This window comes from Solanum verrucosum, unplaced genomic scaffold (assembly GCF_900185275.1).
Source record: "Solanum verrucosum unplaced genomic scaffold, falcon-dt-bn FXZP01000274.1, whole genome shotgun sequence".
Classification (NCBI taxonomy): Eukaryota; Viridiplantae; Streptophyta; class Magnoliopsida; order Solanales; family Solanaceae; genus Solanum; species Solanum verrucosum.
Genome location: NW_026020258.1, coordinates 2,773,158 through 2,845,246, shown reverse-complemented (window position 1 = coordinate 2,845,246; position 72,089 = coordinate 2,773,158). Strand labels below are relative to the sequence as shown.

Sequence of the window (72,089 nt, the reverse complement as noted above, 5' to 3'; positions counted from 1 at the left end):
TAACTGATGTAAATCCTTATGTTTCAGGTATTTGGAGTTTGAGGCAAAGCATGGACACTACTTGGCAAAAAGAAACAAAACGGCTAAAAAGACAAAGAAAAGAAGGCCTGAGGATCACCTAATGCATTCGGTGAGTCGCCGAATGACCTTCACCTCGCCCAAAGTTTCAATGTGCTGAGCCCTGAAGGAAAAGATCAAGTTGGCAATGAAAAGGACCAGTCGGTGTGACGTCAAATAGTTCTGCGAGGCAATACTATATCGCCCAATGATCCAAAATGCAAAGATGCTGAAGGCGAGAGCTGAAAGGTGATGAAGCAGACCAAAGGGCGGATAGCCGAGTGCATCGGCGATCACGACTAACTGCGCTGAGTGATCCTTCGTAGCACATTTTTTGACAACTATAAATACTAGTTTGAATTTTTATCTTAGTATGCAATTTCAGAAACAACAATTTTATTTTTTAAGTTTTTAAGCTTTTGGAGACTTGAAGACTTCCAATTCCAAGAAATTGGAAGTGGCTGTTGAAGATTCTTCTTCTTAAACTCGATTTAAGTGAATATAAATCATACCCAGTTGATGTTACTTGTTTGGTATCATTTTCTTCCTTTTTTATATGTCTAGCTAAAACCCAATTCTTGGGGTGTGATTTTGTGAATATGGGTTAAATTTCCTGTTGGGTATTGCTTATTTTTAGTGTATTTGTTGTTTAAATGTGATTTTGTTTAGTAGTTGTGTTTGAACTTAATGGGATTGTAGTTGCAAATACGATTTCATCTTAGTATTTTTGGCTTGCTCAAGAGAGAGGTTTTAAAACTAAGACTACTAAATCGATAGCCGGTGGTTATTGGGTCGTCATGGGTTTAGCTTGAGAGAGTGAATTCTAGGCCTTTTCCCACACATTCACCTCGAGAGAGAGAATGGGCTAAGGCGGAGGTTGTGCTTAAAAGCGGCAACTCGGTATTCGAGACAAACCGAGTGATTCGGGGTAAGTTGCTCGAGAGAGAATTTACCCCCACTAAAGTCTAGCCTAGTGACAAATGTTTAGCAATTGATTATCAATAGCAATTACCCAATTGTGTAGTTTATTCCATATTCCTATCACATACCAAGAATCCCGTCTCCCTATATTCGCATCTTTAAATTTTCGTTGTTTTAGTTGTTTATTGACCCCACATTAATAATTGACATTCGTGTCAACCCCTTAATTTATTATGTTTTTACTCGATAATGTTTTTAGCTATGGCTAACTCTAGCATATTCGTGCTTAACTCTTAATTCTCAGAAACCGCTCCCTTGGGACTCGACCCCAACCCATTTGGTTGAGTTATATTACTATTGTACGATCGTAGACACTTGAATCAGAAGTTGTGTCTTGATTACACAAACATCAGACCTTACTTGGGGAAATGTAGGCAAGAGTATGCATTAGTACAAAATAATGTACCAAGTATGATAGCTATGCATATAACATTTAAATCATGCTAAAAGAGGACATTTCATGACATGCAATGACCAAGCTAAAACATGATATAAAAAGGTTAGAAAACATAAGTCATTAATACATGGTCAATGCAAGCTAACTTCTTAAAACCTTTGAACTCATGTAAGATACTTCTTGAAGTAATCTTAGTTCATGATTATTGTGGGAAGTAGCCTTAACCGACATAGACACCATGTGAGCTATAACAAGATTCCTCGGTGTCTCCCACACCAAAAATGGTTGTCCTACTTGCCAAGGTAAGGACCATGAACTTCTTGCTTAAGTGGATCCACTAGCTAATGTCTATCTAGACAATCATCTTATGAGGGCACATCGATAATGGATAAGAAGATTGCTTCTAGAAATCCAGCCTCTACTAACGGGAGAGCTATGCATAAATCCCACAGAATAGTCATTTCTTACTTGTTCTTATTATCCATGGAAAGGCACGTCATCTTTCCAATCCAAGCTAGGTTGTAAGTCATTCGTGGAAAGGTATCATTCAATAACCAATCCAAGCTAAGTCATTAGGATAGCTCTTTATCTTTGATTCAATTAGGTGAGAAGATCTTTCAACCTTAGAATCCTTACTATGTGAGAAAACCTTTCACAATGATACTTTTATGTGTTTATGAGAAATCCTTTCAACAACACAACAACAACATCATCATTGATATTTCACTCTCAAAGCATCCTTAAAACATTTTCATAGATTTCATAAGAACATGCATAATTCCATAATTCACCTTTTCAAGGTTCAAATCCCACTTTCAATGATCAATATTTAGAACACATGGGTTAAACACGGGTTTCATCATAAATTCATGCAATTCTATCAATTCATGCTTGATTTCATAAAACTCTTCCTTCATAATACAAGACCTACATTATATGTTCATAACTTGAAATTAACATGTGGTTTGAAGGGTTCATGGAGAATCATCATAAAATCATAGTATTTCATGAATTTATGCATAAGAGATCATAATTCAATCATTTAAATCAATAATCAAGAGAACCCATGACAATTGAACAAACTCCTAATTCAATTGGGGATTTCTACCTTTGAAAATAAGAGAATTTGGGAACTCTATGAATGGAAAGAATCCATGGATGAAATCTATCATACCTCAAAGTCAATTGCTTATCTTCAATGGAGGAATGGAGACTTGACTTGAGAACCTGGGTTGAATCTTCTTCTTCAAGTTTATAGAGAGATAAATATTTTGGAGAGGTCACTTGTTTTTCTTTTAGAAATTTGAGAGAATGATTTCTATTAAGGAAATTTTGGAGTTAAAATACTTATATAGGGGTCTTAGTGAAGGGTAAAACGACATAGTATTAGGCTAGACTAATTAGGAAAAGACCCACTTCCCCTGACTTAAAAACTGAAAACAGGACACGTTGGAGCTCGCCAAAAGCCAATCGGCGACTCACCGAGTGAGCCTTTAGCTTGCTGAAAGTTCTAGTTAGTCGGCTTCGGGATTGGGCCAATTAGGCGATGGGGAATTCAATTTGGTGACTCACCGAATGGAACAGCGAGCTCGATCCAGCTCGCCTAAAGTTCCAGAACACTAGATGCATAAATCACTTCAAAAAGGCAAGGCGGGATCTACTCGGTGGATCGCTGAGTCATTCGGCGTCCTCGAGTTAGTGCGCCGAATGGATGCGAAATGAATCTATATATTTTTTCCTTCCTTGAAACCGAGATGTTATACTATCTACCCCTTGGGATCATTCGTCCTCGAATGAGATTCAAGACTTCATAAGTAGGGTGGAAACTAAATCTAACAGCCCATCATGCATGCAACCTCATCTAAAGGCACACAACGAAGGAGGAATCTTGCCTCCAAGCTAGAACATATTCAAAACATCATAAGGAAGATATGCACTAGACGTAGCATGCCAACATGCATGCACTTACAAGATTACTCATATCCGAAGAGGAAATACCATCTCCAAGCTAAAATCATGTTCAATGATCATATTATGAAGTCTATATGCAACTCATATTCTAATGCACATAAATATGTAAAAATCAATCAAATTGATAGATTTTCTCAAAACTTAAAACTTTTCATGAGTCATGCATAGTAAGGAAATGATGGAAACATATAAGAGACATTACACCCAACAAAGAGGAAACCGTTACCTTAAGCTAGAATAGGGGTAGAAGGAAAGAGATGAGGATATCGAGATATCATATTGGCCTCAGCCTCCCAAGTAGAACCCTCAACTAATTTATTTCTCCACAACACTTTCACGGAAGCAACTTCTTTATTTCTCAATTTCTTGATTAGACGGTCTAAAATTTCAATCGGAACTTGTTCATAAGAAAGATTCTCCTTAACTCCCAAACCTTCTGAGGGAACTATAGATGTCGAATCACCAAAACACTTATTCAACATAGAGACATGGAAAACCGGATGCACCGTTGCCAATTCATTAGGCAACTCTAGCTCATATGCAACCTTACTAACACGCCTCAAAATCTGATATGTGCCTACATATCGGGGACTAAGCTTCCCTTTCTTACCTAACCTCATTACACCCTTCATGGGTGAAATTTTCATGTAAACCCAATCATGAGCATCAAATTCAAGATCTCTTCTTCTTATATCGACATATGACTTTTGCTGACTTTGAGTCGTTTTCAACCTTTCCCTAATAAGTTAAACTTTTTCTATGGCCTCATGTACCAACTCGAGACCTATTAGGGCAACTTCACCCACCTCAAACCAACATATATGATGTAACACCCCGTATCCTAGACATACTAGATTGCAGAAATCAGAAGTTATAGGTTCAACCGATGGGCACCACCCACGGACTGTAGGTAGGGTCTGTGGATGGCTACCTGCAGCCCTCCCCAAAAGCCCAGAAATTTCTCAGCCAAGGGTAAACCCACACCAAGACCTACAGACCGTAGGTGGGACTATGGTCCGTGGTCCAGGCTGTGGTTCAGACCCCTGGGAACCTAGTCTCTGAAGCCAAATGACGGTTGACCAAGACGGACCATCGATCCATCCATTGGTTGGCCCCAACAACTTTTAAGACAGGGGTTATTTGGTATTTTCCCTATGCGTTGGACCCCTAAACTACGTGGTTTAACCCCTAAAGTACATATTTTTGGTCAGTTTAAGCTTAGTAACTAAATTAGAACTTACCCTAATCAATCATTCACCAAAAATCAAGCGAAACTTAGAGCAAGTTAGAGAGAAAGTTGAGCAACCCTTCAGGAAAATGTAGCAAGGTTTTCATCTGTTCCTTCCCCACAATAGAAAGATTTCTCTGTAAATTTCATCACCAGGTATGTGGGATTTCATTATTGGTTCCTTTCACCCATTAGGTCCCTAGAATTCAGTCAGATTCTTGATTCCCTCCATATTATCTATATCTAGGGTTTCTAGAATTTTAGCAGATTAATATGATTTAGTAATTTTAACATTCTTAATCAGTTTATCACGTCTTAGTTTTGTTTTTGCCTATATTTTTTCATAAACTCAGAACCCTAGTTATGTAGTTCTTTTAGTTCATAAATTACACTAGCTAGAACAGATAAACAAATTTACATGCCTCAGTTTTTGAGTGTTTCATTATTAGAAATAAATGTTGCATTCTTTAGATTTGCATGCATATTATTGAGCTATCCAGTTTACTTCAGCTATGTTATAGTTTACATATATTCAGTTGAGAGTAGGCTTATAACGAGTTGGACTAGGGTCAGTCACTCTCAAGTCCAAGAACTACGTGCCCCTATAGTTTATAAGTCCCCTGTACGGGCATCAACTAAGTGATCACGCCAGTCATGCCTCTATACCTCTGGCAGGGTATATTGGGTCCTCTCGATGAGGCGTATACATCAGACTCAACATTTAGCTCATGTGGTTTTATGTCAATTATTAGTAGCTCCCACAGTCAGATTCTAGTACATTGACTAGAGTACCAGTTAAAGTTCAGTATTTAGTTTCATCATGTATAAACTTCGTCATTGCATTTAGTTTAGTTCATATTTAGTATTTTCGGTATATTCATCATGTTCATCTTATATCATTACTAGGTTATATGCTTTGTTTAGTTATGTATATTGTTCATATTTACTATATCCTACATGCTCAGTACCTTTCAAGTACTGATGCATACTCTGCGCTACATCTTCTTGTGATGTAGGTTAAGGTCCTCAGCATTCAGATCACGCATAATTCAGCAACATCAGTGGTGAGTCCTCATTCTTGGAGGATGATTGACATTATTGTCTTTCTACTTTCAGTCTTTCATTTCAGTTTTTGCTAGATTTAGTTGGGGTATGTCCCAGTATCTCTAGTCAGTTAGAAGCTCTATTTCAAACATAGTTAGATTTAGTTTTAGCTTTGGAGTTTGATATTTCAGTTGTAATTAAACTCACAGATTATTAAATTTTAGATAGTAATGGGTATTCCCCATCATTTTAGTTTTACGGTGATTTAAGCTTCCGCACTGTACTTTCTCAATTCAGTTATCTTTAAGTATGCTTATGATATGCCAGTAGGGTTAGCTTGGAGTCACTCACGATCCTAGGTCCCGTCTTCGCATCCTGAGTGTAGCTTCGGGGCGTGACAAACTTGAATTAGAGAATTAGGTTTAAGTGTCCATGGATATCTGAAAAGCCGTACTAAGTAGAGTCCATTTCAAGGGTGTGAAGTGAACCACATATAATGAGAGGGAGGCTATGAAGTGTTTTAGGAAAACTTCACTTTCTTGATATTCTTATCGTGTATTAGTATTATCTCTCTTTCTAATCTATCGTTCTGCACTTTCAGATCATTCCTCTTCGTAGAGCTTACAAAAGAAATATGAATGCTTGCAATGCTAATGTAGCTCCTCCAACCCTAGATCATGAAGTTTCAAATGCTGAGTTTTTGAACGCCATTTAACTTTTGGCTCAGAGTGTGACCAACTAGAACAACCAGCATGCTCCAGTTCCTGCAAATGCTAGTGGTGGATCAGTGGTGTCGTGCACCGAAGCTACCCCCAGGACGCGGACACGGGACCTAAGATCACGTGTGACCCCAAGCTAACCCTGCTGGCATATCATAAGCATACTAAATAAATTGAATTGGGAAAGTACTGTGCGGAAGCTAAATCATAAGATAAACTGAAATGATGGGGAATACCCATTCTAAGTCTAAATATATATAAAACTGAGAAGAATTTAAGATACTGAAATAAAACTCAAATGCTTAAACTGAATCTAACTTTGTATGAAATAAGCCTCTAAATGACTAGAAGTGCTAGGACATTCCCCCAACTAAATCTAGCAAAACTGAAACTAAAGAATAAAAATAGAAAGCAAACATGTCTATCATCCTCGGAGAATGAGGATTCACCACTGATGCTGCTGAGCTGAAGATTGGGAACTGACCAATGCATGATCTGAAAGTTGAGTACCTGAACCTACATCACGAGAAGATGTAGCGCAGAGTATGCGTTAGTACTTGAAAGGTACTGCGCATGCAGGATAGAGTAGAGCTAAAAAATAAACATAACTGAACAAGGCATATAACTGAGCAATGATATGAGATAAGCATGATACTATACTAAAAGTACTGAACATGATCTAACTAAATGCAATGACCAAGTTTATAACATGCTGAGACTGAAATCTGACTGTAAATGATAACATGGTCAATGCAATAGAATCTGACTGTGGAGCTACTAATAAGTAACATAAAACCACATTAGCTAAATATGGAGTATGATGGTTCTTACCACAATTTGGACAAGTTGGGTAGGTTCTGGTGCCTGAAATACTCCCTTGATAATTAGATCCTGATGCCCTACCTTTTTGATCCTGTCGGAACTTGGAGGATGGAACATTAGCTGATGAAGGTGCTGGAGTTGAAGAGTTTTGCTGAAACTGCGAGCGATTTCCACCACCCAATTTCTGTTACAAATACTCATAGTTCCCTGTACTAGCCTTCTTATTATCCTTAGCATGTTCCCTAAGCTTATCTCCCTCAACCTATTGAGCATGAGTGATGAGCCTAGAGATGGTCATATTTTCCAAAAAAATAGCATTTCTACATTCTGTCTTCACTAGGTCGGATATCCCATATTGAAACTTGTTTATTTGAACCTTGGAATCGGCAACCATATGAGGAGCATACCAGGAGAGTTGGGTGAACTTGAGTCCATACTCTTGGACTCTCATGTTACCTTGCCTCAAATTCATGAACTCCTGAGTTTTTGCATCCCTCAACTCTCTCGGGAAGAACCTGTCTAGAAATGTCTCAGTAAAGCATTCCCAAGTGATAGGAGCTGCATCCGTACCCGTGTTCTCTTTCCATTGAGTAAACCAGATGTGAGATACCACCTTAAGATGATAGGATGCCAACTCTACCCTATCATTACCAGTTACTTGCATCACTCCAAAGATCTTCTTGACCTCAACTATGATGTTTTGGGGATCCTCACCAATCTGCGATCATAAGAACTTAGGCAGATTCATCGTAAGAAAATCACGAATCCTGGCTGCCACTATTCCACCACTAGCATTTGTAGGAATTGGAACGTGCTGGTTTTTCTGGTTGGTCAGACTCTGACCCAAAGGTTAAATGACATTCTGAAACTCAGCATTCAAAACATTCTTATCAAGGACTGGAGGAGCAGCATTAGTATTGCATACATTAGCATTACTTCCATAAGCTCTACGAGTAGGCATGATCTAAAACGCATAATGAAGGATTAGAACGAAGAAATTAGATCATATCTCACACACGATGAGAATATCAAGAAAATGAAGTTTTCCTAAAACACTTTGTAGCCTCCCTTTCATTAGATGTCGTGCCCTTCACACCCATGAAAAGGATTCTACTTAGTGTGGCGTTTCCGATATCCTAGGACTCTTAAATCTAGTGCTTTGATACCAATTTTGTCACCCCCCAAATCTACCGCCAGGACGCGAACACGGGACCTAGGATCACGAGTGACCCCAAGCTAACCCTGCTGGCATATCATAAGCATATTAAATAAATTGAATTAGATGAGTATTGTGTGGAAGCTAAATCATAAGATAAACTGAAATGATAGGGATTACCCATTTTAAGTCTGAATATATATAAAACTGAGAAGAGTTTAAGGTACTGAAATAAAACTCACGTGTTAAAATTGAATCTAACTATGTCTGAAAATAATTGTCTAACTAACTAGAAGTGCTGGGACATTCCCCCAGCTAAATCTAGCTAAACTGAAACTAATGACTAAAAATAGAAAGGAAACATATCTGTCGACCTCGGAGAATGAGGATTAACCACTGATGTGGATGAGCTGAAGATCGGGAATTGATCTATGCATGATCTAAAAGCTAAGGACCTGAACCTACATCACAGAGTATGCATCAATACTTGAAAGGTACTGAGCATGAAGGATAGAGTAAAGCTGAACAATAAACATAATTGAACAAGGAATATAACTGAGTAATGATATGAGATAAGCATGATACTATACTGAAATTACTGAACATGATCTAAGTGAATGCAATGACCAAGTTTATAACATGCTGAGACTGAAATCTGACTGTAACTGATAACATGGTCAATGCAATAGAAACTAACTGTCGAAGCTACTAATAACTGACATAAAACCACATGAGCTAAATGTGGAGTCCGATGTATATGCCCTATCGAGAGGACCCAATATACCCTGCCAGAGGTATAGAGGCATGACTGGCGTGATCAGTAAAATGTAATGCCAACAGAGGGGACTTATAAACCTACGAGGGCACATAGTTCTGGGACTATTCGGGTATACTGAACCCTAGTCCACTCAGTCTAAGCCTACTCCCAATTAGAATGTATATAAGCAATATTATGACTGAAATGCTAAAGTACTGGATAGCTCAATTACTAACACGCAAACTCTGAGAATCCAACAATTATAACTGATAATGTAACATTCGTAAATTGAAGCATGTATATCAGAGATAACTGACCTGGCATGTGTAATTCATGAACTAAAAGAATTACATAGCTAGGGTTCTGAGTTTATGCAAGAATCTATGCAAAGAAGTACTAAAATCATGATAATCAGATTAGGAACAATAAAGAAACTAATTCATAATACTCTGCTGAAATTCTAGAAACACCTAGGTACATATAATATGAAGGGAATCAAGAATCTAATTGAAATCTTGGGACCTAATGGGTGAAAGGAACCACTAGTGAAATCCCACATACCCGGTGATGAATTTCACGGAGAAATCTTTTGATTTCGAGGCTGGAATTGACGAGAACTCGTTGTATTCTTGAATTAGGGCTGCTAGACTTCTTCTCTCATTTTTTCTATAAGATTCCCTTAATTTTGGTGAATAATAGATTAGGTTAGGTTCAAATTAGTTTACTAGGCTAAAACTGACCAAAACTATGTAGTTTAGGGGTTCAACACATAAGGGAAGAACCAAACGACCCCTGACTTAAAAGTTTGACGGGGCAGACCATGGTCCCTCTGACGGGCCGTCAAAGGGACCACAGACCGTGAAGCCGGTCGTGGTCCTTGTTCCAGTAGCTGATGATTTTTGGGTCTCCCTACTACGGTCCACTTCACGGACTGTGTGAAGAATCACAGACCGTGAAGGTCCTCGTGGTCCTTCACCTGGGATAAGGGCTACATTGGCACAACTTCACGGAAGCCACCACGGCCCGTGAAGGGCCCTGTGGTCTGACGTCTGAGCCCGGTGGATTCTATCTGACTTCCACGAGTACCAACACAGCTCGTGAGGTGGTTCACGGCTGGTGAAAGGCTCCATGGTCCACCTTGGCTGGAAGGTACTGGAGTTTAAGGGCAGTTCAATGGACCGTGCACTTATCACAGTCCATGAACCCTGCCATGGTTCACCGATTCTGGTGATTTTCTACTGCACTTTTCTAAGTCTGTTTTCTGAGGTGTTACAATATCTCCCCCTTGGGAATGTCCTTGAATTAAGTCTAAACTAGCTGGACAGGGAGGGAAAGAGCTACAAACCCTACCACTAATTACTAGAACTGATTTTCTCACTGAACTAAGTTCCAAGGACATGCAAATATGCTGTAAATGCAAGTACAAACTGAAGGAACATAATACTAAGACTGAGACTACGCATGAATAACCAAAAAACTGGAGAGGAACTATTACCTCAAGCTAGAATGAAATCGGAAGGAAAGAGATGAAGATACTTGGCTTTCATGGCTGCTTATTCTTCCCAAGTAGCTCCCTCTACGGACCGACTCCTCCACAAGACCTTAACTGAAACGACTTTTTTGTTTCTCAACCTTCGAACCTGACGATCAAGAATTTCAACTGGTACCTCTTCATAAGTGAGACTATCCTTCACAACCACACTTTCTAAAGGTACAATAGATGCTGGATCACCACACAGTTCTTCAACAATGAAATGTGAAAAACCGGATGCACTGTTGGTAGTTCTATTTGCAACTCTAACTCATAAGACACTTGACCAACTCTTTTCAAAATCTTGTAAGGGCCTACATATCTAGGACTGAGCTTCCCTTTCTTGCCAAATCTCATCACCCCCTTCATAGGTGACACTTTCAGAAAACCCAATCATCAGCTTAGAACTCTAAGTCCCTTCTCCTTACATCTGGCGACTCTGGGCTGTCTTAAGTCTATCTCTAATGAGTTGCACTTTCTCCATAGCATCATGAACCGAATCTTGCCCTATCAAAGCTGCTTCACCTACTTCAAACCAACCAACTGGAGATCTGCATCTATTCCCATACAATGCCCCATAAGGGGCCACTGAATACTGGAATGGTAACTATTATTGTAGGTGAACTCTATAATAGGAAGGTGATCATCCCAACGACCCTTGAAATCCATCACCTAATATATCAACATGTACTCATAGGTTTGAATGGTACGCTCTGTTTGACTATCCATCTGTGGATGAAATGTTGTGTTAAGATTAACTTGAGTACCAAGACCTTTTTGAAAAGACTTCCAGAAATAAGAGGTAAACTTAGGGCCTCTATTTGAGATGATATACAAAGGAACTCCATGCAACCTGACTATATCATTAATGTAAAGCTTGGCGTAGTCCTCCATCGAATTTCAAGTCTTAACAGCCAAAAAACGCGCAGACTTAGTAACTCTATCAACTATTACCCAAATGGAGCCATGATGTCTGCGAGTATGAAGTAAACCTGTAATGAAGTCCATGTTGATCACTTCCCACTTCCAAGTAGGAATTTTGATATCTTGAGTCATACATCCTGGTTTCTGATGTTCTACATTCACTTGTTGGCAATTAGGGCACTTAGCCACAAAATCTGCTATATCCCTTTTCATACCATTCCACCAAAAGACTTCCTGCAGATCATGGTATATCTTAATGGCGCCTGGACGAATACAATATCTGGAGTTATGGGCTTCTGCAAGAATCGGCTGTCTCACCTCACCCACCTTAGGGACACATAATTAACACTGATAGCAAAGCACACCATCTCCCCCTTGGGAGAAAATCTCAACTCTCTGCTGATGGACTGCACCCTTTAGTTGAAGCAATATAGGATCACTATCTTGCTTTTCCTTAACCTCCGCTACAAATGAAGATTCTTCCCTATTATGAAATGTTACACCACCATATGATATGCTCATAAGACGAACTCCTATGTGAGTAAGCCTGTGAACATCCTTTGCTAGCTCCTTCATTACTTCTTCATCATGTGCTACACTACCCATAGATAGCCTACTAAGAGCATCTGCTACTACATTGGCCTTACTAGGATGGTATTGCACACTATATCATAATCCTTGAGAAACTCTAGCCATCTCCTCTGGCGAAGATTCAACTCTTTCTGGGTGAACACATACTGAAGTCTCTTATGGCCTGTGAACACATCTACATGAACACCATACAAGTAATGTCTTCAAATCTTAAGTGCAAACACCACTACTGCAAGCTCGAGGTCATGAGTTGGATAATTCTTCTCATGCACCTTTAGTTTTCTAGAAGCATAAGCTATAACCTCACCTCGCTACATCAACACACAGCCTAGGCCGATTCTGGATGTATCATAATAGATAACATAATCGACTGAACCCTCTGGTAGAGTCAAAACATAAGCCATAGTCAACCTAGTTTTCAATTCTGCAGAGTTTTTCTCACAATCATCTAACCACTGAAACATAGTCTTTTTTTGAGTCTACTTAGTGAATGGAGAGGTTATGGATGAAAATCCTTCCACAAATCTTCTATAATAACCAGTCAAACCCAAGAAACTTCTGATATCGATAGGAGAGGTAGGTCTAAGCAATTATTTCACTGCTTCTATTTTTTGAGAATCCACTTGGATCCCTTCGCTAGTCATAATAGGCCTAATGAAAGCAATATATTGCAACCAAAACTCGCATTTGCTAAACTTAGCGAATAACTGGCGATCTTTGAGAGTTTGCAGGACAACCCTCAAATGATTCGCATGTTCTTCCTTATTCCTAGAGTAAACGAGGATATCATCAATAAGGATGATAACGAACAAGTCTAAATATTGCTTGAACACTCTGTTCATCAAATCCATGAAAGTTGAAGTAGCATTGGTTAGTACAAATGACATAACTACAAATTCATAATGACCATACTGAGTTCTGAAGGTTGTTTTTGGGTTGTCACTATCTCCAACTCCGAGCTAATGATAACCAGATCTCAGGTCTATCTTTAAGAAATGACTGGCACCTTGAAGTTGGTCAAACAAGTCATCAATCATGGGGATAGGATACCTATTCTTGATTGTGACCTTATTCAACTGCTTATAGTCAATGTACATCCTAAGATAACAATCTTTCTTTTTCACGAACAACATTGGTGCTCCCTATGGGGAAATACTAGGTCTGATAAAGCCCTTATCTAGAAGTTCTTCCAATTACTCTTTCAATTCCTTAAGTTTAGCTGGAGCCATTCTCTAAGGAGGAATAGAAACAGGTTGGGTATATGGAAGGAGATCAATTCCAAAGTCAATTTCCCTTACGGGAGGAACTCTGGGAAGATCTTTTGGAAACACTTCTGGGAACTCAATTACCACTAGAACTGACTCAAGAGTTGGGGTTTCGGAGCTTGAATCCTTAACTCAAACTAGTTGATAGAGATAACCTTCAAAGATCATTTTTCTAGCCTTAAGGTAAGAAATGAATCGACCCATAGGCGCTAAGCTACTACCCTTCCATTCTAAGATTGGTTACTCTGGAAACTAAAAATGAACAATCCTAGTTCTACAATCGACTGAGGCATAATAGGAATGTAACAAATCCATGCCTAGAATGATATCAAAATCTACCATTTCTAACTCTACAAGGTCTGCTGAGGTGACTTTCTGGGAGAATGTGATAGGGCAAAATCTATATACCGGTCTAGCTATAACTGGGTTGCCGACTGGAGTAGAGACTGAGAAGGGTTCTGAGAGCTATTCTGGACTAACATTGAAGTTGACTTCTATATAAAGAGTTATAAAGGAAAGAGTAGCCCCTGAATCTAATAAAGCATAAACATCTAAGTTAAAAAATCGTAACATACCAGTGACTACATCGGGAGAAACTTCCTAATCCTGACGAGCCTGAAGAGCATACAACATGTTTTTGGCGTTGTCCGCCTCCTATACAATATGAGTTACCCTGCTGAGTCGGGTGACCTGATGGTGCTGCTGAAGTTGTAGACTGAGCTCTACCATTATTACCTCATTGACCCTGTTTAGCAAAAGAACAATATCTCAACCTGTGACCAGACTGACCACACCCAACACATCCTTATTTTCCTGCAAGACGTTCGCCCGAATGGTACTTACAAACTTTGGACAAGTTGGGTAGGTTTTGGTGCCTGAAATACTCCCCTGAGACATAGAGCTTGATGCCCTACCTTTATGATCCTATCGGAACTTGGAGGATGGAACACTAGCTGATGAAGTTGCTAGAGTCGAAGACTTTTGCTGAAACTGCGAGGGATTTCCACCACCCAATTTCTGTTAGGAATACTTATAGTTGCCTGTTCTAGCCTTCTTATTATCCTTATCATGTTCCCTAAGCTTATCTCCCTCAACCTACTAAGCATGAGTCATGAGCCTAGAGATATTCATATTTTCAAGCAACATAGCATTTCTACATTCTGTCTTCACTAGGTCAGATACCCCATATAGAAACTTGTTCATTTGTGCCCTGAAATCAGCAACCATATGAAGATCATACCTGGAGGGTTGGGTGAAATTGAGTCCATACTCTTGGACTGTCATGTTACCTTGCCTCAAATTCATGAACTCCTGAGCTTTTGCCCTTTTCAACTATCTCGGGAAGAACCTATCCAAAAATGTCTCACTGAAGCATTCCCAAGTGATGGGAGTTGCATCCGTACCCCTGTTCTCTTTCCATTGAGTAAACTAGATGTGAGCTACATCCTTAAGCTAATAGGATGGTAACTAATTACCTGTTCGAGCCTTCATATTATCCTTAGTCTTTCCCTAAGCTTATCTCCCTCAACCTAGTGAGTATGAGTCATGAGCCTAGAGATGTTCATATTATCCAACAACATATCATTTGTACACTATTTTCACTAAGTTGGATACCCCATACATAAACTTGTTCATTTGAGCCCTGGAATTGGCAACCATGTGAGGAGCATACTTGGAGAGTTGGGTGAACTTGAGTCTGTACTCTTGGACTGTCATGTAACCTTGCCTAAAATTCATGAACTCTTGAGATTTTGCCTCCCTCAACTCTCTTGGGAAGAACCTGTCCAGAAAAGTCTCACTAAAGCATTCCCAAGTGATAGGAATTGTATCCGTACACCTATTTTCTTTCGATTGAGTAAACCAGATGTGAGCTACATTCTTAAGCTGATAGGATGCCAACTCTACCCTGTCATTACCACTCACTTGAATTACTCCAAATATCTTCTTGACCTCATCTATGAAGTTTTGGGGATCCTTACCAATTTGTGATCCTAAGAACTCGGGCGGATTAATCCTAGAAGTGTCACGAACCCTGGCTGCCACTGATCCACCACTAGCATTTGCAGGAGCTGGAACTTGTTGGTTTTTCTTGTTGGTCTTACTCTGAGCCAAAAGCTGAATGGCGTTCCTAAACTCTACATTCGAAACTTCCTTATCTAGGACTGGAGGAGCTGCGTTAGCGTTGCGTGCATTCACATTCCTTCCATAAGCACTATGAGGAGGCATAATCTGAAAGCGCATAACGTCAAGTTAGAATTGAGGAATTAGATCATACCCTATGCACGATACGAGTAAAAACAAAATAAAATTTTCCTAAAACAATTCATAGACTCCCTCTCATTAGATGTGGTGCACTTCACACCCATGAAAAAGATTACTTAATACGACATTTCAAACATCCTATAACTCTTAAACCTAGTGCTGTGATACCAAGTTTGTCACGCCTCAAAGCTACCCGCAGGACACAGACACAAGACCTAAGATCACGAGTGACCCCAAGCTAACCCTACTGGCATATCATAAGCATACTAAATGAAGTGAAGTAAGAAAATACCATGCAGAAGCTAAGTCATAAGATAAACTGAAATGATAGAGAATACCCATTCTAAGTCTGAATATATATAAAACTGAGAAGAGCTTAAGATACTGAAATAAAACTCAAATGCTAAACTTAATCTAACTATGTCTGAAATAAGCCTCCATCTGACTAGAAGTGCTGGGACATGCCCCAACTAAATCTAGCAAAAACTGAAACTAAAGACTAATAATAAAAAAGAAACATTTATGTCGTCCTCGGAGAATGAGGACTCACCACCGATGCTGCTGAGCTAAAGATCGAGAACCGATCTATGCGTGATCTAAAAGCTGAGGACCCAAACCTACATCACAAGAAGATGTATTGCAGAGTATGCGTCAGTACTTGGAAGGTACTGAGCATGCATGATAGAATAAAGCTGAACAACATACATAACTGAACAAAGCATATAACCGAGAAATGATATGAGATAAGAAAGATACTATACTGAATATGTTGAACATGATCTAACAGAATGCAATGACCAAGTTTATAACATACTGAGACTGAAATTTGAGTGTAACTGATAACATAGTCACCGCAATAGAATATGACTGTGGGAGCTACTAATAACCGACATAAAACCACATGAGCTAAATGTGGAGTCCAATGTATACGCCCCATCGAGAGGACCCAATATACCCTGCCACAGGTAGAGAGGCTTGACTAGCATGATCACTAAACTGATGTCCATAAAAGGGACTTATAACCGTTCTGGGACTTGAGGGTGACTGACACTAGTCCACTTGGTATTAAACCTACTCCCAAATGATTATATAATTAACACATTATGATTGAATATCTGTATTACGAGATAGCTCAAAATACTGACATGCTAACTGACAATGTAACATTAATGTACTAATATAGAAACATTCGAATCTGAGGCATGTATTCTGAAATAGTTGACCTAGCATGTGTAATTTATGAACTAAAAGAACTACATAACTAGGGTTCTGAGTTTATGAATGAATCAGGGCAAAACAATACTACTACATGAAAATCTTCTTAGGAACATTAAAATGACTAATTCATCATAATCTGCTGAAATTCTAGAAACCCTAGGTCCAGATAATATGAAGGGAATCAAGAATCTGACTCAATTTGAGGGACCTAATGGGTGAAAGGAACCCATTAGTGAAATCCCACATACCAGCTGACAAAATTAACGGAGAAATCTTTCGATTTTGGGGTTGGAACTGACGAAACCTTGTTGCGTGTTCTTGAACTAGGGCTGCTCGAGTTTCTCCTCTAATTTGCTGTAAGTTTCACTTGATTTTTGTGAATAATTGATTAGGTTAGTTTTAATTAGTTTACTAGGCTAAAACTGACAAAAACTACATATTTTAGGGGTCCAATGCATAAGGAAAAGACCGAACGACCCCTGACTTAAAAGCTACTCAAGCCACCGACGGGCTTGACCGATGGATCGTCGATCGTCTTTAGAGGATGGGTTCTGGGGGTCTTAACTACGGCTTGGACCATGGACCACGGTCTGTGGTCTGACCTACGGTCTGTAGGTCCTGGCGTAGGTTTGGACTTAGAATAAATTTCAATGCCTTTTTGGGGAGGGTTGCAGGTGGTCATCAACGGACCACCGAGATGGACCGTGGGTTACCCTACGGTCTGTGGGTGGCAATTGTGGGTTGCACTGATAACTTCTGGAAATCTGCTGGTTGGTTTGCTTTCGGATACACGGTGTTACACCCACACTCATAAGGTTGATGAAGGGTAAATTTATACCCACTCTCATAGTTTAAGGGCAATTTAGGCCCTTCCTTATTTAAATAATTTGGAATTAATTAATATATGGGATCATATATTTGGCCTGACTTTGGGTTCCATGGTAAATTTTTTAAAAGAAATCTCTACTATCTATACTCACCTCCCCCCCCTCCTCCTTCCCCGATAACATCCTCTCCACACTTTTTCTTTTTGGATCTTGTCCACCATTTTAAATTTTAATTTTTTTCAACTAAGGATAGTTTTAAAAAGGCAGAAAAAAAGGAGAAAATAACAATGCCATTCCTTTATGAATGGTTAGTTCAATAGAAGATGATTTAATTAAGCAACTATGTACGTATACTGTAATTTTATCTTTTGCCTGTATCAAAATTTCAAATAAAAGAATGAAAATAACCTTTTTCGCTATCCCCAACCAACATGAAAATAATACAAATGCAAACAATATGAACATGTAAGTTTATTTCAAGTTTGAATCCTTGATATCTTAATTACTTAAGAATAAGAGATAAAAAAAATAAAACGAGGAAAATGAACAAGACAATTGGATAACTGATAGAAAATACAATATTAATAAAAAATAAATCCTTTTTTTTAGATTGACAGTCAAAAAAGGTGAGTATCGAATTTAGTTAGATCTCCAAATATGAAGATAAATTGGGGGTTGATTTAAAATACGTCAATACAAAGATATCATGAAATTAATATTTTTAATATTAGTTTCAAGTTTATTGGGTCAAAATATGAATCATATGTAGTTTTCATTATTTATTTGAGAAGGGTTTAAATTAAAACCAATCAGATTTGGCAACATAATGAAAAAATATTTACTAATTTTACTTTGGAGGAGTTGTTAAATATAAGGGAAAATATGAACCAAAGGTTTGCATCGAGGATATTATTGAACCAAAAGGTTAACGTCAGGAATAATTGAAGGCCGAAAGATGGCTGAAGGGTAAAAAGGTTTATGAGCCAAAAGGTTAAAATTTTTAACATATAATTTTATAAAATTTTAATTTATATAGGGGCAAAAACATAATCCAACTGTGGCTTCTTGTACAAGTACATAGGAAAAATAAAATTCTCTTGCTACAATAGCAAGCTAAACAAGATATTTGGAGCCCAAGGTCAAAACCAGTGGCGCGTAGCAATGTACCAAATCATTTTTTATGACAATAGTGTCCGGACACGCTTGCACATTCCACTGTGTACTTGTTATCTTCCATCAACATAGGGTTATTTTGTGATCAACGTTTAGACAAATTAGAATCATCCAGTGCCTTTTGCTTTTGACTGAGATTTGGAACTTCCAAGGTACCAGAGTTAGCTGTAATGATCCAGAAAATAACTTCATGAAAACCATCATCCAAAATGAAGAATTAAACAAATCCTACATGACATTAGAAATAAAGTAGGTTATGAACTGCCAGAAGATTCAATAATAATAGCAAATTGAGAAATGAACCAGGATTCTAAAATTATGAAAGACACAACATATAGACATCGTCATTAGAAAAATATGGTTGCACATCAAGCCCAACAAGCAGAATCACAAGCACAATAATCGTAATATCTAGATATATCAGCCTAACAGATACGCTCCAATAAATATGAGTAGTATTGCTAAAGGCAGAGAACCAATAACTATTTGTTTCATTAACTTATATTTCCAATTTATGTTTGAATGATGACACTAATTCTAAATGATCTGTGCAAAATAAAAATAAAAATGAGACATTTAAAAACTGTGAAAAGAAGGCATAAATCTAAAAAATAAAATCACACACTACGAGAATCACGGAAATTGACTCGCATAAAGATGGAAACAAGAAGAGCAAGCAACATATTAAAAGGAAAGCACACCCTATTAGAATCAAGAAAGAATGACTTGTTTAGTTACAACAAGTGTTTTTGGTATTTGTGGACAATAGAAAGCACTAAAATAGACGAAACTTACAATGAACAAATGTATATATTTGTATCCTAAAAGAAACAATACTTAAAGCAAGATAACTGAAACGACCCCAAAAATGTCCGAAAATGTGCTTCGGAAACACCTATAATTGTAATTTCCATATATCTCAAAATCCGTTTCGTTTTTCAAAAATCCGACTTCATATTCTTGTTTAGGGGGTCAAATTGAGTGGGAAATGGGTCTAACCCAAATTTTAGAGCAACCGTATCAAAATCCAAAATTTCCAAGTGAAGCCTTTTTCGAGGGTCTACTTTGGAGGGTCATATCTCCTAGCACACAAATTATTTTGTGGCCAATAATATATCCATGGAAAGCCCTTTGAGTTAGCTATCTAACGCACTTCTTTTCACCTCATTCGGAGTTCGGACGAAGAAGTTATGCCCATTTTCGTAAAATCTGTCCGGCAGGAAAAGACAATTTCCAGTAGCTAATTTTACTGTTCACCCGCCCCATTTTTTTTTCTAAGTGTTGGACGAGTTTCTTCCAAAGGGCATATGTTATTTCCTATATAGCATTAGTTCAAATTTCATCTCTAAAACATTTCCAAAACACCTCTCCCATACTTAGACACATTTTCTCTCAAGTTCTCTCAAGAACCCTAATCCAAAACCTTCCTCAAGATTGAAGAGACTCTTGTTCCAAGTTGCAAGCTTCCATTGAAGACACTCTCAAGACCTTCATAAGAACTCAAGGTATGTGGTGTTGAACTCATGGGTCCTTCCACCCATAGTGCCTAGACTCTATTCTACTCACTAATTCATGGTTTAAGTTAAGATTCATATATTAGTCTTGTTCTTTGTAATAATTTCCTACACATTGAATTTTAAACATGAAAAGTGATTGTTTTGAACATGTTGTGACCCTAGAACTTGAACCTAAATTTGGAATGGATGTGGAGATTTTCATGTGGTATTGTGGGTGTTAAAAAGGTGTTGTTGTAGGTTGTTCATTGGTTTGGCTGCATAATTACTACCCTATTTCCCATGCTCTTTGATTCCATTACATGCCTTCAAGGTGTTTGACAAAATGTCCAACTATGGAGAATTGATAAATTGATGCTTTAAAGCTTGAGTTATGAGATGTATGGAACTCCAAAGATGTGTTGATGACAAACTAAGCTTGTGTATATGTTCATTCCATACGTGAGATTGCATTAGAGCCTAATGAGAATTTCCTATATAAAGTGTTGCATGACCATGCCCGGTCCGGGGGAAAAGAACCGGACAACCATGTGAGAGGTTTATATCTCACCACCTAGGATGCTTGGGGTGTGACCAACATCAACCATGTGAGAGGTTTATATCTCACCACCTAGGATGCTTGGGGTGTGACCAACATCAACCATGTGAGGGGTTTATACCTTGCCACCAGGGTGTCCGGGTGTGAACGGCATCCCCTATCCTAAGTTGGGGTTATAGATTGGTTGGATCATGCATACACATATGATATCTACTATTAGTATAGATTTACTTAAACATGTTTTGACTTCACTTTGATCATGCATCCTCATATTGTTATTCATAATGCCTATGAAACTATTTCTTGTATTTCGATTGTGTCCTTGTTTATTGTTGTGTTGCACCCCGCATACTTAGTACATTCCAAGTACTAACGCATATTTTGCCTACATGATGTCACCATGTAGGGACCGGAGCTACTCTTGATCCTTCTCTCCATTCACGTGGCTAGTACGACGCTTATCCGAGTTTGTTGGTGAGTCTTCAATAATTCGAGGGCTATGTTATGTTTCTTACTCCTATGTTTTGAGACTTTAGCTTGCAATTGTATTTTAACTATGAGGGGAGCCGGTAATATGTCATGGCCCCCGTCCTATCTATGTATGTAGAGGTGTGCGTTGGACAGGTATTTTGTAAACGAGCTTGACTCTTATTCTATGATGTCATTTTGAAATGGTTTGCCTTAGTCCCTATTTCCCGTTAATTAATGTTGAATGTACTTCCGCGACCGATGAAGTGTGATGACAAGTTTGAGAGGCTTGTTTGGGGTTCCTTCGGGTTCCTCATTCGCCATGTCACGTCTAGGCCCTAGGCTTGGGTCGTGACAAGCTTGGTATCAGAGCACTAGGTTGTTAAATCCTCGGAGTCCAACACACCGCGTTGAGTAGAGTCCTAATCATGGTTGTGAAGCGCGCCACGACTATGAATGGGAGGCTACAAAACATTTTAGGAAAGGTTTCCCTTCTTCATGTTCTATGTCGTGCTTAGAGTGTGATAAGGTGATTCCTCCCTAACGCTTGTTCTTTGATTGCTAGATCATCATGCCAAACATGAGGGGAAGACGGGCCCGATCACCGGAAGAGCCACCCACCAATGGTGAGCTCCGTGATGCACTCACCATGCTTGCACAAGTGGTATCTAACCAAGTGCAACAAGGAGCCCAAGCTCCTCGAACTACCACCCCGGGGGAAAGGGTGGGAGATTTCATGAGGATGAACCCTCCGGTCTTCCATGGTTCAAAGGTGGATGAGGACCCGCAAGAGTTCATCGATGAGGTATGCAAAATCTTGACCATTATGGATGTTGGTGCTTGTGAGAAGGCGGAATTGGCGGCTTACCAACTCAAGGGGGTTGCTCAAATTTGGTTTGATCAATGGAAGGGTGAGAAAGGTAATGGCTATGTGGTGTTGTGGGAGGAGTTTAAAATTGCTTTCCTTAATAGGTTCTTCCCTCTTGAGCTTAGGGAGGCAAAGTTGGTGGAGTTCATGAACTTGAAGCAAGGAGCTATGAGTGTGAGGGAGTATGCCCTCAAATTTGTCCAACTCTCCAAGTATGCACCTCACTTAGTGGCCGACTCTAGGTTGAGGATGAACAAATTTGTGATGGGTGTATCCGACTTGGTTAGTGAGGAGTGTCGGTCCGCTATGCTCATTGGAGATATGGATTTGTCTCGGTTGATGACTTATGCCGAGCAAATGGAGGAGGAGAAATTGAGGAAGAGAAGGGGGCACGAGGCCAAGAGGGCCCGATTGGAGAATAGGTTCCCTAAGGGTGCTAGATTTCATCAAGGCTGAGGAAACCCTCATGTCAACCGGGGATTTGCTATCAATGTTCCTAGACCTCAAGGGGGAGGTGAAGTGGGTTCTATGGATGTATGCCCTAAGTGTGGGAGGAAGCATGGTGGTCCTTGCATGAAGGGTTCGGGTGCTTGCTTTGAATGTGGAGAAGTGGGTCATAAGAGGTTTGAATGTCCCAAGATCCGCAACAAGGTCCGAAGTGCTAACACTACTCCTTTGGGTAGAGGTGCTTCTCAAAGTGGTGCCCCAAGGAACAATCGATTTTATGTTTTGCATGGTAGACAAGGTGTTAATGAGACCCCGGATGTGGTGACCGGTATGTTGCAAATCTTTGATCTTGATGTTTATACTTTGATTGATCCGGGTGCCACCCTTTCCTTTGTTACCCCCTTAGTTGCTAGAAAATTTCATGTTGAGTCGGAATTGTTGCATGAGTCATATGAAGTATCTACTCCCATTGGTGTCTCTATTGTTGCTAGAAAAGTGTATAGAAATTGTCCGGTTTGCATATTGAATAAGTTGTTGCCTTGCGATCTTATTGAGTTGAACATGGTGGATTTTGATGTTATTCTTGGGATGGATTGGTTGCATGCATATTATGCTTCTATTGATTGTAGGACTCGTAAAGTCAAGTTCCGATTTCCTAATGAACCCGTCCTTGAGTGGGAGAGCCGGGATGTTGTGGTGAAGGGGAAATTCATTTCTTGCATTAAAGCCCATAGGTTGATTTCCAAAGGGTGCTTGTACCATATTGTGAGAGTCAATGATGTGGAGTCTAAATTCCCTCCTATTGAGTCTATTCCGGTTGTTAATGAGTTTCTAGATGTCTTCCCAGAAGACCTTCCCGGTGTCCCTCCCGAAAGGGAGATAGATCTTGGTATAGACCTCCTTCCCGATACTCAACCTATTTCTATCCCCCCTTACCGTATGGCCCCGGCAGAGTTGAAAGAGTTGAAAGAGCAATTAAAAGATTTGTTAGAGAAGGGATTTATTAGACCTAGTCATTCTCCCTGGGGTGCTCCGGTTTTGTTTGTGAAGAAGAAAGATGGGTCTCTTAGAATGTGTATTGATTATCGACAACTTAATAGGGTCACCGTCAAGAATAGGTATCCTCTTCCAAGGATTGACGATTTATTTGACCAATTGCATGGGGCTAGTCACTTCTCTAAGATTGATCTTCGGTCAGGGTATCATCAAGTGAAGGTGAGGGAGTGTGATATTCCCAAGACGGCCTTTCGTACTAGGTATGGGCACTATGAGTTTGTGGTGATGTCTTTCGGGTTGACTAATGCTCCGGCTCTCTTTATGGATTTGATGAATAGGGTTTTCAAACCCTACCTTGATTCTTTTGTGGTGGTGTTTATAGATGACATCTTGATCTATTCTCGGGGTGAGGAAGAGCACAAGGGTCACTTGAGGGTGGTACTCCAAAGATTGAGGGAAGAGAAGTTGTACGCTAAATATGAAAAGTGTGAGTTTTGGTTGAAGGAAGTTGCTTTCCTAGGCCATGTGGTGTCGGGGGATGGTATTAAGGTGGATCCTAAGAAGACCGATGTTATTAGGAATTGGCCTAGACCTTTGACCCCGTCGGATATAAGGAGTTTCTTGGGTTTAGCGGGTTATTATAGGAGATTTGTAGAAGGGTTTTCTTCTCTTGCTTCTCCTATGACTAAGTTGACTCAAAAGAAGGCTAAATTTGTGTGGTCGGATGAGTGTGAGGAAAGCTTCCAAACTTTGAAAGAAAGGCTTGTGTCCGCTCCTATTTTGTCACTTCCGGATGGGTTAGAAGGTTTTGTTGTTTATTGTGATGCTTCCCATATTGGTTTGGGTTGTGTGTTGATGCAAAGTGGTAAGGTTATAGCCTATGCTTCTAGGCAACTTAAGGTTCATGAAAAAAATTACCCAACCCATGATCTTGAATTGGCCGCCGTGGTTTTTGCTTTAAAGATTTGGCGTCATTATTTGTATGGGGTGCATGTTGATATCTTCACCGACCATAAGAATCTCCAATATGTGTTCACACAAAAAGATCTTAACTTGAGACAAAGGAGGTGGTTAGAATTCCTTAAGGATTATGATATGAGTGTTCACTATCATCCGGGGAAAGCTAATGTGGTGGCGGATGCATTGAGTAGAGTGTCCATGGGTAGCTTGGCTCATGTGGAGGAAGGTAGTAAAGAGTTGGCTAAGGAGGTCCATCGGTTGGCCAAATTGGGAGTTAGGTTAGAAGGGGTGGATAGTGGAGGAGTAGTTGTTGTTGATGGTTCAAGGTCTTCCTTGGTTGATGAGGTGATAGTCAAGCAAGATCTTGATCCTTCTTTGGTAGAATTAAAGGCTTCGGTGAGTAGTGGTAAGGTGGAGGTTTTCTCCCAAGGGGGAGATGGTGCCCTTAGGTACCAAGGTAGATTATGTGTTCCTTGTGTGGATGGTGTGAGGGAAAGAATCCTTGATGAGGCTCATAATTCTTCTTATTCTATTCATCTGGGGTCAACAAAGATGTATAGAGACTTGAGGGATGTGTATTGGTGGGGCGGTATGAAGAAGGACATTGCAAAATTTGTTTCGGGTTGCCATAGTTGTCAACAAGTCAAGGCTGAACATCAAAGGCCGGGTGGCCTAACTCAAGACATTGAGATACCTACTTGGAAGTGGGAAGAAATCAACATGGATTTTGTAGTGGGCTTACCTAAGGCTAGAAGAGGCTTTGATTCGGTTTGGGTGGTGGTTGATCGGATGACAAAGTCGGCTCATTTCCTACCGGTTAAAACTACTTACGGGGCTGAAGAGTATGCCAAGTTGTACATTCATGAATTGGTAAGGTTGCATGGGATTCCTTTGTCTATCATCTCGGATCGTGGTGCCCAATTCACTTCTCACTTTTGGAAGTCATTCCAAAGGGGTCTTGGTACAAAGGTAAAGCTTAGCACGGCCTTCCACCCTCAAACGGATGGCCAAGCCGAAAGAACAATTCAAACCTTGGAGGATATGCTTAGAGCTTGTGTATTGGAGTTGAAAGGTAGTTGGGATGATCATCTTCCTTTGATTGAATTTGCATACAACAATAGTTATCATTCTAGTATCGGTATGGCTCCTTTTGAGGCACTTTATGGTAGACGGTGTAGGTCACCGGTTGGGTGGTTTGAAGTCGGAGAGGTGGCCTTGTTGGGTCCGGATCTGGTCATGGATGCTCTTGAGAAGGTAAGGATGATTAGGGAGAGGTTGAAAACAGCCCAAAGTCGTCAAAGGTCTTATGCCGATGTGAGGAGACGGGATCTTGAATTCAAAGTGGGTGATTGGGTTTATTTGAAGGTTTCTCCAATGAAAGGTGTGGTTCGTTTTGGTAAGAAGGGAAAATTAAGTCCTAGGTATGTCGGTCCTTATGAGATAATAAGAAGGGTTGGTAAAGTAGCCTATGAGTTGGGGTTGCCCAAGGAGATGGAATTAGTTCATCCGGTATTCCATGTATCGATGTTGAGGAAATGTGTTGGTGATCCTAACGCTATTGTACCTCTTGAGGTTGTGGGTGTTGTAGAAGATAATTTGACGTATGAAGAAGTCCCGGTTCAGATCTTAGATAGACAAGTTAAAAGGTTGAGGAACAAAGAAGTGGCGTCCGTTAAGGTGCTTTGGAGAAATCAACAAGTGGAGAGTGCTACTTGGGAGGCCGAAGCGGACATGCAAAGACGTTATCCTTATCTATTCAACTCCACTCAAGCCTAAGGTATTAAATCAAGTCCTTTGTACTCCATCGAGTCTTACATTTCAGCCTCTGAATCATTAATGTGCATACATGTTTAAATTGATGAGTTATGGACGCTTTACACTAAGTTTTGAAATCTTGAAGTGTTGTTTAAATAAAATTTTTGCATTCATGTTGGGGCTGATATGTTCTTACTAAGTCTTGCCTTGTACGTCTCTTCCACATTCGGGGACGAATGTTCCCAAGGGGGAGATATTGAAACGACCCCAAAAATGCCCGAAAATGTGCTTCGGAAACACCTATAATTGTAATTTCCATATATCTCAAAATCCGTTTCGTTTTTCAAAAATCCGACTTCATATTCTTGTTTAGGGGGTCAAATTGAGTGGGAAATGGGTCTAACCCAAATTTTAGAGCAACCGTATCAAAATCCAAAATTTCCAAGTGAAGCCTTTTTCGAGGGTCTACTTTGGAGGGTCATATCTCCTAGCACACAAATTATTTGGTGGCCAATAATATATCCATGGAAAGCCCTTTGAGTTAGCTATCTAACACACTTCTTTTCACCTCATTCGGAGTTCGGACGAAGAAGTTATGCCCATTTTCGTAAAATCTGTCCGGCAGGAAAAGACAATTTCCAGTAGCTAATTTTACTGTTCACCCGCCCCATTTTTTTTTCTAAGTGTTGGACGAGTTTCTTCCAAAGGGCATATGTTATTTCCTATATAGCATTAGTTCAAATTTCATCTCTAAAACATTTCCAAAACACCTCTCCCATACTTAGACACATTTTCTCTCAAGTTCTCTCAAGAACCCTAATCCAAAACCTTCCTCAAGATTGAAGAGACTCTTGTTCCAAGTTGCAAGCTTCCATTGAAGACACTCTCAAGACCTTCATAAGAACTCAAGGTATGTGGTGTTGAACTCATGGGTCCTTCCACCCATAGTGCCTAGACTCTATTCTACTCACTAATTCATGGTTTAAGTTAAGATTCATATATTAGTCTTGTTCTTTGTAATAATTTCCTACACATTGAATTTTAAACATGAAAAGTGATTGTTTTGAACATGTTGTGACCCTAGAACTTGAACCTAAATTTGGAATGGATGTGGAGATTTTCATGTGGTATTGTGGGTGTTAAAAAGGTGTTGTTGTAGGTTGTTCATTGGTTTGGCTGCATAATTACTACCCTATTTCCCATGCTCTTTGATTCCATTACATGCCTTCAAGGTGTTTGACAAAATGTCCAACTATGGAGAATTGATAAATTGATGCTTTAAAGCTTGAGTTATGAGATGTATGGAACTCCAAAGATGTGTTGATGACAAACTAAGCTTGTGTATATGTTCATTCCATACGTGAGATTGCATTAGAGCCTAATGAGAATTTCCTATATAAAGTGTTGCATGACCATGCCCGGTCCGGGGGAAAAGAACCGGACAACCATGTGAGAGGTTTATATCTCACCACCTAGGATGCTTGGGGTGTGACCAACATCAACCATGTGAGAGGTTTATATCTCACCACCTAGGATGCTTGGGGTGTGACCAACATCAACCATGTGAGGGGTTTATACCTTGCCACCAGGGTGTCCGGGTGTGAACGGCATCCCCTATCCTAAGTTGGGGTTATAGATTGGTTGGATCATGCATACACATATGATATCTACTATTAGTATAGATTTACTTAAACATGTTTTGACTTCACTTTGATCATGCATCCTCATATTGTTATTCATAATGCCTATGAAACTATTTCTTGTATTTCGATTGTGTCCTTGTTTATTGTTGTGTTGCACCCCGCATACTTAGTACATTCCAAGTACTAACGCATATTTTGCCTACATGATGTCACCATGTAGGGACCGGAGCTACTCTTGATCCTTCTCTCCATTCACGTGGCTAGTACGACGCTTATCCGAGTTTGTTGGTGAGTCTTCAATAATTCGAGGGCTATGTTATGTTTCTTACTCCTATGTTTTGAGACTTTAGCTTGCAATTGTATTTTAACTATGAGGGGAGCCGGTAATATGTCATGGCCCCCGTCCTATCTATGTATGTAGAGGTGTGCGTTGGACAGGTATTTTGTAAACGAGCTTGACTCTTATTCTATGATGTCATTTTGAAATGGTTTGCCTTAGTCCCTATTTCCCGTTAATTAATGTTGAATGTACTTCCGCGACCGATGAAGTGTGATGACAAGTTTGAGAGGCTTGTTTGGGGTTCCTTCGGGTTCCTCATTCGCCATGTCACATCTAGGCCCTAGGCTTGGGTCGTGACAATAACCACAATTGCACATACTGAAATAACTTGTTCAGGTACAGATATTGAAGTCAAAGTGATAGATCAACCAAACAAGACGATGACAAGGTATAGAACTTAATTACCAATGTTATTCACTCAACTTTCCTTTTTTGAATTCATCTTGAATGCAGACTGCTTTCGTAAGCTGATATGATTATCAAATTGGTGATTTTGGTAACTGTAAACCTCAAATTGGAAAAATATAGCATCTTAAGGAAACAAAGAACAATTCATCAATTAGCTATACCTTTTCCTTAATTGATTCAATACGATGCAACAACGCATTTCCACTCCTTTTTTGTGAGGCACACAAAATATATATGCCAACATTCAAATCTTTTCGATGTCATCACGAGAAGCTACAGATTTGCAAATGCTTTAAAGTTCACAACTTGTGAAACAAAATTCGTCCTTGAATCACAGTATTGGCAAAAATACTCTGGATTCAAATTGATGCTCCCTTCGAATGTTCAAGCCATGTAAGCTCGTTGAGCATAATCTAGATGGTAAACATGTCCACATATGTAGCCATCTACTATTGCTTCACATGGAATATAGATTTACCCATCATAATACAAATTGATAAGTTTACAACAAAGGTTACAACAACAGTCTTGGAAAAAACTAGGCTCAGTTCAACAAATATCAGAAAGCATGATCTCCAGAAAAGGCTTACACTGCTCCTACTTCCTCAGGCATGCTTGGATTTCATGCTAATTTGGATTTTTTTTATTATTCTTCTTCTTCCTCTTGTAGAAAATTTCTTCTTTTCAAGATGGAGAAGCTAATAACTACAAGGGAGTTGGATTAGCTAGAGAAGCTGGTGGTGGTATACCTTCCCTTCTTGTTCGTGACCCACTTCCATCAGAATGTGGGCCAAAGCTAGAACCAAATAGAAGAGCTATGGTATTTATGTCGAGGCCTCGTGAAATACCACCTCTCTCTCCTGGTGCCTCCAATACCCTCTACACAGAGGGAACTTCCTCCGTACAACTCCAGAAGAGAAGTAGCTCATATCCTTTGAGATTTCATTTACTGAATCATTATTAATTTCTAAATATATTTGTTGCTTGTTCCCTAACTGCACTTAAAATATATTTTTCGTCCTTTTGTGGGCTACATAGAAGTCAGACTTGTTAGAAAGGAATCAAAATATATAAGTAGATGTTTATGTCATTTCTATTAGTATAGAATTTTTCTACCAGGTGATGTTTCGATAAAAAATTTCATTTTGTAGCGTGGTGGAGATACTCTTATCCTTGGCTTTGTGGATTTAGTAGATTCAATGTGTGCAACTATTGCTTTGAGTGCATTTCAAGGTGATTTTTTTCTCAATGATAATAATCCAATGTCCAACTTCTTTATAATACCACGAAAAGTTTCTTTATAAGTCACTAACGGAGGTTGGACAGTTGATTATTATCATTGAGAAAAAAATCACCTTGCAATGCAGTCAAAGTAATAGTTGCACAAGCTAGATCTACAAAATCCACAACGCCAAGGATAAGAGTATCTCCACCACGCTGCAAAATGAAGCTTTTATTAAAACATCACCTACTAGATAAATACTATTCTAATAGAAACACCATAAACATCAACTTACATGTTTTGATTCCTTTCTAACAAGTCTGACTTCTATGTAGCCAACAAAAGGATGAAAAATATCTTTTAAGTGTTGTTAGGGAACAAGCAACAAATATATTCAGAAATTAATAATGATTCAGTAAATGACATCTCCAGAGATATGAGCTACTTATCTTCTGGAGCTGTCCGGAGGAAGTCCCTATATGTAAAGGGTTTTAGAAGCACCAGAAAGAAGAGGTAGTGTTTTACAAGTCCTCTACATAAATACCATAGCTCTTCCATTTGGTGCTAGCTCTAGCCCACGAGCTGATGCAAGTGGGTCACGAACAGAAAAGGAAGGTATACCACCACCACCTGCTATATCTAATCCTACTCCCTAGTAGTTATTAGCTTCTCCGTCTGGAGGAGAAGAGAGTTGCTACAAGAGGAAGATGAAGACTAATAAAAACACAATTGAAATTAGCACGAAATCCAAGCATGCCTGAGGAATATAGGAGCAGTGTAAGCTTCAGCTTCAGGTTCACCAAACTCAGCTTCAGTGATTACCAAACTTCTACAACATTTGTGACCATCCTTTTCTGTTATGGCTTCGCTATAAGAATCAGAATGTAAAGGTTGCATTCGGTCCCTGAAGATGCTATCCTATCTTTCATATCTGAATCAAATTCAATATCTAAATAAAAAAAACAAAGTTCTTTTTTTTAATTGATGCAAACAACCGAATAAATCTCTACATGCTATATACCAAGGAGCCTTGTCGAAGCTATCTTTCTGAGCTTGGCAACTGCTTTGAAGGAATCACCCCACTGAATGAGGAAAAAAATTAGTTGATATCCATACCAGGCTACTCAGACTGGAGATACTTTTTCACTGAAATCTTACTTTTAAAAGCATATTTCTTTCCATCTTTTGGAGCCTAAAAACGCTTCAGAAGATATAAATATCTATACTTCAAGGTGCATAAACCTGTAGATCTTTTTCCTGCCTCCTAGACCCACTTATAACCAACATTTGGCCAATCTACAGGAGAATATGGTAAACCTTCTCTAGATTCATACTCTGAAACTGAATAAAGTTGAAGCCCAGTTTAATTTATTTTAGATGCACTCCCTTTCTATACAACAAGTGTACGACTCTCCCCCACCTCCTTCTTGGCTGACATTTAGCTAGAAATCTCTAGCTCTATTGATACTGATGAAACCATAGAAAAAGAAAGAAGAAACGTCAGAAGTCCACATCAGAAAGCAATCCAGTTTTGGCTATAAAATAACTCTTGGAGAAAGACAAAAGCAACTACTGGAGAAAAGCCAAAAGTTGGGCATACTCCCCAAGAAAACAAGACACCTATGCTTTAGATGAAGATAAATGTACGAACTTTAAACATGAGCTACCAAAAAACTCTCCTCCCAAGGACAAAAGAAAAAAAAAAAAACATCAAAGCTGACTAGCAGAATGGTTGTGTATAATGCAACATGCTTGAACTAAACAACTGAAGTTCCAAGCCACCATTGGTGTGTAATTATTGTTGTTGTTCAACCTTTATTACTAAGATACTAAGTTTAATGAGTATTTTCAAAATTATAAACTTTAAAACAGTAAAAAAATAGAATCTGAAACAAATTAGAAATAATAAGCAAAAATATTATTTTCAAAGAAGAAAATCGAGCTCATAGAATGCACAATGTCCTTAAGGAAATTCTTCCCCTCAAGTATCCGAGGTTAATGGAATATATCCTCTTAGGATAGAACGATATTACTAACCGGTGTATTGATACAAAAAACCACAGTGTCAGGAAACCACTCAACAACACCAAAATACACTTAGAATACTAGATTTAGTAGAAGAAGTTTAGAAATTCGTTATTTGTAATTGAAAAATACGAGGAAACCCCTCTATATATAGACAACAGAGGGTAGTGTGATCGGGTGCTTATTTTGCCTTATGGGAATGGTCACAACCCTTTGAAAAAGTCACGACCCTTCGGAAAAGTCACAGTTTTACAAAAAATATGCAACGTTTCAGAAAAGTCATAACTCTTCATAAAAGTTTGCAACTTTTCATAAAAGTAGAAACTCTTCAGAAAAGTCAAAACTATTTATAAAAGTAACAACTCTTCATTGTGCAATTAAGGCAAGGCTAATCTTCCTAGTTATATGTAAATTGTTGAATCCCCTTGACTTAAGGAAAGATACTTGTGTAGTTGCAAATGGAATTCAAAATCTATTTTGATCATATATTCAAGTCTTAGGTGTACAATCTAATATTATCTCCATCAACCACTGCTGTAATTATGTCTGAGAGTCCTATTTAAACCATCTACCAACTCTAGATTAATTGTTTATAAATAGCAACTGGCACTTGATACATTCTATAAGTTATTGTGGGTCATGGGTCGTGGTTTCTCATGTGGATCCCACCCGATCCAATATAGTTTTTGAAAAAGTAGATAAATACTATTTTGAAAAGAGAGAGAACGATTACATTGTTTAACCGTAACATACAGTACCTTTAAAATAGTTCTTCATGCTTGAAAAAAGAGAGAAATATCATGAACAAAAAAAGAAAGAAAAAAATTTACAGACCATTAATTTTTTAATATTGACATCAAACAATACAAGAGGATACTAAGTTTGTGGCATTACACTTTGTTTCCTTGAGATTCAAAGTCCGATTCAGAGCAACTCCTCAAAAAAGAAATCGTTGATAAGTTTTCTGCTATTGTTAAAAGATACACAATCTTATTCAACTTACTATTAATAATTACATTGATATCAGAGCGAGGTTAATTTTTCCATGAGTGAGATGTTATTTCTTGAATAAACAATGCTTGAGTGTTTTTTGCGAAACTTTTCTTATAGGAAAAAAAATTGGATCTAGAGAATAGAAAATTTGAGAATATGAGGGATTCTTACCTTTAAAAAATATTAGTAGATGAGAATCAGATCGGATATAGATCTGATGAGAATCGAACTCGCCGTCTTTTGATCTAAAATCATACGTGTTACGATTGTTCCACACATCTGATTCTGTAAACGAATAATATATTTATTTTCTCCATTGTTCCATTGAACAACATATCTGGAAAAAAAAGTTGTTTCTCCATAATTTTGTGGGTCTATTTTTTTCTTTTTGGAATTTGTGGGTTTGTTTTTTTTTTCTGAAAAAGATTATTGTTCTGATGAAATTTGAAAGAAGAAAGAATATACTAGTACAATGGCTTTCTTGAAGAGTTGAAAAGTTTTGCACTACATTAATAATTGTTTTTCATTAAAAAAATGGAAAAGATTTTATGCATTTTTTTTATTCTTGAAAAGGGAATTAGTGCAGTACCAGTACTAAAGAAGTGTAGTACAAGTTGTACTATTACTATTTTTTTAATATGGGAAAAGGTGAAGTCCTCTATTGCTTATATTATAAGTTTAATACTATATGTTTTTTTTAAATAGTCATATTAGATTTTTTTATGACTTAAATATATAATAAGCATGCCAATAAGATTGGTCTAGATAAATTCGTTTAGTCCTTATATTTTTTAAACATTTTTTTGTCTTCTACAAATAATAGTGACATGTGTTGTCAAATTTAATAGTTCAACCATTCTTATTGTTTCTTTGTTTCTATTTCAGGCATGGCTGAACGAGAACAAACTCGAATTACTCCAAGTGGGAATTCTCGAAGTTGAGCAAAGGGACAATGTAGAAGAGAACGTCGTCGTAAGACATGTTTCTGAGGGCATGAAATCATACGGATTAGTGTTCCAAGGGCAACACAAACAAGAAAAGGATTCTAAAGAATTTAAGTGTTTGAAGATGTCCCCTAATATTTCAGCCCGTGATTTTATTCTCCTATTTAAATTGAACTGGGCTGAACTAGATGATTTTGTTGAAATTTCGGATTGGAGAGTCTTAGCTTATTTAACAGACGCTCTATGTGAACCTTGGATTAATAGATTGACTAATGTTTATCATGAAATTTGACCCAATCAACTTTTTAGGGTGTATAGTTATTGTCTTGAAGACTTGTGGGAGGATTTTAGAATTTATATGACTTGTAATTTGTTATTGCTTATTCGAATTTCAATATATAAATTATGTAGTTTGTGTTTTTCCAATTTATGTTATTAGACTTAAAAATCGTTGTTATTAAAGTCTTCAAAATATTGGTATACATATTAAGAAATTAGTTTTAAATTTTGGTTGAATTTTTAGTTTGTAGATGATGATTGGATGCTTACATGTCTGTTCGATTTTACATTGAATATCAAACCTTTATGAAAATTAATTTGCTTAAATGTGTAAGTTATATGCAAGAAGAATTAAAAATTCTTGCCTTATTATATCTCAAAATAGACATGGCGTAAAAAAGTATCATTGTTGACTTGAACCAAAGGTGAAAAACTGAATGGTAACAATTACGACATCTGGAATCGTACAATATGGTATGTACTGAAAGAGAAAAATGCTCTCTAAGGTATAAATAATGTTTTGAATCAACTAGAAGAGGGTAACACTCCATAGCACAGAGGGATCTTGAAGTTTATAAAGCTTGGAGAAAGGCTAATCCCACTGCACGTGGAATACTAGCTAGTTCTATAGTTGATGACCTCATACATGAATATCTGAGGAATTCCCTACTCCTCATTCTATGTGGGCACATCTGTAAGGAACTTATGGGGGTACGTCTATGACCCACCTCCGATAGTTGACTATCAAATTTGATACTTACAACAAGCGTCATGGTCAAAATATCAAACGACACCTTAGGGTGATGTCAAACAAGCTCAACTCAAATGTGTTGGTCATGTTCTTTACGATGACAGGCAGTGATTCGATTACTTCCCAATAATTGGGAACATTTGAAGGTAAGCTTAACTCATAATGATAGCATCAAAACCTTTCCTGATGTTTCCCACCATGTTAAACTTGAAGATGGGCAGCTTGGTGCTGCTAAAGCTTTTTCTAATGCCTTTGTGTGAGAGTCAAGTGATACAAAATCTCCAGTCTTCAAGCGCAAGAAGAATCATAAAAGAAATGAGAAAGATAGAGACCGGAGAAGGACCCTCTAAGAAAAAGAAGAAGCTAAATTTCAAAAAATAAAAAAAGGTTACTCAAGAAGAGAGACAAGAGCAAAATGAAGTGCTATAATTTCAAAGTGCTGGGTTATTTTGCTCGTGAATGTACTGAGCCGAAAAAAGGTAGCATTTCTTAAAGCATCTCTAAGTACTACATGTATTTCTAGTACTTCTTTACTAGCTGGATCTAATCCTATATGGATTGTAGACTCAAGATCCACCGACCACGTGAATTGAGATAGAGAGGAGTTTGTGGATTTTCATCGAGTTTCATCTAAATCAAGGTGGATCTACATAAGAAATAATGCTAAACTGGATGTCAAAGGGATAGGCACTTGCAAAGTGAACTTTTGTGGTGGCCATTCTTTGATGTTGCATGACATCCTATATGATCCAGAGATTCGACGAAACTTAGTATCTAGGTTTGTTCTTTTAGACGTTGGTTTTGATTTATATATTAGTCGTAATGGTGTTAGAATAACTCTAGATAATATTTTATATGGTTTTGGACTTTGTTATGATCGTTTCATATTGTAAACCTTCAACCTATGACTATATTATGTTGACCGTTGTGTAATGAAATATTATTCAACTAATAATGATGTTGATGTTATTTAATGGAATGCAAGATTAGGTCATATAGGACAAGATCAAAATGAATAGGTTGGCAACCTTACATTTAGGTTCTTTCAACAAAATTGATATGCAAACTTGTGAAAATTATCTTGCTTGAAAGATTACACGTAAACCATTTGAGAAGGCTTAAAGAGTTGAGTTCCACTTCAATTAATTCATTATGATATTTGTGGTTCAATAAATGTGAGGGAAATATGTGGTGCTACATATTTCATTACATTTATTGATGATTTCATGCTCTTTGATTATGTCCATTTGATTTATAATAAATCTAAAGCACTTGAGTGCTTTAAAAGATATATGAATGAAGTAGAAAGTCCATTAGATAAAAGCATAAAGACTTTAGGAACCGGTCGAGGACATGAATATTTTTCAAAATAATTTGAAGAATTATGTACAGAAAAAAAGTATTATCAAACAGTTAACTATACCTTATACACCTCAATAAAATGGTGTAGCTCAAAGAAAGAATAAAACATTATTGTACATGACAAGATCAATGGTGGCGCAGATAAATTTGTTTATCTCTTTTGAGGGAGATGCATTATTGATTACGGCCTACATATTGAACAAAGTGTCTTCTAAATCAGTGTCTTTCACTCCTTATGAACTTTGGACTGGTCATAAAACAAACCTGAATGATCTACGATCGTGGAGTTGTGCAGCATATATTATCGGTCGTTTTTGTAAGTTTGGTAAACTAAGTCCAAATTAAAGAAACGAAATATATATATATATATATATATATATATATATATATAAAAGATACTTTGAACGCTCCAAATGTATGTGTTCATTGATGAATTGGAGGGTGGAAGTATTATTGAAATTGTATCACGAGATGTTAGATTTTTGGAAAATGATTTTCCCAAAAAGGATGGAATACAAGAAGGTGAGCCTCTATACAAAATGTTCAATTTAGAAGATTAGGTAATGTCGTCAGTCATACTTGATAACTCAATGAATCAAGGAATGATTCCTTGTCCAAGTAGGAGTTATGAATCCAAAAATCCTATAAAGGAATGTAAATTTCAGTTACATAAGTATACAAGAAAATGTGTATCTAAACGATCTTATGGGATTAAGGATTGTGTTTTCTTGGTATCTCCAACAGAAATGGATGAACCTAATTATGTAAGTGAGGCTTTATCATGCCCTAAAAAGGACGAATGGTTACACTACAAGAAAAACAGTCTCTAAGGAAAGGAAATCTAGTCCTTGAAAGTTCAAATCTGGTCTCAACTGAGCCCTAGAAACTACCATCGCTACTGGTAAGTAAGGACGAGTTCAAAAATCTTGTCCCTAAATGGTTTTGAGACGGGCCAAAACTTTGGTCGTCATAACCTTTTAGCGACAATATATCTGGTCTCAATTAGACCATTTATATCATGGTATTCATGTCGTTAAACCTCTTTTGCGACTGTACGCAATGTGGTCCTAATATAGTTTTAGAGACGAGTGTGACCTAGTCCTAAAAGAGCATTAGAGACCATCAGAAATCTGTTCCTAGAACATCTATAATGACCTTAATAAATTGGTCCTAGAGTAGTTTTTAAGATGACCAACAATCTGGTCCTAAAATAGATTTAAAGACGAGCATCATTTCTAGTCCTAGCTTATACATTAGAGACGATCATCAACTTTGGTCCTTGATTGACCATTAGAGACAAGCAGCAACTTTGGTCCTAGATTGACCATTAGAGACGATCAATAATTATGGTCTCTAACCGACCACCTTGATCCTAGAGCTATTAATATCACAAGAATCTAAATTCATCAACAAATACCAAAATAATTACTACTAAGAATATGGATACAAAAAGAATATATTGTGAAAGGGGGTAGGAGGATAGAGATAATAGTGCGATGGATTACAATAAATTGGTTAACATCCCATGATGTTAGTTTCGATATTTGTTTAACACAAAAACTTGGATAACATCCAAAGTTTTGCAAAACATTCATAGCAAACTAATAATGAGTTAGTACATCTTCTAAACTTGCATCTTCACTGAAGAATGAACAAAAGTTTGGCAAAAAACTTTAAAATTTTAGTCTTTGTCAAGTGATATTCAGAAACATCAACAGAAGCTGCAATAATAAAGAAAAATCTATTAGAAAACTATTAGATACATTAATGAAGAATGCAACATCTATTTGAAAGAACCACAACTAAATAACATCTGGTAGATAATAGAAACAAATGGAATGAATTAGCATAAAAGACGAGCTAGATTAACAACATCTCGGCAGAAAACATCAAAGCAGAGTAGCTGGCAGCGATATTGTTGCAGTATAGTAGAAAATTTCAAAACAAATTTTGTGTCATTATGAAGTTGTGTAGAAAATAAAAAATAGAGCCAGCATAAAAGATATGTACAGTTGCAATTAATTAAAAAATTAATGTACTATGTTCTAAAAGTTGCGCCTTCTTATCTCTCGACTCATCTCGTCTTGTCTCATCACCTCACCTCAACTCGTCTCCTCCTCTAACTGACTTTGTTTAAATAAATTAAGAGCTAAAATGTAACTCCAACTATTCTCTAAACAATCACTAAATTTGCATACAACTATAGACAAGTATGAGTAGTAATGCTAAGTGCAAACAGAGATGGGTACCACCGGAGTCGAGATACAAAATAAACACAGATGGCTCTTACAACGGCTCTTGGATAATAGGTCTCTCAGAAAGAATAAATATTCACAAGGCTCTACATTCGGAACTACTAGCTCTAGTAACAGGACTGAAAATGGCGGCCCAACAGAATATCTCCAATCTACAAATTGAAACTGACTCAACAGAAATAGTGCAGGTGATTCACAAAGGTCATGATTCATACACTAATATAATTTTTGGATGCAGACAGCTGCTCCAAAGGCTGCGGAACCCAAGGATCAACCATAGTCGCAGGAAGAAAAACAAGGTGGACTGTAGTATTTCTGCTGAGTCAGTTTCGAACGAACTGAATGAATAACATAAAAGACGAGCTATAGTAACAACATGTTGGCAGAAGTGATAAAACAGAGCAGCTGGAAGCAACTTTGCAGCAGAGCAGAAAATTAATGTACTATGTTCTAAATGTTGCACCTTTTTATTTTTATTAGAAGGCAATGCATCAGTCTCTCGCCTTACCTCGTCTTGTCTCGTCGCCTCTCCTCAACTCATATCCTCCTCTAACCAATTTTGTTTAAAGAAATTAAGAGTTAAAATTTAACTCTAACTATTCTTTAAGCAATCACTAATTTTGCATATATTTTTAGAAAAGAATCCAACATCTATTTTTAGAAACCACAACTAAACAACATTTGGAAGGAAATAGAAACAAACAGACTGACATGTGGGCATAAAATATTAAAACAGAGTAGCTGGCAACAACTATTTCCTCCTCTAACCTACTTTGTTTAAAGCAATTAAGAGTTCAAATTTAACTCCAACTATTCTCCGAACAGTCACTAATTTTGTGTACAACTATAGACAACAATGGTCAAACAATCAAGTTCCTGTAAGCATAAACTAATTCTACAGGGACACTGAATGTGATAGATATATACATGAAACAAGGCAACAATTATAAGCTATAAGAAGTCACTAACTTTTTGATTTATATACATAGAAAGAGGTAAACTATAGACTACACCTCATGCTTTATAGAGGACTATAGGACATAAAGAATTATTGACTTTTTGAAGGCGACTAGAAAGAATCCTCACACAAAGTAAGATCCACCAATGCACTTAAAGGTTCCTAACAACAAATCAAAAGTTGTCCAGATATTTCATCAATTAGATGAGACCAAGATTCATTTTCAATATTGTATTTTTTTCTACAACACAATTAACACAACATGAAACAAGTTTGTTATTCCATATTTCTTGTTGTTTTCTTGTGTGACTGGAAATATTTCCTTTTCACATCGAAAGACCCGTATATTCATATTTAATCACACATTGATTATTGTGTTACATTTCAAAAAATAAAATTAAAAAGTTGGGTATATTGTTACTAACTTGGTTAGCTAAAAAGGTAGTGGTCATTCAGTGGAAAAGGACGATGTTGTAGCTGGTACATGTGATTGATGAGCTAGGAAGAGTTCTCTCATCTTCTAAGGTAGACAAGCGATTGTTCAAGGATTTGTTTTCCTCATTCAAGGGTTTGTTCTCTTCATTCAAGGATTTGCTATCCTCTCAAGTTGAACGTTGCGCAGATAACAATTAAGCTTTTGAAAAAGTTCCACCTTTCAAGTCTTTTGCCTTTACTCCACCCCCAAATCAAAATACGTGGCTATGAGTTTGAGGTCCACAACATTTTTCAGCAATGTCTATGGTAGGTAGAGATGGATCTGTTTGAACCATTTCTTCGAGTTGAACCTACAAAATATATCAAAGAACATTTTCTATTATAACACACAATAATTTTAAGTTATTAACATATTTAATTTACAAAATGCACATGTTTTTCAATTTCTTCAGGTTCAACAAGCTTGTTATCTTTCTTACGAGTCTTAAAGAAAATAGTTGCCAAATTTGGTGGATTTCCATCTTTCCAGCCCTTTACGTCAAAGTCAAACATATCAAATAACACACACCTCATAAATATTTCATTTAGAAAACTAATTTTATGATAATACTTTTTGTTAGGCTATAAAACTTTTTTACTTCAACATTTTGTTCCTCTTCAAGTAAGTCATCACAACCAGTATGTGTAGTTCCTCCATTAAGATTAGGATATAAGTCTCTCAATAGTTCTTCTACTTCGTCTTAACTCTCACATTTTTCTACTGCATCATCATCTTGTTCTTCATCTTCATATTCTGATTCTGATAATGGATCACCCAAACGTCCTCCATGGTGATACCAAAATGTATAATTGCGAATTATTCCATATTCTAGCAAATGTGTCTCAACTGTTTTACAAGTTCCTAAAATTGTATTGTAACATTTAACACACAGACATCATATTTCATATTCTTCTCCTGTTATTTGAAAAGCATAAACCAAAAATTTTGCACACCGATCAAGTAGATTTCATCGAGACGATTATAAACAAGTTGCATCCACTGCTTACTAGGTTCCATAACCTTTATGAGGACATAAAAAATTCTTTTAAAAAGATAAAGAATAACAAAAAAATATAAGATGCAAACAACTTGTTACGATCAGATAAACACAATAGGATTCAAATCTAAGGATAGATGTCACTAAGAATTATAAAAGATTATAATTTTACTTATAGCTAAGATGTTAGTTCCTAAACATGATTTTCCTTTGAGCCTACCAAAGATTGGAGTAAGTAATTACACAAAACAATATATACTACGACATAAGATTATCTAAACAATCACGTGATACTAAAACATCTACTTGTTTATAGTTACTAAATAGTTAGTTTACTTGAATCTTCAAACAATACATCAAGAAAGGACTAAGAAAATTACAAAATCACTAAAAATGTGAAACTAGTATGTTATTCATACAATAATTAATTTTAAAAAAAATTGATAATGCACTTTACATAAAATAATTGTCTATAGATAAAACCTGCAGAAGCAATCATAAAAGAGATGAATATAACTTGAAAAAGTGATAGGGAATGTTATCCTATATACATCGTTACAAGCTACAAAAAAAAATTTGTACTTCCTAAAACACATAATCGCTAAAATCCCACATGGAGTTAGTCCTTGAAAACTTATAAACAAGACTTAATAGAGCTTAAAATCTCTAGTACCCCACATACATTTAGCCGCTGAAATTTATAAATAACAGAAACATTGTGATTATGCAAATATATGTTATTCACGAAATAATTAGGATTTTCAAATACAACATACTGTCAAATTGGAGGGTCAATGCCTTGGAGAATGTTGTGAAGCCTCGGTTGGAGAACACAGTTCTTTACATCAAGGGGGAACTTGATAAACTGGAAAGGGAGGATTTCTTCCATTTGAAGAAGATACAAGGTTACAAGAAGAGGGAGGTAGAGAAACATATGGCGCTGCCAGGCTATATGCAGCGGAGAAGGCTGCTGAAGATATTTCTTTGAAGGAGGTATTTCGCTATGTTTAGCCCATAACTTACTGTGCCATGCTTCACAGAAATATGAGGATATTGTTTTCTGATATGGAGTTAAGTTTTTATTAGTTGCGTCTGTTGTCAAATATAGATGGATAATATAATTATCAGATAGAGAGATTTTTCCTGTTCAACAAGAGCTCTGTGTATGTTTGTACTTAAAAAAAACACTATCAAATTATTAGTTCAATTACTTCCTCCTTATACTCTGTTTTAAAACCATTCCTTCTCCAATACTGATGATCAAGAAACAAGAAAACAGTAAAATTAAGTCAACTATATTAGAATGTTGAACCCAATAATATTTTACTGACAAATAAGAAAACATAGCTAATTTCTTTGTCCAATACTAATGATCAAGAAACAAGAAAACAACAAAATCGAGTCAACTATATTAGAATGCTCAACCCAATAATCTTTTACTGATAAATAAGAAAACATAGCAGTTTTCCTTGTCCAATACTGATGATCAAGAAACAAGAAAACAACAAAATTGACTCAACTATATTAGAATGCTCAACCCAATAATCTTTTACTAACAAATAAGAAAATATAGCAGATTTTCTTGTCCAATACTGATGATCAAGAAACCAGAAAATAACAAAATCGAGTCAACTATATTAGAATGCTCAACCCAATAATCTTTTACTGACAAATAAGAAAACATAGCAGATTATTTAACTTTTAACCGATTTAATGTTAAAAAAGAGGAAGAAGAAGATGACTAACTTGAATAAAAAAACAAAAATAAATCCATCAATAAAATTTATGGAAGAAACAAGAAACTTGATTTAGAAGAGGAAACAAACTTGGAATTCCTTTTTTTCGCAGCTATGCAGCAACTAGAATATGAAGAAGACAAAGGTGCTCTGAAAATTCACTTGCAAAATTGAGTCCACTATTAGAAAGCTCAACCCAATAATCTTTTACTGATTCTAAGGAAAAAAACAGAGCATATTATGAAACATTTAACCTATTATGTTAGAAAAGAGGAAGAAGAAGACTAACTTGAATAAAATAAGAAAAAACGCATCAATCAATCAATGGAAGAAATAAGCAACTCGATTTAGAAAAGGAAACAAACATGGAATTATGTTTTTTCTCAACTATATGCAACAACTACACAATGAAGAAGACAATGCTGCTACAAAAATATTTTCACTGCGTTGAGATTGGGGCAGAGTTGAAGCAATCTTATTGATGAGGCGATGATTTGAAGAAAGCTAGGGTTGCGACCATATTCAAGAAAAGACTATTCCTTTTCCATCGTTTACTAATTTTCTGAAAAAAAATAGCGGGTCTTTTTTTTTGGCTAATGAAAAAACACTTAGCGCATAAATTTTGATTAAAACAAATTAAAAGTTTATTTTTTTAATACTTCAGTACTAAATTTTGGTCGAAGTAATTCCCGCTAATTTCTTCAATTACAATTTGGGACCAGTTAGTAAGTTCTTTAGGGACCGAATTTAGTATCCTCTCTATAAAATATATAAATAAGGACAAGAATATAATATCGTCCCAATATATATTTTATTAGAGAAGGGATTACTAGCTCGTCTCTAAATGTTGGTCTTAACAAACTGTTTTCTTGTCGTGTTAAAAGCGGAAATATGAGAGGGAAATATGTGGTGCTACATATTTCATTACATTTATTGATGATATCACACTCTTTGGTTATGTCTATTTGATTTATCATAAATCTAAAGCACTTGAGTGCTTTAAAAGATATATGAATGAAGTAGAAAGTCAATTAGATAAAGCATAAAGACTTTAAGAACCGGTCAAGGACAAGAATATTTGTCAAAATAATTTGAAGAATTATGTACACAAAAAGGGTATTGTCAGATAGTTAACTAAACCTTATACACCTCAACAAAATGGTGTAGCTCAACGAAGGAATAAAACATAATTATACATGACAAGATCAATGGTGGCACATACAAATTTGTTTATCTCTTTTGAGGGAGATGCATTATTGATTACGGCCTACATATTAATCAAAGTGTCTCCTAAATCAGTGTCTTTCACTCCTTATGAACTTTGGACTGGTCATAAAACAAACCTGAATGATCTACGATCGTGGAGTTGTGCAGCATATATTATCGGTCGTTTTTGTAAGTTTGGTAAACTAAGTCCAAATTAAAGAAACGAAATATATATATATATATATATATATAAAAGATACTTTGAACGCTCCAAATGTATGTGTTCATTGATGAATTGGAGGGTGGAAGTATTATTGAAATTGTATCACGAGATGTTAGATTTTTGGAAAATGATTTTCCCAAAAAGGATGGAATACATGAAGGTGAGCCTCTATACAAAACGTTGAATTCAGAAGATTAGGTAATGTCGTCAGTCATACTTGATAACTCAATGAATCAAGGAATGATTCCTGGTCCAAGTAGGAGTTATGAATCAAAATATCCTATAAAGGAATCTAAACTTCAATTACATAGAGAATCTAAACTTCAATTACTTAGGTATACAAGAAAATGTGTATCTAAACGATCTTGTGGGATTAAGGATTGTGTTTTCTTGGTATCTCCAACAGAATTGGATGAACCTAATTATGTAAGTGAGTCTTTATCAGGCCCTAAAAAGGATGAATGGTTAAAAGTGGGGGGAAAAAATTAGAGTCCATGAAAACCAACAAAGTCTGGGGTCTATTGAGAATAAATGGATTCTCAAAGTTAAACACAAATTGGATAGTTCAATAGAAAGAAACAAAACACGACTGGTGGCAAAGGGTTTTACTCAAGAAATTAGAATAGATTATGAGGAAAGTTTTTCCCATGTTGTAAAGTTTACCTCCATACAATTAATTTTAGGTATTGTTGCACATTTAGATATATAATTACACCCAGATAGATGTGAAGACTATTTTTCTCAATGGAGAATCAAATGAGGAAATCTAAATAGAACAACGAGTAGGTTTCATTGTTAAAGGTCAGGAAAACAAAGTTAAACATGATGGAAAACACAGTTATATAATGTATCTGTATTTTATACAAAAGGTTAAAAAAATAATTTTAAAATAAAATATAAATGTAACATATGATTGAGTGCATAGAAATGAGTATTATAAAAGTTAGTATTTTGATAAGGATAAAAATATATATATCATTAAGAAGGTAGCTTTAATGTATGTATTCATGGATAGAGGGAAACGCACCAACATTACATTTTTATAATAATGGTTGAAAGATGACAAACTGTTGCAACATATGGGATTAGGAAAGATGGAAATAACACCAAGAATGTGGATAGGTTTCGTTTTAGTCATTTAAATTTATCACCAAGAATTTGGATATGCTTCATTAAGTCATTTAAATTTAGAATTTTTTTAAAGATAATTAAAATATTATTATTTAATATTTAATATCTAGTTTGATGTTTTAAATATAATTTTGACATACCACAGAGGAAAAATTGTAATCCAACTTTGAAGTTAGGAGCCTCCCACTTTAATATATATATATATATATATATATATATATATATATATATATATCATTCATACTCTTGCAAGCTCTAACTCTAGGAACTTTCTTCTGTGGGTTATTTATGTAGTTAGAAACTTCATAATGCTCCATATACTATACGGTAAAATAATAAAATTTATCTAAATTTGTGTTGATTGTAATATATACATATTTCTTTGCTTAAATTTAATATTGGTCCATAGGAAGATAGTCAGTATATTTATGAGCTTTTATTTTAGTAAATAATTATCAATGTTGTCTTTTCACTATATATTCACCAAAAATTATGCTGGAAACTTGATCACAAGAAATATTCTTTTACTAGATTACAAGAACCTTAAAACTTTAGAGAAAAAAGCTATATACAAAAGAATCGAGAAAGCATGAAGAAATTTTGCAACTTACTATTATTAAGGTTTAACTTCTTGAACATGTTAAATTGATATTAATTTGACCTACTGGAGTATTCACACAGGAAAGCAATAATGTTTCGATCCTTTTAGATACCTAGGAAAAGAAGGGAAAATAAAATAAGAGTATAGTGATAAAAGAATATGCATAGTGAGAGGCAGCAAAATTTATTATACAAAAATATATTTTCATTACAAGATAACCTAAAGAAGTATAAGCGATTCTTGTCAAATAAAGAACCCAACTTGTAGGTTGAGGTCGATCCCACGAGGAATATGATTCATACTTAAACTGAACCCACTATTATATTTGTTTAGTCAAACTATTTTCGAGGCAAGTAAATAAAAGGGGGTTTTGTATGTAAGTAACATATTGTTGATTAAGTAACAAGTAGACCAGATTCAAACTTTGAGTTATTAATATAAGAGAGAAACTAGGGTATATGTGTTCCCCATAAGCTCTTAAAGCAGTAATCCTTTCCTAGTGTTTTACATGCAAAGTTAGTAAGTTAGGTATCCCTAAGTGATTGGTCCTTCAAGTAGGGAATTTCACCTCTCACCTTGGTCCGGCTACTGGTGTATGCTTTACTAACCCTTACCTTGACCCAGATTAGACATCACATCAATGTATGGCTTAGTTTTCACCCTCGCACCAATTGACATTAGACTATTAGATATCATCCACTAAATCTTTGTTGTTAGTTCTTTTCTCATTAACTACCTCATTGGTCTGGCAAGTAGCAACGAGGCGAGTTCTAACGTGTGCACTCGTTAAAAAGGCTTCTAAGCGAAAGAATTAACAATACATGCATAAACATTATTCACGAATTACTTAATTATTTGTCATACTTTGTTTATTGCTCATGGTTCCCACAACCCTAGTTGTGGATTTAGCTACTCCTGCTTGAAAGAACACAATTCATAATTGGGTAAAAGAATTCATGAACTTACAAGTAGAGTTGATGAAACCCGAAATCTTTAATCGAAATTCAAAGAGAAAAATGTGTAAAACGAATTCTGGAAATAAAATTGCTAAAGTTTGCAAGCTAATTCCCAAAACACTAAAAACTAAGAGTTTCCAATAATGTCTAACCCCCAAAAATGAGGATTACAACTCCTATTTATAGAAAACAAATCCTAAATAAAACAGGAAAAAAAATTAAGAAATAAATAGCAGGACGCAGTTTCAAACTACAATTCAACCTACTGACTGTGGGTCGACCTACGGTCTGTCGTCTTGCTCCGTAGTTCCACACTTGTCAAACTTCCCTGATGGTCCACCTACGACGCATCACCTACCGTCTATGGGTTGGGCTACGGTCCATCCTGTCAGTCCGTAGTTTGAATTCTGAAACTCACTTCTCAGACAAGGACTTATGACTGCCCACCCATGGCTCGTCAGTGGACCTACGGTCCATGGGTGGCTCTGTTGGTGGTCACTTCTGCTATATTTTATCTAGCATTTTCATCAACTGCAATCCAAGCCTATTTCCTAAGCGAAACACAAACATGATACACATAACATTATTTCTAATAAAAAATAGCCCAAGACACAAAATCTCTAAGTGAAACGCATCAAAAATACTGTAAAATCACGGTATATTCACACCCTCAACTTAAACTTGTTGTTTGTCCTCAAGCGACACATTAAAACTCTAAAAGACACTTATGTAGAGGCAGACATATAAACTCAAGCAATCACATGGCCTTTTCAATCCATTCCCTTTCCTTGGTGCAAATGTTTTCATTTAGGCTCAACAAGCTAACTCATGCGGATCAAAACATGACATAGATCGACCAATAGACACCACAACATACACTTTTCACAATCACCAAGGTACCAACTTTCCAACGATGTAACCAGTGCCCTCACTTCAAAAGGGATCCTTTTTCACACACAACAAATATGAATTTCAAGTTTAATGATTCATTCAACACTTACGCTCAGAACTGACTTCATGTACATTTAGCGCTCAATACCATAGGCTTGCCTTATTTTCATTGCTTAGACTCTCCAAACTAGTCGCTAGGATCACTATAGGACTTTCTTAGCTTGTAACGTAGGCTCAAGGTCAGGTAGGATACATTTGGGTACTTTTTAGTAACTTTCTGCCCTCCTTGACATTACATTGGCTTTTTCCCCATTTCTCAACCAATTCTTGACATCTTTTTGTTTTTCTGCTCTTTCCCTTGATTCTCTTTCGCACAAATGTGACTTTTGACTCTTTCGCTCATATTTTCCATTTTTCTTATTTTTATTTTTATTCATTTTTCTTTGTTTCTTTCAGCTCTTTTATCACATCTTTCTCTATCTTATTCTTTTATTTTTCTCTCTTCACCACAAAACTCTTTCCATACCCTTTTGCTTTCGCTTTCCTTTTTCCTAGCCACCCTCAAATTATGTATTTTGCATGACTTGAGGAGCACAATATCTGATGTCGGACCAGAGCCAAGATCAAGGTAACTTCTTAAATTAGCCACCCTCAACTTAGGCTTTTGGCATAAATCAAGGTACACATGTCCACGCAGGGACCGAGGCAAAGACAATTATTTTAGGGAAGGTGAGTTTGGTGTATTGAAACAAGTAATATACATTAGGCTCAAACATTTGGATCAAAGGAAACATTTATTTCTTTTGGTTGAATAATTTAGGCTTGAGTGGACATATTTGAAGAAGGGCCTATGATCATTTCCCAAGTTCTAGCCTAGATTATCTTAGCAATATCAATGGGACAAGTTCTAGATTGGCACATACTTTATGAACATTCAAACTTTTCTCACACACACTTTGCACATTGTTTCATTATCAGATTATTTGATTACCCTGTTCAAGTTTTAGCTTAAGTCATGGGGACAAATCGGTTCCTTATCATGTCATATTGAGATCCAGCACATTCAACTCATCAAGCCTAAAGTTCTAGCACATTTCAAACTTTTTGGACGGGTATCAATTTTTCATGCTTTTTATGCCATCATGCTTTCATTCTTCTACTTACCTCTACACATACAATCCTAAATATGCCGGTTCAACAAAAAGTAAAATAGTCTATTGGGGGAAAAGAGCACAGGCAAGAAAACCTCAAGAGAGGATTATGAGTTGGGTTACTCTGACTTTGCCCTATCACTCACAATTCATTTACCCCACCCCCAATAAAATAAGGTGCAATTACCCCCAATGCACAAAAATCAAAAGTAAAACATACGGTGAAGCAAACCTGTGGTGCTTATACGCCAAAGACCTCTCAAGAAGCGGGTAAGTCTGGTTTCCCTGTTCCTACTGGATCAACTCTAGGGAGGCCATAAGTAGCGCCCTCACCAACTAAAGTAGCACCATCAGAAGTGCACAAACTACCAAATGGGCCAACATCCATCTCACAGGCCCACTGCTATCCCTTCTCCTCATCATGTATAGATTCCCTCTGGGCCTCCTCAAACTACTGGTGCTCCTTCTTCCTCAATCGTCGAGCCTCCTAAGTGTCGAAAGTGTGGTAAGAGTGGGGCGCTTCCGAACAACACGAGAACAGTCTGGTGGTGGCATAATATCGCCAAAAAGAGCGGTCATCACCACCTCATCCTCAGGTACAGCAGGGGCAGACTTTGGCTCAATCTTAGTAGTGGCTAGGAGTGTAGCAACATCAGCACTGAGACCAGCCAACTCCCTTTGGAAGGTGGTCACATCAATGGTCTCGGTTGGCCTCTCCAGGACTCATAACTCAAAAGCATTCAGGCGTTTATGAACGGCCTTAACCTTCTCGTCCATCATCTGCTCCATCCTCACCTCAGACTCCACAATAGAATGATGCATCCATGACTTCATATGCTGAAGCAAAGTGTCCATCTGTATCTCCATCTTCTAGACTCGAGCTAGAGGAACGGGAATGGACCTTGAAGAGGGTGTGGCTCTGGATGAGCTCAGGACCTGGCTAGTGGCAGTAGAGGGTGGAGCTTATGCATTAGTGGTGGTTAGAATAGTAGAGTCATCATCCTAGACCTGCTCCACATAGGCAACAAGATGTGCACTGAATGGCAAAACCTCAACCCGGGCTCTCTCCAATATGCAATAAGGTTGGCATCATCTCGAATGAGGCCGATGTCAAGAGTCATGGTCGCATCAAGCAACTGGTCACAATTACAAATAGGGAGAAGAAGAGTCCCTGCAAAGCTATAAAATCAGATACGGGACAGGCAGGGTGGTGGTGGCCTTGAAAGACCTCTCATGGATCTCTATGATTAGAATGTGGTAGACACCAATCTCCAAACCCACCATAATGGCTGTCAGCATCACGACCAGGTCCAATGTAACCACATTGTCCACTTGAGTCAGGGACAGTCTGTTCCGGACCAAAAATCAGAAGAACTTCATAGCGAAGCTCAATGTAGCCTTCTTAATACCCATGCTAGGAGTCTGAATGCACTTAGTGCGCTTCCGATCTGCAGCAATATGTCATGCCAACCACCTCAGAAGTGCCTCCCTCTGCTCAACATCTCTCTGGAAGGACCCGCTCTGGATAATGTCCATCTTGTACTCATAATCTACTGTATTAATGGGTAGAGTGTGGGCAAGGACATATCGAAACTGTTGAATGGCAGCCTCTGAGATGTCGATTTGAAACCCCCGCACCAAAGTGGACTGAAGTGGACGCTGAGCTACGGGCTTGGCCCGTTTAGATATTGAATTCTGGATGGTGGCAGTAGAGGAACCATAGAACTCTCTGGTAATCGCTTCACTGTAGGTCCTGAGGCTCTGTGCCATCCACTCAAATATGTGTCTCTTAAAGAGCTCCTCAATAGATGGTATGGTATGTAGGCTGCCTTTAAGGACCCTGTGCTCCACATAAATAGTCCGAGTTATCCTCCGGTGCTCTTTCAATATAGGGCCATTCTCATACAATTGAAACTGGCCCGCAATGTACCATTGGTTCGGCTTATCGGCCTTAGGGGCAGGCTCAGTGGAGACAGGTATATCGCCTGAGCTATCGGCCTCAGAAGAATAATTAGGCTGCCACTAGTGCTAGAGCCTGACTGTGAGGGTGACTCCGACTGTGTCTCTCCAACCTGTGTGGCCCCTTCCTCAGACTGGGGGCAGTGGCCTCATCACTGGTAGACACCACCTGCCGGGACTGTCTCCTAGTGATCCGTGGTGTAGTGGGGGAATCTCTGGTGATGGGTGGAACATACTCCTAGTTGCTCCCTACATCAATTTGTCGAAGGAAGGGGACGAGTGATTTGGACTTTCCCTCTCATGTGTGAGTAGGAGCTTGCTTTGGATCCATGGTACCTGTGGAGGAGTTTTTAGTACCAAAACAAGACAAAAACCCACATGGAAGAATTTTAGAACAAGATTCAGATCCAAACAATAACTCAAAAAAATCTCGACAGTAATTGAACTGTTGACCCACGGTGGGTACCTATGGTATGTGGATGGAGTGATGACCCATGGGTCCCCTCTGTAGGTCAGAATACCCAAAGTTGGGTCTCTGATGTGCAGAACAGTCAGTCGATTAAATAACGGACCATAGTCCACACCGTGGTTCCTGACTTTTACAAATTTTATGTGCGACTGCCCCACTGTCCCCTACCTACGGTCCGTAGGTTAACCTATGGTCCGTGGGTGGGGCTCGTGGATAAGTTTTGTGCCAGGCATCATCTTTCATCCTTTGTTCAAACCATAATTTCAACATACAATCAATTAGACTAAGCCTACACATGCATTTCAACATATATATTTGTAGTTCATCATCCTTAGGGTTGTGATATTTCAATTTTATTTACATTCACACAAAACCATTTGAACAACCCGAAGTCAAAACTTCCAATTAGATGTCTTAACTGATTTAGTTTGTTTTAAATTACAAACCACTCGCATATCGTCATTCCAAGGGTGGTTTTAACTACAATTGAACATTCAAACACTTGATTTACAACCCCAGGTCAAGTTGGGAGAAATAAACTTACCTTACAAGTAATCAACAATGGTGAGTGTGTGATCGACTGCAAACACTTCTAGAATAATGTGGACATCGAACCCGGAATGTGAGATCACTTGGGGAAGAAAATGGGAGTGATTAGGGAAATGGAGGATAGAATTGGGAGAGAAGAGTGATAGTATGGGGTGTGGGTAATTGATTCGGGAGTGATTTGGGGGAATTGATTTAGGAATATTGGTATTTGGAGGGTTGAAAAACGGTTGTGATGGAATTTTGGAAGTGGGTGATTATTTGAAAGTGAAAGGTTATATTATTTGGGGTCCAAGTCGAGTCAGGCAGAACCCTAAATTTGGACCCACAAGACCCCATCGACGGTCCACGGGTCAACCTACGGACCGTAGGTTACTCTGACACTTAGAAAAAATAGAAAACTTACCTGGGATCTACGGACACCATCCATGGTCCGTGGATTGACCAACAAACCGTCGATGGGGTATGTAGACCACTGCACAGATTTTTCTGTAGAGTTTTCCTTTACATCCCTACACACATAGCAACCATTAGGACTTTCTTTTTACATTTTCTGGACACTTTTTAGACATGGACCCTATTCTATATCTAGCAAACACTAAAACATAAAAATAAACACCTATCGAAAGAGCTAAAAAAATTAAAAAGAATTAAAAAAACTCCTATATCAAAAAGTAAAACCTATAGTTCACTAGATTGTACATCTTGGGTTGCCTCCCAAGCAACACTTGATTTAACGTCGCGGCACGAAGCATACACCTTGATTAATCATACTTCATCAAGATACTAGGCCTCAATCACTTCTTGCACACTCTCCAATTTTCCCATGTAGACCTTGATCCTCTGCCCATTCACTTTGAACCTCGTTCCCTCCTTGTTCTCAAGATCGAACGCTCCATGTGGAAATACTTTCCTGACTCTGAATGGCCCGGTCCACTTGGACTTGAGCTTGCCAGGAAACAAGCGCAACCTTGAGTTGAATAAAAGAACCAGATCACCCACAACAAATTCATAGTTTTCAATCTTTTGATAATGATACTTTTCATCTTCTCTTTGTACAAGGATGAGATTTCATATGCTTTTAGGTGAAACTCATCAAGCTTATTCATTTCATTCAACCTTTGACTTGATGCGGCATCCTAATCCAAATTCAACTTCTTTAGCTCCCAAATTGCTTTATGATCTAGTTCTACAAGAAAATGACATGACTTCCCATATAAAAGTTGGTAGGGGACATAACTATAGGAGTCTTGAATACGGTTCGATAGGCCCATAGAGAATCATCTAGCCTACATGACCAATCATTTTTGTTGGCATTCATAATCTTTTCAAGGATTTGTTTTATCTCTTTATTCGATACCTCAGCTTGCCCACTAGACTGCGGATAGTAAGGAGTGGATATATTGTGATGAACTCCATATTTCTCTAGTAACGCCTTGAACAACTTATTACAAAAGTTATAACCTCCATCGGTGATAATTGCCCTAGGTGTACCAAATTTTGTGAAGATACTTTTTTTTTAGGAATGCGGTGACACTTTTTCCCTCATTATTTGAAAGTGCAATTGTTTCCACCTATTTCGATACACAATCAACCACAATAAGAATATACTTCATCCCATGTGAACTCACAAATGAACCCATGAAGTCAAGGCCCCAAACATCAAATAACTCAATCACCAATCTCATATTCATAGGTAGCTCTTGCTTCTTTGAAATTCCTCATTCTCTTTGGCAACAGTCAGAAGACTTTGCGAAATCATGAATATCTTGGTGGATGGTAGGCCAGTAATACCCACATTGTAGAATTTTTTTAGCAGTCTGAATACCACTATGGTGACAACCAATAGGCGATGCATGACAAGCCTCTAGTATACTCCTCATCTCAACCTTGGGCTCACAACGACGAATAATCCTATCAACAAATATGAAACAAGTAAGGCCCATCCCAAAATAACTTCTTCACATCATGCATAAACTTTTTCCTTTGGTGAAATGACAAATCTGATGGAACCAAATAGCTTGCCAAGTAGATAGAAAAATATGCGAACAAAGGAATAGGCTCATAAAAAACAGCCAATACCTGTTCATCTGGGAATGCATCATTAATTTCAGCCCCATCTTTTTACTTAATTATAGTTTCCTCCTCCAATCTGGACAAATGGTTGACAACCTGATTTTATGTTCCCTTTCTATCCTTGACCTCAAAATCAAAGTCTTGCAGCAATAATACCAATCTAATCAACCTCGGTTTTGTATCCTTTTTAGGAATCAAATACCTCAATGTAGAAAGTTCAGTATGCACTATGACCTTAGTACCAAGAAAGTAGGATCAAAATTTTGTCGAATGCAAAAACCACAACAAGGAGTTCATGTTAAGTCTCAATATAGTTATTTTGAGCCATATTCAAAGATATACTGGCATAGTAAATCGGATGAAGAATCTTCTCTGCCTCTATCCCAATACCACACCAAGCACCACCTTACTCACGTCACAAATCACTTCAAACAGTTGCCCTCAATCCAATGAAATAATGATAGGTGATGATACTAAACTTGCTTTCAACTCTCCAAATGCTCTCAGACAAGCATCATCAAACTCAAACTGACACTACCTGACCCTGAGCCTACATTACAACCTAAGAAAGTCCTATAGTGATCCTAACGACTAGTTTGGAGAGTCTAAGCAGTGAAAATAAGGGCAAGCATATGGTATTGATCACTAACTGTACTCGAAGTCACTTCTGAGCGTTAGTGTTGAATGAATCCTTAAACTTGAAATTCATATGTGTTGTGTGTGAAAAAAGATCTATTTTGAAGTGAGGGGACATGTTACATTGTTGGAAAGTTGGTACCTTGGTGATCGTGAAAGTGTATGTTGTGGTCTCTATTGGTCGATCTATGTCATGTTTTGATCCGCATTAGTTAGCTTGTTGAGTCAAAATGAAAAGATTTGCACTAAGGAAATGGAATGGATTGAAAAGTCTATGTGATTGCTTAAGTTTGTATGTCTATTTCTACAAAAGTGTCGTTTAGAGTGTTAATGTGTCACTTGAGGACAAACAACAAGTTTAAGTTGAGGGTGTTGATATACCATGATTTTACGGTATTTCTGATGTGCTTCACTTAGAGTTTGTGTGTGTCTTGGACTATTTTGTATTAGAAATAATGGTCTGTGTATCATGTTTGCAGGAAATAGGCTTGAATTGCGGTTGATTAACATGCAAGATGAAATAGAGTAGAAGTGACCACCAACGGAGCCACCCACGGATCGTAGGTCCAATGACGAGCCGTGGGTGGGCAGTCGTAAGTCCTTGTCTGAAAAGTGAGTTTCAGAACTCAAACTACAGACTGACAAGATGGACCATAGCACAACCCATAGACCGTAGGTGATGCATCGTAGGTGGACCATTGATGTTTGTATAATCAAGACAGAACTTCCAATGCAAGTGTCTACGATCGTACAATAGTTTAGTAACCCAACCAAGGGTTGGGTCGAGTCCCAAGGGAGTGAGCGTGAGAATTAGTGGTTAAGAGCGAAAGTGCTAAAGCTAATCGTAGCTAAAGACTTTGGCGAATGAAATATAACAAATAAAAAAAGGTGACGCAAACGTCAAGTATCAAATGGGTTTTTTTTAGCAAGAAACAACTAAAGCAGTGAAAATAAGGAAAAATACAAGTATGGAGATGGGGTTCTTGGGATGTGATAGGAATACGGGATAGACTAGACTAAATCATTGGGTACATGTTTTTTATAGTAAATTCAATGAGTATTTGTGACTAGGCTAGACTTTAAGGGGGATAAGCTCTCTCTCAAGCAACTTACCCCGTTTCAAATGTGTTCCTCTCGGACACCCACTTGATGCATGAAGAACAACCTCTGCCTTAACACACTCACTCTCTCGAGCTAAGTGTTTGGACATGGGACTAGGGTTTACTCTCTCGAGCGAAACCTCATGTCAACCTATTCACACTGGCAATCAATTTAGTGGTCTTAGTTTTACGACCTCTCTCTCGAGCAAGCTGAAAACACATATATGAGATCATATTTTCAACTACAACCTCATTAAGTTCATCCACAACCACTAAATGAAATCACATTTAAACTATGAATAGACTATCGACAAACAAGACTCAACAACTAATCTAAACCATATTCATGAAATCACACCCCAAGAATTGGGGTTTTAGCTACGTATGTAAAAGAGATAAAGACGTATACCAATATCAGTTTCTATCAATGGGTATGCAAGATTAAGTCTTAAAACAAGGCAAAGGTGTAGAATCCAAGAGACCCAAGTCCAATTCCTTGAATTTGAAACCCTTTGAAAACTCCAAGTTCTTCAAAACCCTCTCCAAAACTTAGAGAGAATATCTCCAAAACTCTTTCTCAAACTTAATAATCTAAAATCTAGATAACATAAGGTAAAATTCGCACCTAAGAATAACAACTGAACTAGTATTTATAGTTTTTAAAAAATGTGCTTCAAAGGATCTTTCGGCGACGTTAGTCGGGATCGCCGATGCACTTGGCGATCCGCCCTTTGGTCGACTTCGTTGCCTTTAATCAGTTGCCTTCAACATCTTTGTGTCCTAGATCATTGGGCGATGTAGCACTGCTTCGCCGAGTCGCTCGGCGATACGCCGACTGCTCCTTTACACCACCAATTTGCTCATTTCCTTCAGGGCTCAGCACACTGGAACAAAAGGCGAATATTCGATCAATTGGCGATTCGCTTAATGGGCTCGGCAATTTGCAGATCTTCATTTCTTCGTTAGCTTCTTTTTCTCCTTGTTGCTCGATAGTTTCCATGTTTTCCCTCAAACTTCAAATACCTGAAACTTAAAGGTTTTGATCAGATATCGAGATAAACACATGCATTTGAGGACACTAATTTCGTCAAAATATAGCTCTAGATTAGTCCAAATCGTGGACTCATCAACACCCCAACTTAAAATTTTGCTTGTCCTCAAGCAAATTCAAGTTCAGTCATTAAAAAAGGGTGTCTTTGTAGCGACCCTTTCGAAAGGATACTACCACTTAAACAAGAAATCTAATTAAATACTTGCGACATTTAAAAGAGGTTAACTATGGCCATATTGATTTTAATCTAGTAGAGGGATTAGGTTCATAACGTATAATTTAGTTAAGGATATACATCTTGCCCATTTAAACATTTATTTTATGTTAAAATTGACATGGCGCGGAATTTAACTTATGACGGAAAAACCCTTCCAGAATAATTTAAGCAAATAACTGACGAGCTTTTGATGCATATATTATCCTCACACTTAAGGATGAGATAACAAGAATATTAGCAACTTTCAAGTACCGAAATCAGCTGGTTCATGCTTCACACAAATATTCAAACCTAATAGTAAATTTCGTATATTACAAGACTTAGGTTTACACAGTCCAAAAGAACAAAACATATAGACATACTTATATTACAACCCATGGTGGCATGATCAAATTAGTCCTCAAAATTTCACTGTAAATAAACAACACATAGATCATCTACAAGTCCCAAGGTTTATACAAAATATAGATGCCTATATGAAAATGTGATCTTCCTTAAGGCTCTCAAAATCTCCATCTCCAATGGCCAGCTTCATGCATACTCTCGAACATTCCCTATGATAGAAACAACTATTGCTAAGCATATAGCTTAGTGGTGCAAAAACTATAGGTTCAGAGCCCTCAGATTTACCAAGTTACCTTTCTCAAGTCATGGGCAGCATAATTGAACATAATAAATAAATCAAGTAAACAATATATAAAGAGTATCAAGTTCGATATTTAAAGATCCAAATGTCAAGAACGCTCATAGCACAATTTTCCAAGAGATTCAACAACAAGGCTCGCCCAATATATACATCATGTCATCACACTAAGCACAAACATGTATCAAGAAGGGCCGACGGCCTGTATCAAGAAGGGTCAAAACCCATTAATCAAGAGAACCAAGAATCGTATTAAAAATGGCTTTATAGTTCGTACTTAAAATGGACAACTTTCATTCTTAAGACGGACTAAAACTCCAGAGCCAAAATGGCAAATGATCTGAATCAAGAGGCATGACAATAGTGACAAAGTCACAGCCACAAGAAGGACAAGGTCCCAACAAGAGTACCAAGTGATCAAACAATCCGTACAAGTGGGCGAGTTACACAAGCTTCTTTAATGTCTTAAATGATACCAACACGACAATGCAAAGTGACAAGGGGTAACCAAGGCAGATAAAAAGAGTACAAGTACAAGTTTATACACAAACCTCAGTGCATAGCTTAGAAACATTCCAACACAACTTCAAGAGTTCAAACCGTTGACCAACCAACGTATCAAGGTCCTCAACTTGTTCACGAGTATATACAACCTTAAAATAATATTAAATAGCTTATTTAATTCGTAGTAGCTCAATAATGTTAATGTAAAACAGGATTATCATCACAAGTAAGCTTAGCCTATACAAATACGACTATGCTCCCAAAACAGTAATTCTGGTCAGCCTAGTACCTCATGTCGCAACTTAGATTTGGAAAGGAAAACGGCAAAAATGGATTGCATATCCTCATCGAAATTGTAGGTACATCTCTTAAGGTTGCAAACAATCAAGAATCACTGCAAAATATAGTTTGTACAAAAATATATCATCGATACACTAACAATTGTTCATACAAGATTTCTAAATCAGAAATCTTGACAGAACTTGTCCTATATTGCGTCCCATATTTTGAATCCATAACAGCTAAATTAGAGTTTTACATAAACATAAGAGTTGTAGGTATACGAATTATCTTTCCAAAACATATTTATTCACTGAAAAATGAGTTCTAGAGAACGAGATATTCGAAAGGTTCTAAACACTACTTAGCTCAAAACAAGATTTCAACTACTCACCAAAGAGAAGGGTGTATCTCGAATTCCAGCCAAAATGTCCAAGTTTTTCTCCTATGATTTTGAGAGTAATATGGTTATAGAGAGTTCACCAGGTTTATTAGAGGTAAGGAACACGAATTTCACTATAAAGGAGGTGTAAACATATAGTCTCAAGAGTGATGTTTATCACATGCACAGCTGCCTCTAAGAGGTGGCTTCCCAAAAAAAGGTTGGCTGCCCAAAATTCATACATATATACCTATATGTATGACCCTCACCTCCCTTTCAAGTTATACATAATTCTAATTAGAATATTACGCAAATACCCCAATACAATACCTTAAATTATGATCACAATTTATGTTAACCAAGTTTGCAAATATCACAACATTTCAAGTTCCCAAAATAAGAGTAAAACATTCAGTAGTGATTAAGCAATAGTGTATCGACAAGCTACTCTTGGTTAGCATTTCGGGGTGTTACAGTCTTGAACAGTTCTACACAAGACTCGATCATGAATGAACACATCAAAACTCAATTTACTTATTCAAAGATCAATTGTGCACTCAAAGATTCAAGTAGTGACTCACCAATACAAAAAAATCTCATGCTCACAATACTTGCCTCAAATGCAAGTTCAAGCTCAACTAGAGTATTCAAATGCCCTCACAGAAAGAATGATTCCATATTCGCACATAATGATTTAATCCTTTAAAGTTCAAGAATCACATGCAACGCTTACACTCACAAAGATGAAAACAAAGCATGCTTTCACCCATAAGTTTACCCGTATTTTCCAATCGGCATTTCTTTCAGCTCACTCAAGATCAAAAAGGTCTTTTTAAGGCTTCTAATGGGGCTGAGTGCAAAGGTATGGTCATTTAGGCTTAGTGACTTTTATCCTCATGAGATGTTGTATTCACAACATTTCCTTTCCTTTTCCTTTATCATTTTTGCTAGTGCTCATGAGTCATCCCATTATTCACTTCCCATGGATTGTTTGGAACCCCATTTCTTTTGTACTTTATTCGACAACTTTCTTTTTCATTCTTTTTCTTTTCTTCTTCCTCTCTTTTTTTTATATGGAGGGGTTCCATTTTTCTCAACACCATAGGTTAGAGGAGACTTTCCTTGCACTTCTTGACTTTCCCTTTTCTTTTCATCACACCCCCAACATAGGTATTTAACAAAGGTTCACATGCTCACAAGGTAGGCCACAAAAGAGGTGTATGTAAAATTGGCTCAAACTCTGTAAAGTTGCCTAAGATCATATCAAGAGATAGCCTTACTTAATCGATTAGACCAACGGGGAAAATTCTAGGATCTATTATGCATGTTTCAAAGTAAGCTCAACACACTAGGCATCGACACTAAAGTCAAAGAAGACTCCACACCTTCGCTAGTGTGCAACGGTCATTACAAGAGACTCTATTCGATATTAGGCTAGTCAAAACGAGATGTAAAGAGTTCACATATTGTCTATGAAAATTCATTTGGCCTCATTGAAGCCGTGCATTCATGTTTGTTTGATTGAGAGTACTATTCAAGTCATCGGTATTGATCGAAACCGAGACTTAAATTTTGCACAAGAACAACCACATTCACACACAAGAGGTGGCAAAATTTTTTGGACGGATTAAAAATCATTTTGCAATGACATAAATAAAAGGAGCCATAAGCTCAATCACCTTCATAAAGGCATAAACTAGGAATAGAGAGAAATCATGGGTTCTTGAAGAAGTTTCATATAAAATCATCTTAAAATCATAAATACAACTTCAATTCACCAATATAATGACTTTGAAAACATTTTACCCATGAACCCATAACTAGAATAGAAAATAGAAGTTTTGTTCTTTGAAGACTTTTGAAACCCTTTTTAATGGACTCCTTGAAGGAAAGATAATCAAGGATCAAGGGTCACCATACCTTTGCTATGATTCCCCAAGAAAATTGATGAAGAAAGCCTTGAATCCAAGCCCTAGCTCCAAGTTCTTCTTCTTCTTAATGGAGGATTGTAGAGAGGGAAATGTTTTTAGGGATGGGAATTGGATTATGGTGTCTAGGAAATAATATAAGTCCTTTGAAAAAAAGGGTCCAACACTTAGAAAAATTTTCAGGCGGGTGAACAGTAATGAACAGTAACATTAGCTACTGGAATTTGCATTTTCTGCCGGACAGACTTTACGAAAATGGGCATAACTTCTTCGTCCAAACTCCGAATGAGGTGAAACGAAGTGAGTTAGGTAGCTAAATCAAAGGGCTTTCCATGGATATATTATGGCCACCCAAATAATTTGTGTGCTAGGAGATATGACCCTCCAAAGTAGACCCTCGAAAAAGGCTTCACTTGGAAATTTCGGATTTTGATACGGTTGCTCTAAAATTTGGGTTAGACCCATTTCCCACTCAATTTGACCCCCTAAACAAGAATATGAAGTCGGATTTTCGAAAAACGAAACGGATCTTTTTATATACAGCTAAACAAGTTTCCGGTAACTTCCGAAGCACATTTTTGAGAACTTTTGGGTCAAATTCAAATATAATCATTTCATTAAGTTCTCGACTCCAAACTCACATGTGAGGCTCTAGTTTCACTCTATCATTTTCCGAGTCGTTACAGATTGTGTTGATCGCCTCACTATCACACTTCACCCTCTTGACTCTGACAACCACATAATTGACTTCTTCAAAGGCTGCTGCTAACTGCTTTTTTTGGGGTATTAGTGCATTGTATGCACTGTAAAACTCTCATACCCAGCTTGGAATGTAAGGGTCGCAGACTTGGGTGAAGATTTGGAATTTGTGGTGCCTAAGGCAGTTCATTATTTATGGCTGCCTATCGATTACTCGGTCTATGGACATACTCTGTTATTCCAAGATGGTCCTCAGCCCCTCAGCCTTTACCCTATTCGTAGACTTAGGTGGAGGTCCCTGTACTGGAGGTGCTAATACCATTATCTGCTTTAGGACTGGAGGTGTAGTAGTGGTAGGCTGGGAAGTCCTGATCCTGGATGGATCATTCAGCTTCTTAGTTCGACGCTCATCCCTCCGTGCTATTGTGAGATCATCCTCATCAGAATCCACACATTCACTTTCATATTGGTTGGGGTAATTTCTATAAAAGTAATCACTGTTAGTGCTTGCATCTGATAATTCGGGGGTCTTGTCTTTGCCCTTGCCTTTCCAACCAGTTGTGGAAAGTTTAGCAACCTTGCTCTTAGATGCATCTGCATCCTCGTTGATAGTAATACCTTTTGTTTTATCTTGGGCTGTTCTTGCCATTCCTACAAAGAATTTGGAAGAAGTTAGAACAACTAAATCAAATCCATAGGGTTACAAATGCAGAAAAACTCGTTGAATAGATCAGGGATTCGCCAAGTTGCTTTGGAAAGCTAGGACGCCCTCGTCGATAGGAGTTAGCTTGCAATTTTTAACAAATCGGTGATAGGAGAGTCCTTTCGGTGACTCGCGAAATGCATTTGGCGAACATAAGACTTCCTGCCGAAAGTTACATAATTCAAATCACAAGTAATACGAAATTAAATGTGAGATGAAGATATTAGGTGAATTGTCGAGTGGTTCAGCGAGCTCGACTCAACTCACCGAATGGCCCAACGTGCCCAAACTCAATCCACCTTCTCGAATTCAACTCCGCACTCCCCGAAAACAAAATTAAACTATGCACTAGTGCAATTAAGCTTAGACCCATAACATTAAAGCATAAAAAATGCTACACACGCGCAACCTCATACAATTTACTTCATTCTAGGGGCGACAAAAACAGGAGTTCAAAAAATTTGGATAAAGTAAGTAAGGTTTACAAATCGAACTAGGCATTTCAACAATATAGATCCATCAGAGAGGCCCAACACACATCAATTTGATAAGCTTAATTTCACAAGAAAACAAATTTTTCAAAGTAGTTTCAGGGTTCAGAAAAACCAACCTAATATGCCGATTGAAGTAGTTTGAAATGCTAAGAGGCAATGTAATCCCTAAGTTCGAGCACCAATCGTTGACTAAAATACCAACAATGCAAAGAAAATAAAAATACTTACTAGGTGTAGATTTGTGAGATTTTAAATTTAGGGGAAACTGAAGATTTGTTATACTTTGAAACCATTGACCTTTTAAAGACATCCAATTTTCGCTCACTCAGCGATATTAGTTACGATCGTCGAACTATTTGGCGCTGCGCCAAGTAGTCACCTTCCTCGCCAAAGTTTCTAGAACTCCCGATTAAGGTGGGAGTTCAAACGACGGTCTGGTTCGGGTTAGCCGAACTCTTTCAACGAATTGCAGAATGGACCTATGTCTTGCCAAACTAAACTTTTCCATTCTTCTTTGCATTTCAACCTGCAACATCAAAACACCATTATTCTTGTAATAAAACAAAGCATTTAAAGACCTTGGACTGTCTCCCAAAAAGTGCCTTATTTAATGTCACGGCGCGACACAAGCCAATCCTTAAATTTTAGTGGTGGGGGTTGCCTCACTTTCATAAGGCCACCCCTCTATCGGTTTTGAATGTGGAGACGACAACACCTGCTCCATTTGGGACCCTAGTGGATGAATGAGCATGGCGTGAGAGGTTGTCAGTTGGTTCAGCATCATGACATTTTCTCTTATTTCTTCCAACACCCTATCGTGATTATTGACTTTGTGTAGAATGAGTAAGAGAACCTCTTCAAATTGTCTACCCTCTTGCTTTGTCACCTTTTTACGCTTGTAAGGGGGGATATACTTACCATTCGTGGTGGCCACCACCTCCAAGTTTGAAACTCACTTTATTAAGACATCCAGTTGTGCTAGTGATTTCTCTTCCTCTTGAACTTTTTCTTTCTCATTGTTGGCCATGGCTATGTGGTCGAATAGGTAGGTTGCTTCTGCATAAGACAATTGGATGATACCACCAGGAGAGAGAAGGTCAACCACCATTTGATTTTCATGGCCAATCCCTCTGTAGAAGCATTCCAGCAACATACGTTTCAGAATGTCATGAGCTGGGCACTGGTGCATGAGAGCTTTGAATCGTTGCAACAACTCTTGAACTGACTCCCTTTCCTCTCCATTGAAACTTAAGATGTCATCCCTGAGCATCAATTTTTTTTTTAAACGGAAGTAATCCAGTTTATCACCACCTTCATTATTTAGAATAATTTCCCTGTTTCTGTCATAAAACAATCAAACAAAACATAACTAGAAATAAAATTAATCAACTATGACTACCAAAAGAAAATTTCGTCTTAAACCAAAGAAATTTCACGTAACACCACTCCCCGGTAGTGGCACCATTTTGATATTTGCGTAATCAAAACACAACTTCCAATGCAAGTGTCTATGATCGTACAATAGTTTAGTAATCCAACCAAGGGTTGGGGTCGAGTCCCAAGGGAGTAAGCGTGAGAATTCGTGGTTCAGGGCGAAAGTGCTAAAACTAATCGTAGCTAAAGACTTTAGCTAGTGAAAACATAACATATTAAAAAGGGTGACGCAAGCGTCAAGTATCAAATGGGGGTTTTTAAGCAAGAAACAACTAAAGCAGTGAAAATAAGGAAAAATACAAGTATGGAGATGGGGTTCTTGGGATGTGATAGGACTACGGGATAGACTAAATCATTGGGTACATGCTTTTGATAGTAAATTCGTTGAGTATTTCTGACTAGGCTAGACTTTAAGGGTGATAAGCTCTCTCTCTCGCAATTTACCCCATTTCAAATGCATTCCTCTCGGACACCCACTTGCTGCATGTAGAACAGCCTCCGCCTTAACCCACTCACTCTCTCGAGCAGAGTGTGTGGACATGGGACTAGGGTTCACTCTCTCGAGCTGAACTCATGTCGACCTACTCACACTGGCCATCAATTTAGTGGTGTTAGTTTTACGACCTGTCTCTCGAGCAAGCCGAAAACACATATATGAGATTATATTTGCAAATACAACCTCATTAAGTTCATCCACAAACACTAAATGGAATCATATTTAAACTATGAATAGACTATTAGCAAATAAGACCCAATAACTAATCTAACCCATACTCACAAAATCACACCCCAAGAATTGGGGTTTTAGCTATGCATGTAAAATAGATAAAGACTTATACCAATATCAGTTTCCATCAATGGGTATGCAAGATTAAGTCTTAAAAAAAGCCAAAGGTGAAGAATCCAAGAGACCCAAGTCTAATTCCTTGAATTTGAAACCCTTTGAAAACTCCAAGTTCTTCAAAACCCTCTCCAAAACTTAGAGAGTATATCTCCAAATCTTTGTTCTCAAACTTAATAATCTAAAAGATAGATAAAATAAGGTAAAATTTGGTCCTAAGAATAACAACTGAACTAGTATTTATAGTTTTCAGAAAATGTGCTCCAATGGATCTTTCTGCGACGTTAATCGAGATCGCTGATGCACTCGGCGATCCGCCCTTTGGTCGACTCCATCGCCTTTCATCAATTGCCTTCAGCATCTTTGTGTCCTGGATCATTGGGCGATGTAGAACTATTTCACGAAGTCGCTCGGCAATACACCGACTACTCATTTTCACCGCCCATTTGCTCCTTTCCTTCAGAGCTCAGCACACTTGAACAAAAGGGAATATTCGATCTATTGGTGATTCACCGAATGGGTTCGGCGATTCGCAGATCTTCATTTCTTCTTTATTTTATCTTTTTTTGCTAGACAGTGTCCATGCTTTCCCTCAAACTTTAAATACCTGAAACTTAAAGGTTTTCATCAGATATCGAGATAAAACATGTATCTGAGGACACTAATTTCATCAAAATACAGCTTTAAATGAGTCCACATTGTGGACTCATCAACTATCAGGAAAGTCTGACAATTGTGGAACCACAGAGAAAGATGACAGACCATAGGTCGACCCACAGTCCGTCTTGCATGTCCATTGATCAAGATAAGAAAGTTGAAGGTTCCAGTTGCTGATGAAAATTTGTGCCACAGAGGGGACCTACAGACCATAAGTCGACCCACGGTCCGTAGGTCGAAGCGTCGTTTTAAACCACATCCTACCAGTTATTTCCTTATTTTGTTTCCTATTTTATTTACGATTTTTTTCTATAAATAGGAGTTGTAATCATTGTTTTGGGGGGTTAGACATTATTGTTAACTCTTAGTTGTTGGTGTTTTAGGAATTAACTTGCAAACATTAGCAATTTGATTTCTGGAATTCGTTTTACACATTTTTCTGTTTGAATTTCAATTGAAGATTTCGGGTTTCATCAATTCTACTTGTAAGTTCATAATTTTTTTAACCCAATTATGAATTGTGTTCTTTCAAGCATGAGTAGCTAAATCTGCAACTAGCATTGTGGGAACCATGAGCAATTAACAAAATAGGACTAATAATTAAGTAATTCTTGAATAGTGTTTATGCAGGTATTGTTACTTCTTTCACTTATAAGTCTTTTTAACGAGTCCACACATTAGAACTTGCCTCGTTGGTACTTGCCAGACCAAGGAGGTAGTTAATGAGAAAAGAACTAACAACAAAGATTTAGTGGATGCTATCTAATAGTCTAATGTAAATCAGTGCTAGCATGAAAACTAAACCATACATTGATGTGATGTCTAATCTGGGTAAAAGTAAGGGTTAGTAAAGCATACACCCGTAGCCAGACCAAGGTGCGAGGTGAAATTCCCTACTTGGAGGATCAATCACTTAGGGATACCTAAATTACCAACTTTGCTTGTAAAACAATAGGAAATGATTACTATTATTAGGATTACTGCGCTACGGGGAACACATATACCCTAGTTTCTCTCTTATTCTACTTTTTACTTAATCAACAATTTGTTACTTACTTACTTACAAACCTCCCCCCCCCTTTTATTTACCTGTCTCAGAAATAGTTTGACTAAACGGATATAATAGTGGGTTAAGTTTAAGTCTGAACCATATTCCTCGTGGGATCGACCGCAACCTACAAGTTGGGTTCTTTATTTGACAACGATCGCTTATACTTCTTTAGGGAGGTGTAATTTCCGTGTATCAAATTTTGGCGCCGCTGCCGGGGAATACGACTTTTAGATTAAGTTTAACTACATTATTCAACTTTAGTCAAGTATTTCCTAATTTTACGTTTTTCTTTTGTTTTTGTTTTCTACAGGTTTCTACTCTAGTGTATGCCAAGTACACGAAGTCAAGGTGAACGTTTCACCCCCTATGACCCAGACTTGAATAAAACTTTGAGGAGAATGAATAACCAAGGGGCACTAAATAATCCAATCGAAGAGGGTCTAGGTGATGAAGTTCAGTTGAAGCCTCCTGGGTTGTTGATGTGGCCACTCAGATTCTTGGTGATAATCTACTCGAAAACAAAGAAAGGGTGCAGCATCTTCCATCACCAAGGCTTCATGAATTATATCGGGTAGACAAAAATACAGTTGAATCTGATGGGCCTATTGTTCTACCACCTCTACCTCCAGGGAATGTATTTGTGGTAACTAGCAATCTGATGCAAATGCTTACATCACGAGGGTTGTTTGCTAGTCTAGCTTCGAAAGATCCGCATTGTCACATGGCTAAATTGAGAAGTGTCTAAAAGAGTTGTGTGGGGCGATCGGAATTGAATATGAATGTTATAGGTTTGAGAGTCTACCCTTTGTCATTGACTGGTGATGTTGCAGTGTGGTTTTCAGAGCTTCCATACAATCCAATTCATACATGAGATCAATTGCATAAAGGTGTTCATGGAAAAGTATTTTCTGGTATCTAAGAAGTTGAATCACAAGGATAAACTGAATAACTTCGTAGAACTACCTGGAGTGTCCGTAAGCAGTTCATCAGATAGGTTCACTGCGTTCATTAGAAGTGTTCCTAATCACCACATTGAAGTTGTGTCACTGAAGGAGTACTTCTACCTAGGACATGATGACAATGGAAAGGTTGTGCTTGATACTGTTGTTGGAGGACCATAGGGTGAGTGCACTTTTGAGGAGATCGCTGAAAAATTGGAGAACATTTCCCAAAATAATAAGGAATGGAGCACTAGAAAAGCTAATACAGGAAGGAACACATTTGCGGTCCAAACTGCTCCAAATTAAGTAAATGATAACATTCATTAAGAGATTGCTCAAATGAGGACAAAATTGGGTATGGTAATAAAGCATGTGAGTGGAGGTGCAGAAAAGGTGAATGTGGTAAACTACCTAACTAGAGCTCCACCACCACCAGTTGAGGAATGTTACTACGAGGAAGATGTGTATTTGGTGATTGATCAGACGGGGGGTTTCCATACCAACGCCCAAGGTTCCAACTCGGATAATTAGCGCAAAGGTTGAGGAAATCAAGGTTGGAATTATGGCAACTACAATCGTGAGGGAAACTATGATCAGGATGGGAACTACAATCGTGATAACAACTAAAACCGAAATAACTATGGCAACAAAATTGATCAAGGTGGTCCCTATGTTCCACCTGGTAGAGAATTTGGTAATAGAGAAGCTGGTGATAGTATGTCACGTATTAATGAGATGATGCGAATGATGATGAAGTGGTTTAATGCAACTGATGAGAATGTGAAAGAGATGCAAGATGACCTGTCTGGAATTGGTCCAAAAAGTTGATGCCCAAGTTGTGTCAATCAAGTAACTCGAGCAGCAGTTTAGTCAGTTGTCCTCTACTGTGAACCCACGTCAGCCTAGCATAGTTCCTAGCAACACAATCCAGAATTCGAAGAATAATGGGCATTGTATGGCAGTCACTACTCGCGGAGGTAAATAGACCATTGATCCGCCTATGCCTTCTGAGTTGGAGTTGTGGAAGAAAAAGATGCCGATGAGATTGAGGTTACTAGAGAGTCAAAAAATGCTACAGAGAAATAAGTGGATGTGACCCAAAAAGTTGTTCCTATGCCTAGACCTCCACCTCTATTCCCATAGAGATTGGTGAAGAAGACTGAAGAAGGAAAATACGACAACTTCATAACTATGTTGAAACAATTTTTCATCAATGTTCCGTTGATAGAAGTTTTGGAGAAAATGCCTGTTTATGCCAAGTTCATGAAGGATTTGGTGACCACAAAAAAGGGCTGTCAGTTTTGCGAATGATGAAAGGCTACAACATTGTAGTGCCATTGCTACGCGGTCACTAGTGCAAAATAAAGAGGATCCTGGAGCTTTAAGTATTTCTTGCACCATTGGGATGTTGCATTTTGTGAAGCCTTTGTCTGATTTGGGTGCCAACCTTAATCTGATGCCATTGTCGTTCTACAAGAAGTTGGGTTTAGGGGCTCCAAAACCGACTGTGATACGTCTAGTCATGGCTAATAGAACTATGAAGAAGCCCATTAGTGTTCTCCAAAATGTCCTTGTGATACCACTGTGAGGTTGATTTTGAGGTTCCCATCATCTTAGGGACACCATTCCTTGCTACTGGTGTGCCTTAGTCGATATGGAGAGAGGGCAGGTGAAGTTTCGACTGAATAAAGAGGAGCTAACTTTTAATATATGTAGGTCTATGAAGAAGGAAAGTGATCTCAAGTCAGTATCAATGGTGAATCATATTGTGGAGCGAGGTTCTGAAGTGTCTATTGAACAAAGGTAGGGTGTTGATGCACTGGTAGCAGTAATGATGAATTTTGATGGTGATGGCATTAAAGACTATGATGAATTAGTTTTCGCACTTGATAGCTTCAAATTCCGTTCCAAACCAAAAAGATTGGAGCTAGATATGATGAATCGCGACTCTCCACACGCAAAACCGTATGTGGAAGAAGCTCCAAAATTGGAGCTCAAGGCTCTGCCATCGCATTTGAGGTATGTATTCTTGGGGAAAGAGGGCACTTTACCGGTAATCACTGCGGTGGATTTGAGTGAGGTACAAGTAGAGGCATTGGTTTCTGTGCTGAAGAGGTTCAAGAAGGTTAGAGGAAGGACTATTGTGGACATTATTGTGATTCCTCTTGGCATTTGTTCTCATAAAAGCCAACTCATGCCCGACAGCAAGCAAAGTATTTAGCACCAATGGAGACTGAATCAACCTATGCAAGAGGTAGTGAAAAAGGAAATCATCAAATGGTTGGATGGATGTTGGAGTCATATACCACATTACAAATAGTAGTTGGGTCTGCCATGTTCAGTGTGTACCTAAGAAAGGTGGGATTACTGTGGTTCCTAATGCAAAAAATGAGCTTGTTCCGATGAGGCCAATGACTGGATGGAGAGTATGCATGGACTACCGCAAGCTTAATGCTTGGACAGAAAAAGATCACTTCCCGATGTCGTTCATGGATCAGATGCTGGGTCATCATGCTGATAATGGTTGATATTGTTTTCTTTATGGGTATTTGGGCTACAATCAAATATCCATAGCTCCGGAAAACCAAGAGAAGACCACTTTCACTTGTCCTTATGGGACTTTCGCCTTTAAAAGGATGCCATTTGGGTTGTGTTATGCTCCAGCGACCTTCCAATGATGCATGGTGTCGATATTTTCAGATATGGTGGAGGACACTATTGAGGTATTTATGGATGATTTCTCTGTGGTAGGTGACTCATTTGATAGTTGTTTGATGCATCTGGCCGAGGTACTGAAACGGTGTGAAGAGTGCAATCTTGTGATCAATTGAGAAAAGTGCCACTTCGTGGTGAAAGAGGGTATAGTTCTGGGTCATCGGATTTGTGAGAAGGGCATTTAGGTTGATAGAGCTAAAGTTGAGGTAATAGAAAAGCTTCCACCACCAATCTCTGTTAAAGGTATTAAAAGTTTTCTTGGGCATGAAGGTTTTTACCAGAGGTTTATCAAAGATTTCTCTAAAATTGAACACCCATTGTGCAAACTACTCGAAACGGAGGTGTAACTTCCACCACCTATGCTCAAGTAAATAGAATTACAAATGAAGCAACAACACCACATCAAAATATTATAAAAGGATGAGAAATGTGAAAAAGTCACCTAACGAACTGATGTGATGTCAAAAGGAATGACAAAATCAGTTATGCTTATCAAAAGTCAATTGAAAAAAAAAAAGAATCGTGTTATACCAACCAAAGGAATATTTTTGTCAAAAAAATAATTTTCCTACTAAATTGTAATCCAAAAAATCATGCGACATTCTTTGCAAATTGGCAGTACTTGATATGAATTTATAAAAATATTGTTGCCACAAAGGGTAGAAATTTTTTCTTAAATATCTAATACATCAAGTGACATTTTAATAAGAGTAGACAAAAAGACTTAGCTATCTATACCACCTTAAAAGCCTGAACTCTTGAATGTTGAATTACTATAATACCTCAATTAAACATACTGAATTTATTTTATTTATTAATTATATTATATTAAAAGTAGATACCTTTTCACATTAAAGGATTGTGATTTTTTCAAAGAGTTGTGAGTTTTCTAAAGGGTTGTGACTTTTTTGACGGGTTGTGACATTTTCGATGAGTTGTGACTTTTTCGAAGGATTGTTATTTTTTAAAAGGGTTGTGACATTTCCAAAGGGTTGTTTCTTTTTATGATGACTTGTGACTTTTCGAAAGGGTTGTGACTTTTCTGATGAGTAGTAACTTTTTCGAAAAGCTTTAACTTTTTTGATAAGGCACAATTAGCACTTATTCATACTACTATTTGCTAGCTATAAATAGATGGGTTTTCTCTCACTTTTAAACTACAATTTTTTAAGTTTTCTACTCTTCTTCTTCTAAAAAAAATATCAAGGGTAATTTGTAACTGTTGATTAAGTTCAAAATTCAATGAAATTCGAGGTACCATATAAGAAAGAGTTGGTGAACAAATTGTAGCAGATCATTCATCAATTCACATTCATCTTTTTTCTTATGATTTTCATGAGTAAACAGTGAAGAAAAGTTGTGGGAAAGAGAACACAAATGTAGAAAAAGTCACATGATTTGGGTAAAATATTTCTTCTTTGTTTTTTCATTTTTATTCTATTACCCTCAAACGAAGGAGTTTCTTTCTAATTTTGCTAAAAAACGAGCATCAATGTAGTCCATTGAATTATTAATTTTGATGTTAAATCCACTATTTCAAAAATCAATTTTCATGTTTGGTTATAATATGATAATATAGTCATGATAATAATTATTTTTAATAGATATGTAAGTAAAAATGAACGGAGAAAGTAAAGTGTTGGTGGCAAGATATTTCAATCAAATGAAACCTTATAGTGAATATAGCATGAACATATTGTTTCGTCTTACTTCTTCATTGGCTATACATTGTGCCATATATTTTTTCT

General features: G+C 37.6%; 1 pseudogene; it reads right to left on the bottom strand.

Annotated features, from left to right (window-relative positions):
• Nucleotides 1–29,015: 29,015 nt before the first annotated feature.
• LOC125833301 (uncharacterized) lies at nucleotides 29,016–31,520 on the bottom strand (annotated as a pseudogene).
• Nucleotides 31,521–72,089: the final 40,569 nt, after the last annotated feature.